Source organism: Watersipora subatra, chromosome 10 (assembly GCF_963576615.1).
Source record: "Watersipora subatra chromosome 10, tzWatSuba1.1, whole genome shotgun sequence".
NCBI classification, from domain to species: domain Eukaryota; kingdom Metazoa; phylum Bryozoa; class Gymnolaemata; order Cheilostomatida; family Watersiporidae; genus Watersipora; species Watersipora subatra.
Window position 1 is genome coordinate 24,019,831 of NC_088717.1, and position 72,089 is coordinate 24,091,919.

The 72,089-nt window shown below is 35.2% G+C and overlaps 2 protein-coding genes across 2 annotated transcripts; both read left to right on the top strand.

Annotated features, from left to right (window-relative positions):
• The first annotated feature begins 14,970 nt into the window (after window positions 1-14,970).
• On the top strand, window positions 14,971-15,417 carry LOC137406899 (uncharacterized). Its single transcript, XM_068093501.1, has one exon. It carries the CDS (start codon window positions 14,971-14,973, stop codon window positions 15,415-15,417), a length of 447 nt encoding a protein of 148 aa, XP_067949602.1.
• A 9,301-nt stretch (window positions 15,418-24,718) lies between these two features.
• Window positions 24,719-52,241, top strand: LOC137406900 (calpain-15-like). The gene is made up of 9 exons (XM_068093502.1): window positions 24,719-24,765; window positions 25,638-25,746; window positions 33,304-33,494; window positions 35,829-36,012; window positions 39,439-39,580; window positions 42,547-42,727; window positions 48,056-48,217; window positions 51,604-51,762; window positions 52,169-52,241. The coding sequence occupies exons 1-9, from the start codon at window positions 24,719-24,721 to the stop codon at window positions 52,239-52,241; spliced, it is 1,248 nt and encodes a 415-aa protein (XP_067949603.1).
• Window positions 52,242-72,089: the final 19,848 nt, after the last annotated feature.

Genomic DNA, 72,089 nt, shown 5'->3' on the forward strand with positions numbered 1-72,089 from the left:
ACCCTACATCCATTGTCCTGGAGTATTGAAGTGTCTTAAATAGGGAAACTAGAGCCTTAGCTCAGAAACCATTGCCTGCCATTCCAGAACCTTTTTGAACCAGTCCATTTTTTGGTTTGCACTCCCAGAGCGTCGACCATCCCTATATTTATTCAGAAAAACTTACTTGGCTCCGAGTGGAACTACTCATGCAGCACAACTTTCCGAGCTTCGGAAAGTTTTCTTCTTAATGGAAAAAGGTCACCAAACTCTGAGATGACTCTGCTCATGCAACACGGTTTACTGAGTTTAAGGAAACTTTTTGCAACAACTAGAAAAGGTTCACCAAACACCAGGGTGTCGTTGCTCATGCAATGCTGCTTAGCGATTTCAGGGAGATTTTTTTCACTACTCACACAAGCAGTGTTCGCCAACTGCCCGGGAAGGCGATGCTGTTTCTAGCACCCAGCCCACCAGGGACCAAAGATGCTCCTGCTTTTTGACTCTGTCTTGTAGAGCAGAGATTCTCAACCCAACTGCTGTCATCAGTGTAAAGGAAACTGTTGGTTCATTGTACCTTCTACAAGACTGTCAAATAACAACACTGTGTGTTAAGTGGCAATGAGATATATATTTTAATTAATATATAAATATAAATGCATGATAAGTAAAGAAATATATGCAGAAAGCGTGTGCGCTACTACTCTGACTTTCAAATGATTTCTTCCCTTTTTATATTTTCAGTCATAAATTACGCTCCACCCCTTTTTATTTGTTCTCTCTCAAGGGCGTTCACCTGGTCCTTAGGTCTCCTCTTGTGGTCCTTCAGTCTTCTCTCTTAGTCCTCTCCGAGCAGGCAGATTGTTCGCTCTACCCGACCTTCAAGCTGCGTTAGTGGAGTGAATATGATATGATCTATACTTATATGATTTATACTCATTTGTTCTATACACATATGATCTATGCCTTTTGTCAGATTGCCAAACGTATGTTTATTTGAAACCTTATCTACTTTCTGGAACCGGACTCTTAAAAAGCATCCGCTGGCTTTGAAACTCAAGAATGCGCACTCACGTGCATTAGGAACAAGTGATAGCATTCAAGCAATGTGTTTGTAAAACAGTGTAGTCATTAGTTTTAAAAATTTTCGCTGGTGCTGCAAGCTATCTGTTTGAAGATGATAAGAAATTTGGCAATGCTGGCCTCAATGCTCACTTTATTTTATAGAGTAAGTTTTAGCAATTGAAAAAGCTTGACCAAAGAAGGTTTTGGTGAATTATAAAAAAAGATGTTCGTTTAATAGTACTTTGAGGTAAAAACTAATTGGCCTTTAGAATAAAAACCAAATGTTAAATCACTGTAATAGCAAGTATATATAAACAGGCTATATAGCATTTTACAGTACTATGCTCTTTGTTGCACATCGATAGCTAAGGATTGCGCAGACTAGAAAGGTATGATCCACTCAGATAAAAAAGGTCTTAGCAATCCTTATTTATTCATTTTTATTGACTATGAAAACAAACTCAAAAAGGTTCATAAGACTCTAACTATGAAGCTGCTGCAGCTACTGCTAACCAGAACAAACTAACCTGCAGTATAAAATTTGAAGCAGTCACAGCCTATGACACAAAATTAATGTGCTCTTGTAGTATCAAAGAACTATGCTAAACACAGCAAAGTCTTAGCAGTTTTAATTGCATCAGAATTACAAAAAAAAAATTTACTTCAAGTACAATGAAACCTCAGTTTTCCAACATAATTCGTTCCAAAAGGCTATTCGAAAACCGAGTTGTTCATGATCTGAAACAATTATTTCAATTAGAATTCATGTATGTAAATTTTAATCCATTCCAAGCTGAGATAACAAACTTCTGTAAAGTATTTTTTTAACATTTAACACCATAAACCGTATTGTATACTACATACTATAAATAACAACGGATAGATATAGATCGCGCTTATTTTTAATAAAAGATTTTCTATCTACAATGAAAACAGAAAACAAAAAATAAACATTTGGTATGTTTTGCTCTCAAAACATTGAAAACATTCTATGTTAAGATGCAATACAAAAAGTTGGAAAAATTGGTAACGAAACTGCGAAAACTTCAACAGATCAGTTACACCAAAAATCGTGTGAAAAAGAAAATATAAACACATGGCATGTTTACTTCACGTCTTTGAGGGAGAATCCTCATCCCAAACATTTTAGGGAAACTCAACTAAAGGAGTTGTTTTTCTAGCAAATCTCTTCGGTAAAGTGACGTCGTCACGGATGGTTCCTTCTTTTTTGTAAAGAATTTATGAAGCGTAACTTGCTACTCCCTTTGTTAACGAATCTTTCCATGCTGTTTCCAAAGCTGTTCTGAATGTTTAATTGTAACGCGCATGCTCTGGTTTGGTCGAGAACCAAAGTTATGTTTGGGATCTGAGACGAACAAGTCTCAATTTTTTGGTCAAAAACCGAATTGGTCGAGAACCGAAGCTCTCGAGAACCAAGGTTCTACTGTCCATGTATTTATAAAAAAATTTTGTTTGCAGATGCTCAAACTAATTTAACGTTTTTTGTTTGAGCTTTTAGCTAATAAATCTGGCAGTGGCAAATGCCAATGCATAATGATGTTTTTCTTAAATCCAAAGTGTATTTGTCACTTTTGACAAAACTTATCATCAGGCTAAAGTTACCTTAAAGATAAAACTACACAAAATTTTAGTAGATTTCACCAAAAACTATCGACATTTTTCATCATTCGCGATTGCTTTTGATGTCTGAGGTGATCCTGCCGTCAGGATATTTCAGGATTAAAATCAAATATACTTGATCATGTTTAAAATGCTCAGAAGAAAAAGTCAGTAGTTTTTATAGTTGCGACAATCAATATTTGCTGTTGTGTTCAATTTGCTGCAATGCGTATTTCTACTCTTATAGTCTTTTGCGGCTATAAACGCCATAATTGCTCTTTACCTTGATCACAGCATTTCAAAAGAGATTAAGGATTTTCAATTTTAATCTTGAAACATCCTGGCAGCAAACAACCTGGCAGCAAAGATGGAAAAATATTGATACTTTCTAATAAAATAAACTAAAGTTTTGTGCAAGTTTATATCAACAGGTAAGTTTGACAGGGCTTAGATTTCGGTAGGTTATACAAAACTTACCAACAATTACCAATGTCTCCTTGCGCGACATCAGAAGGTTGAGGATCATCAAACAATCTCCATTTTGTCCGATCATCGGTAGCTTTTGGGCTCACATCTTTTATTCGTTGCCATCTTCTGATTTTTCTTAATATATGTGGATGTTCATTTGAATGATCAGGAAATTCATCATCTGTGAATTGAGTCTGATTCTGAGCGCATGCAAAATGAATGATAGAATAATAAGAACAGCAACAATAAAATGATTAGTATGAATCACTTTCATGAAAACTTAAACTTATGATGAACAATATTCTGTACTATGATAGTTTTAGCTATAGCACAAATTTTAACCTGTCTGTCAGCTGTTCAAACTAAGTTTATGAATGATATTTGTATGTATTGAGAGGGTTGATGAGTAAAATGAATCAGGCAATTAGACCAAATCTACCAGTCAGGTGTTGAGACCATTTCTAAATTGCGTGTCTATGAGGTGTTGAGACCATATCTACATATATTGCATGTCTGTCAGGTGTTAAGACCATTCCTAGATTACATGTCTGTCAAGTGTTGAGATCATTTCTATATTGCATGTCTGTCAGGTGTTGAGACCATTTCTATATTGCATGTCTGTCAGGTGTTGAGACCATTTCTATATTGCATGTCTGTCAGGTGTTAAGACCATTTCTAGATTACATGTCTGTCAGGGATTGAGACCATTTGTATATTGTATGACAGTCAAGTGTTGAGACCAATTCTATATTGCAGGTCTGACAGGTTTTGACATCATTTTCATATCATGCCTGTCAGGTGTTGAGACCATTTCTGTATTACATGTAGAAACTGTAACTGTAGCATGCAAACTGTACTGGCTCACATAGTGCTTTATAAAATGCTCCTGAGAAGCCCACCAACCAAGGTGCCCTTAGAGACTCATGAGCATCTCAACTGAGTAGAAAGGTTAGAAAAAGTCGAGTTGGTTGAGCTGGCTCAGCTATCGTGTGTAACCAAGACCTAAACTGTTTGGTTGCCGGCACTTATGCAACCATCTCTACAGAGGCTAAGATTAAAGCTTGCCAGGCTACACACAGAACCCAAAAAATATGTCGCTCACATGGAGTGATACATCAGCGGCTGCACTCAGAAGCAAGCGGAAGATGCCCTAAAAAACTTCTTTACACATGGTTTAGGGTAAAAGGAAAATTGAAGGTGCCAGTAGTAGCGAACTTAATGCTATTATATAGCTTTAAGTTAAGCATTATTAGCATTAAGCGCAGTAAAAGATTTTTTTTCCAAATGTTAGTTGTAGGGAACAATCTAATGATAAAGTTTATAAGGACAGCTAGCTAGAGTTTGAAAAAGGGAAGAGGATGTTGGGCTTTGGTATGAAAGAAAGATGCAGGCTATTAATAAGAAAGAACTGTATAATGATCCCGAATTGCAACTGTTGCAACTGTCACAAACTATGCAAAACTCTGGTAATGAGTTGTTTCATGTGGGAGCCCATTTTCAGGAATTCTGTCTGCCTTCAGTCTTGTCTGTGGAAGGTTCCAGCGGTTTCAAATAGGGTGCTCACAGTGTAACACTTTGTACCCTCTAGAACAGTACATTTCCATCTGCTACATTGTCAAATGGTATTGTTGCTGAGGCTCCGACCAACGCCGTTTTTGGTGCTAAGGCTTTGGCCAAGGCAAGTGTGGTGCTGAGTCTTCGGCCAAAGCAAATGATACCAAGGCTTCAACCGACATAGAAAGAGGAAAAGATGAGGTTGAAAGTGAGGCACAAAGGGTTACGGCCTCAAATGCCAATGAAGAATAGCTTGCTCAAGAAACTGGTAAAGTGTTGGACATGAATGTAGGACATGATGATCTCCTTGAAAATGAGACTGATGTTGAAATGAATGATAATGAGAAAGCTAATTCAAGGACTGATTGACTGCAAGATAAAAATGCTAGTTAATGCTATTGATGGACTGGGCTGTAAATTATTTTGCAATGCTCAAACTACTGATATACTGCTTAATGCCAAAACTGCAATTAACAGCTGTGATATTGGAACTTTAAAATCAGCTGCACAAACACATAGACATACAACCTGTCTGTGAAATTTAGCTGGTTAATAGGTACGTATGAAAGCTAATTTTAATATCAATTTTACTTGGTTTTTGATCCACGTTTGGCATAATTTAAAGTAATGCTACCACCACTGATTTCTTTTGAAGCTCTCTCAACTTAGCGACATTATTTTGACTTTTTTCCTTTATGATTGTGATTAATTCAGCTTGTGTGTAAATGCTACAAAATAACTGCTTCTGCAATAATTGCCTGAGCTTAGTTGTTACTTATAAACTTTTTCCTATGTCCTTCAAAGGAGGGGGCATGTTGGATAACTCTATGATTTGGCTTGAAGTCAAAGTTACAGCTTGGGGTTCAGTCAAGGTCAAGACTGTCTCTGTGCCAATTGTAAATGTCTAGGATTTTCTGTAAATACATCAAATGTCGATGAAATTCATGTGACTGGAGCCTGGTCTCAGTCATTTATTATCATAAACCTTGCGCGGTAAGTTTAACCTAACACTAACGTTTGTCTACCACATTTGAATTTGCAACCAAAACATTTGCTAGGCAGTCTGTATAATATTTTTACTATTCCTCTATTAAAGTGCATGTTTCAGTGCTTGTGATTACCTGTAAGTTGAATATGGCTCTATTTTCAACGAGGATCTTGCACTATATACAGCTTTCTTCATTTTCTGTTATACTAATATGTAGGAACATACAGAATTTTGCATCAGAGATAAATCATACCTTTTTACATTCAGAAGTTATGTGCTCTACTGTTTGTTTGAGAGCACGCTGTTCTTCTGAATAATCAGCTGTACCATCAGATGCTCTAAGTACAGTATCTTTTAGTTCTCTTTTAGACAAGCCATATAAAATAACATGATGTTTAGTGAGTTGACAGACAAAGTATCATTAAAGATAAACTTACACAAAACTTTAGTAGATTTTATCAGAAATTGTCAGTATTTTTTTATCAGTTGCAGTTGTTTTTTATGTTTGAGGCGATTTGACCGCCAGGATAATTCAAGATTAAAATTGACAAAATTTTTTTACGATTAAAACGCTCAGAAGAAAAGTACATGCAATATAACACGACTAGTTAATATCTGCGCTATAGTTGACAGTTGCATTCAAGTTACAGCATAACGCGATTCTATTCTGTCGCTCTTGTTGCAACTATAAATGTTATAATCGTTCTTTCACTTGATCTGACAGTTCTAACCACAATCAAGTTTTGTCTATTTTCATATTGAAACATACTGGCAGTAAAATCATCTAAAACATTAAAAACACTCATAAATAGTAAAAAAGTCTGATAATTTTTGATAAAATCTAATAAAACTTTGAGCATGTTCACTCTTAAATAAAAAAAAGTTAAAGGTTTCATTGAAATGAGACTTTTGTACAAAATATACCAAAAAAAAAAGTTTTTTGAAGGAACGAAACTGTAAGAGAAAAAAGAGTGTACTGCAACAATTCACTGAAGGTCTGGGATGCTTTTAAATTATATAATTCTTGAGCCTGGAGTCATCAAGTTTCTTACCTTTTGAAGCGTCGTAGTAAATGGTGGATGTTGCTAGAGTCGACCATTTTCAATAAGAATCCTTAAACCTACAGTGGTGATGATATCAGTTGCAATATTTACTATAATTTATGGTCAGATTTGGAAACTAAGTGCAAATTGCTGATAAACACAATTAGATGAAACTAAAATACACTTAGTTTACTATTCTATATAGGAAACAATTTTTAGATGGCTTATTATATATTACTTTATTGCAATTACTTTCGTTTCAAACAACAATGTTTTCCAAATTGTGCTATGCAAAATACCAAAACAGATGCCCTTCATGCTGAAAAGCTAAATGCGTCTTAGATATTTGCTGTTTCAAATACTCTAACCATATCTCTAATCTGAGGGACCATTATTACATTTCTACTCCCCCAAAAATCACTACACCTTATACCAGACACCAACAGCTTGCCTATCCACGTTATAGAACAATGTTACGCAAAAAAAGCTTTTTTATTCAATACGTATAATTTCGCTTACTATTCTTTGTTTTGATCTCATAATCTAACTCGATATAAACAACATTGACCGGTGTAAATAAAGTTAAAGTCTATTTATTTATAACAGATAAATCTTTCCATGAATTTATAGATTTTTATAATTAGCTGTAACATTTGTAGAACTATTGTACCAGAGTATTGTAAAAGAATCTGATGACCTTTACTTGGCACGATCTAGACTATTACATGAAGACAAGAGAATGCGTGAAGTTTCATTCGGTTTTTATTACAGAAGATAATTCTACTAGCCGAGAAGCGTAAGGCTATCTGCTCTGCCCAACTGAATGAGCGCGCTCTTTTATATTTAATAAACTCACCCGTTCCGGCTAACGGAAGCAAATAAAAACCGTATAACATTAGTAATAAACAGAATTGCTAATTTGTTGGCATGGTTATAATACAGCGATAAACGAAGACATAATAGCAATATAATATATGAACAAATTAATGACAATATAATAGAAAGAACAGCACAGCATATAAAATATTTACACAAATTAGGGAGTCATGACTCGGCGTCCACCACAGTATCACATCTAAGTCACCAACCAGTTAGAGCTCACCAACTCTACATCAATTACCTGGCTAGTAAATTAGTAAGTAACTTCATATAACTTGTGTTATGCTTTAAACTGCTGCGTACTCTACCTTTTTGTTTTGCAGCAGTTTAACTGTACTTGCCTTAATTTGATTTCAGTTTCTTTATCACTAGGATATAAAATAAGGTGGGCTGGCACAGATTAATTTGTATTAATTGATTATACGCTTGATTTCAATTCATTACTATTCAGTTACTTGTAAATGGAATTCTTCAAACATTTCTTAGACATTCTTTTATAAATTTTAACAGTTGCTTCAAATCTATGAAAATTAACTGAAACTGATTATAGTTGTTATTGCAACCAGAGTGGTGTAGCTCACAGAGTCCCGCGACCATTGGAAGCATTTATGGCAGTTTCCAAACAAACAGGCCTCGCTCACTGTTTTTATGCTAGCTACATTGTATAATGGAAAGTCCAAAACAGTAACCAACAAAAGTACTCCCATTTGTAGCTGCTTTAAAATTCATTATTGCATTAAATATCATTTGAATTGTCATGTAAACTATTTACAAGATAATGACAATTATTTTATAAATTTAAAATAAGATAACCCTCTTTAAATTTAAGTCAAAGCGCAAGTCTTACTTAAATTGGCATACAACTCAAGTTATGATACGTTTTGCATCTGACACCAGTTGGTTTGGGGTTTTAAAAAAATTATATGTATATGTTTGTGTAAAAGCCTTAGGTGCTGCTGCTAAACAGATATAACAACGTAGTGGCTAGTGGCAATATTCATTTGAATACGATATGTGGACGCATTTCCTTCTACTGTCCGTCACACAAGTGCACAAGGTGTGCTTATTAGCTCAAGCAAGAAAACAGCAGCAGTTGCAATTAAAGCAGTATCTCAAAAGGTTTTGCGTATATATTGCAATACATTTTCATTACAAAGAACACAAAGAATAGAAATGTAACGTTGAGAGGTGGAATTGTATATACATTGTACATTGCTTAGTTTTTCAACTGTCCACTTATTGAATTAATTAGTAAAACCTGTCAAAACTAAATTATGCACTGAATTTTATATATAATTATATACCAGTTTATATAAAATAAATTTATATACATAGACAAAATGTGAAACTATTTTATAAATAGTTTATATTGTACATATAATATAATAATTAACATGTAATACAGAATGTATAAAATATACAAAACATATATATTATTCAATATGTATATATGGAATCTATAAAAAATTAAACATTATATATTATTCGCAAATATAAATAGTGTATAGTTGTAGTACATATTACTATGTATAATATAATTCCATTCAGCGAATTCATATATACATGATATATGCTATAAATATTATACATATAATATACTATATACTCAATATAAATTAGATATATAAATATACATCTTTACACATAATGAATATAAATATTACATATATAAATCAGAAAATTAGTTTTTCATTGAAATAGATGATGCATTAAATTACCGAATAAGCTCACATGATCAATCCCACTAGTGAATATATGTACTAGGTACATATATTCACTAGTGGGATTGATCATGTGAGCTTATTCGGTACTAGGTACATATATCCGGCATTGCTTGGGTAATAAAAAAGTCTGCACAGAATATTCAAATATTATTTTACATATAATCACAGTTACCATTCTAATTTTCAAACTTCATATCATGAGAAAAGTGTTTTGTGCAGTTCAAATAAATTAAGATATAAAATAAAACAAGCCGTTAAGGTTTTTAAACCGTTTAAACATAAAGAGTTCAAAAACATACTATACTGGATGAAAATATTCGATGGATTTAATAATTCACAATTTCGCGAACGGACGACTTCGCGAATTATTAAATTTCGCATACAGTTAGTTCTATTGTTAAACACAAGAAAGAATAACTACTGCCTCAGATTAAAAACTAGTCACTAGGCAGAAGTAGCAAACATAGCCGAGTTCCAATTTAAAAAAAAATCATTGCCGGTGCTTTGAGTTAACACCATAGATATAGTAAACCCTAGATTGGCAAACAGCTATCATTACAATGGAGCAAAAGTGAGGCCTATAATTGGCTGTTGTTCTCACAATGTTACGTTGCAGTGATGTGCATCTCAGCCACAGAGCCTTTAGCTGAGCAATGAATTCAGTAGTGAAAGCATTCTTGTCCTACTAGTTTGTAAGTCATAAACGTTACAATAAGACCAAATTCTTGGTGAAATGTCATCAGATGAGACTACAACACCTCAGGTATGTGAACCCACAATAAAAATGTTAAACACTTGCTAAACTTAACCTTTGCACATGTACTATATCATTGGTTCACGTTGTAAGTTGCTACTGGAAACAAACTAACTATCAACTGAACTGAACTGAACTTACTTGTCTTATCATGGTCTCATAACAACGAACATACCTTTCTATGATTACTCTGAATTGAAAGTGAAGTGAATGAATGCTTGGGACTATCAAAAGAAAGAGTGTCTAGACTGATTACAACAATATATATTGCATACTTGTTTCTCAGCTGATAGGGTTGTAATCTAGCTTGGCATAATTGATCAAATGTCTTTTTTGTCTCATTCCATGTAATGTAATATTCATTCTACTACATGTGTGTATTGTTAATGTTTAGGCTGAGAAAAAGTCAAGCCGCTGCTGGTGCTGTGCCTCTGTGAATGTTCAAGCAATCCTGAAAAATGCCCAGATCTGGTGTTTCACCGCTTTCCAAACAAAAAAACGAGCTGAAACCCGCAACGCTTGGCTAAAGCAGTGCGAAGACAGGATTGGACTCCAACATCAAGCTCTGTATTATGCAGTGAATATTTTCAGAAAGACTGCTACAAGGTTTCACCAGGTATTGTAAGAAAACCAATGCTAAAGTCTGATGCAATACCTACAATATTTACAGCTTATTCAACCTACCTTCAGCCAAAAGCTGTGAAAAGACGGACACTAACCATAAGAACAGAAAGCCTGCCGAAACATGGAAGAACATCTCAGACAGCAGCCAGCACCAAAATACCTGACTCTGAAAATACTACACCTGGTGATACTACTATCCATGTTGATAGCAACCTGCAGCTGCTGACAATCAGGACACACCTACAGCCTCGATAATGAGCTGCCGACGTGGTGTTAGACCTAAACAGCCTGCTGTCACACATATCTCAATATTAAAAAGAAGAATTGATTAGAGCGGAAGAATAGGATTCAAAATAATTTGATCACAATACTGAAAAAGGACAATAAACTTAACAATATAGAGGTTACACTAATGGATGGATGTCTAAAAGAATTATTGTCAAATGAAATCATAAACAAAGCTAGAAAGACTTACAGCAAAAAGGTAAAAGAGTTTGCCATAACATTGTTCTATTATTCGCCCAAGACTTATGAATACCTGCGGACACAACTTACATTGCCAAATTCACGCACTATCCGATCATGGTTTTGGTCATGACAGATGTCATCAAGAATTTGAAGAATGCCATCCACAAATAAATGCTTCTAAATCTCATTTGATTGATTAGTTTGTTATTAGTATAATTTCTATTTGGTCACTCTTTGTATTATCAATGATATAGAAGCTTCTAAATCATTGGTATTATCCATTACCATGTGTCTAAGATTCTTGACCTTCTCATCCAGAGTCAGGTTTATATATGATCAATAAAATATGCTGTCTCACATGCACAAACTATGGAATAATTTAGTGTTAAGTCAATAGGAGTTAATAGATCAGCTGATTCACTTTACACATCACCATGACGTTGCGTCATGCTAATTATGGGCCTCACTTGTTTTGATTATTCCTATATCTAGAGTTTACTATATCTATGGTTAACACCATTGCCAATGCATCACACTTCTTTACAAAATTATTCAAGGTTGTCACAAGTTATTCGGCATGGCATCATTATCGCAAAAATTTCCTGCAGTTCTGTAAATTGAAAAAACTCATAACTTACCACAAGTTGTTGGTTCACCAAAGGCCTCCAAATCCATGAAAACTCATGAAAACCTCTGAATGAAGCCAAAAATTGATAGCTCAGCATGAATTCTGCTTAGCTTATGAATTAGCTTATGTATAAATGTATTATAATTAATTACAAACTTGAGTGTTCAAATAGGATATTTCAAAACAAATAAAATTTTGCAAACAATAAATGGAGTTAATAAAAACAGTTTGGCCCATATGTCAGTTGTCTGACAATAAACTTAAACTGATACTCTTGATAAGTAATTACTAGCCTGTAATGGTGCTCTCTGACTAGTTGTTTTGGTAATAGCAGCGCTATATCGCTGTCACTGCCTTGGGTAGATGTTAAAAGCAATTCTCTCGGTACTACATGGCTGGTAAGGAAGTTATCATCAGAACTTTCCTTGTGGCTTACTATTGCAACGTTCGGCCAGTTGGGCAAATATTTGTGATTGTAAAGGCGTTCTTGCTCTTTTTTTTAACCAGATATATTCTCCTCGTTAGCAGCTGCGGTCACTTCTACCTCAATTTCAAGACCTCCTTGAATGATTGGTGATATTCTAGGAATGACATCCACTACCCTTGCAGTCATTGTGCCTTTTTGTATGATGAAAATGCTGCTTACTCTACTTGTTTCACAGAACAGATGACCAACCGTTGCACAGTCTGCGTTTATTAGCTTTACTGAAAATGAGTCACGCAGATTATTGGGCTCCTCTCTCACACCAAAAGGAATACTGACGCGGTAAGGATGGAAAAAGTAAATATTACGTTTTACTGAAGGGCTAAAATAAAATTTAATTATTAGTTTAGTAAATGGTTTTCAAAAAAATCATTACTTACCACAATGTGTTGGTTCATCAAAGGCCTCCAAAGTGATGAATATTCATGAAAACCTCCGGACGCAGCAACAAATTAAAAATTAATTGAAATAAATTATGATCATAAATTAAGCAAAGGTAAGTGTTTACGTAAATGTAAATGTGAAATATTTAACAAGTAATAGCTAAATGATTCGGTGTACAAATTATATGATCTTAAATTGTTTCAGTGCTGTAGTTAGTGGTACAGAAACCCATTGCAATTAACTAATGCAAACGCCCCTTGGTAAAAATCATCCAAGTTTTAATTTTAAAACTTTGTTGCGTTTATTGGTTATGATCTGCAATAAAACGTAGTGCATACCAAAAGGCGCTCTTACCTTTGAGACAGACGTATAACATAAACCTTGAATTTAATTTAAATGATTTTTGCTTAATAAACACATATTTCAAGCTAAGTTTTAATATGTATTTTACTAAACTAAATTTCAACTTTGTCTTCAGCTAAACTTTTGTCACCTGTTTTTGTTTTTTTGTTCACAATAGCTAATAACATCATAGCTCTTTAGGCGTTGTGGAAGGATTTCAGGGAATATCGTCGTAACCTAAGGGCACACTGTATTAATTAGAAATAAAAGCACAAATTTAGCGTGGCCAATCATAAAAAGGATATACAGTGGATGGTAAAAGCAATGAGCGTAATAAAAAAGACTTAGCCTTGTGAGTATGTGTGCTAGTTAGCAGCTTGCAATTTAAATGTTGTAGGTTCAAATCTAACAAGAAGGGGATTTTCCATTGCTCAAACTTTGTTGCTGTATCTGAACAGACGAACAACAGATGACAGGCAGACAACAGACAAACACAGAGGTATATATATACATATACATATATATATACATATACATATACATATACATATATATATATATATATTTATATATATATATATGTATATATATATATTATATATATATATATAAAATCAATAAAACAGACTATAACTTTAGATAAAACACTTTATTACTATTAGTTTCATACTTGGTAAAAGCAATCTTCAGAGTAAATGTTAGCACCAGTTTTGGTTACTTATATACAGCTAGAACTATTAAAATTACTAAAACTTCATAGCTGGAAGATTATGGATTCATAGAAGCATTAGGTTTTAAAACTGGTCAGTAGAAACTTGCTAGCATGTCTGCAGGCGCTGACGAGTTCAGTACGTTTGTTCAATTAACCACTTATTAAGACACTGTCAACAAGGCTTCAAGCCATTCCATCTTGGTAGTTGAGGCTACAAAATAAGATCAAAGACTTGTGCAAGAAAGTAAGTAGGCTCAGTGAGAGATCTAACCACAGTTTGAAGCGTCCAAAAAGGGAAGCCACAATAGAAGCTCTAGAATCTGCCAAACAGCAGCTAGTAGCACTCTCGGCACGACTGAAGCAGTACACCAAAGAGCAGGATAACAAGAGAATGAACAAACTGCTCATCAATAATCCATCTAAAGTGTATTCCCAGTTCAAACGTGAACTGCAGAGGCCAATGTCAGATCCTTCCCGATCGAGCACCTCAAAGTTCTGGAAGGACGTCTGGGAGAAAGGGACTACTCATAACACCACTGCAAATAAGCTGAAGAGGCTTAAAGAGAGCCACCAACACACTGTGGCTCAGAAAAGACTCACCATCAGCGAAGTGGACATCAAGTGCAGAGTGCAGCGTATGAGGAAATGGGCAGCACCAGGCCATGACATGATTCAAGTCTTCTGGTTGAAGAAATTGACATCACTTCACACTAGAATGGCTAAGCAGATGGAATGCCTAATAGAAAAAGGCACCATTCGGAATGGCCGACCAAAGGACAAGCTGTACTTCTGATACCGGTAAATGATCTAAAGCAGGGGCCGATTCCCAAGAACTATCGACTAATAACGTGCTTGCCCACTACCTGGAAACTGTTCTCAGGAATAGTTGCAGACAAACTGGAAGAGCACATGAGTCATTATATGACCAGTGCTCAGAAAGGAATTAGACGCAACACCTCAAGAGCCAAACGTCAGTTATTGGTGAATCGGACGATCTGTCAGCAGCAGGAGAAGACATACCAATCTTGCCATGGCTTGGATTGACTACAAGGAGGCTTATGACTCAATTTTCCATAGATGGATACTTGAGTGCCTCAGTATGTACAATGTTCACCCTGCTCTTGCAGCATTCATCAAGATGTCAATGACCAAATGGAAGACGCAACTGGAGGCTAATGGCAAAAAGCTGGCGAGTGAAAAAATTAAGTGAGGCATCTATCAAGGTGACTCCTTATCACTGCTGCTCTTCTGCATATGCCTAAACCCTCTAAGCAATATGCTGGGAAGTCTCAATACGGATACCAGTTTAAAAGTGACACCAAGGTAAACCACCTCTTCTACATGGATGACATCAAGCTGTATGCTAACAAAGATAGGGACATTTATTCGCTAATACACCTCACTCAGGTATACAGCAAGGACATTGGAATGACCTTCGGTATTGAGAAATGTGGAAGGCTAATTCTTAAAAAAGACTATTCTATGCTCACAAATGACCTAAGAATGCCACATAGTACCATCAAAGATATAAAAGAAGGGTACAAGTACTTGGGGATCATGCAAAGCAACATCAACGAAGTCGAAGTACGTCACAAAGCCATTACCGAATACAAGAAATGCCTTCGGCAGGTCCTACGGAGCCAGCTCAATGCTAGGAATCAAGTCATGGTAATAAATACCTACGCACTGCCAGTAATATGATATTCAGCAAGCATAATAAAGTGGACTGAGGAAGCCATCAAGGAAACAAATATAGCAACTCGTAATCTGCTGACCATGTATGGAGCACTCCACCAAAAATCTGATACCACTAAATTGTATCTCAATAGGAAAGATGGCGGTAGGGGACTCAAAAGTGTACAGCAGACAGTGTAAGACAAAGAACAAAGCATCAAAGCCTATGCAGCCTCCATGACCACTTCAGATAAGTTGCTAGCTGAATTTCAATCGGCTGCTCTGACAATAGAGCTTTGCCCTGGTTATGAGGAAAGTGGCTGGCATATGAAACCTTTTCATGGTGCTTACCACCGACAAATATCTGAGGTTGGCGATCTTCACCAGACATATATGTGGCTGAACAAAAGAAACCTAACAGCCAGTACAGAGTCGCTACTCATGGCAGCCCAGGAGCAAGTGCTCCCAACAAGGCAACCCCAAACAAAAGTCTATCACACTAGAGACGATCTTAGATGCAGACTGGGCAAAGATGCACCTGAGACCATCCAACACATCATCAGTGGATGCAAGCAGCTAGCAGGAAACATATACACTGAGCGGCATAATCATGTCGCAGGTGTTGTGTATAGAAGTCTATGTGATGAGTATGGCCTTAATAAACCACAACACTGGTGGGAAGCTCCTGGTAAGGTCAATGAAAATGACTACCCTAAGATCCTCTATGACTTCTACATCTGGACTGACAAGCATGTCCTAGCAAACCAACAAGGACAAGGAGAACAGGAGGGCTACTATAATAGATATAGCAGTACCCAATGACTACAATATAGCCAGCAAAGAAAAAGAAAAGGTAGAAAAATATCTCTCTCTAGGAGAAAAGATTGAAAAATTATGGGATGTAAGAACAACTGTAATTCCAGTAGTTATTGGGGCACTGGGCGCAATAACACTGGCGCATAAAATGTGGCTTGCCCGGATACCGACAGCAATCAACTCAGGTGAGTTGCATAAAAGTGCGCTATTGGGAACAGCTAAAATTTTGAGGCTAGTGCTCAAACTTCCAGGTCTTTGGTAGGAGACCCGAGTTAGAGCAGAAATTACCACCCATATAGGTTACCCGAGGTGTGAAAACCATTTTTTTATATATACATATATTATATAATGTACATATATTATAGATAACGCATATTATATATACATACTACATGTAAATATGATATATATTGCAAATAATGTTTATATTTATATATGTATAATTTATATCAATATTATATATCATATATATAATAATATTATTAAATATTATATTTATAATATTTAATAATATTATTATATATATGATATGTGTGTAATATTAATAATATTGTATATATATTATATATGTAATAGAAATAATATTTATATATTATATATTATTTATATTAAATATATAATATGAATATATTAATAATATCGTATATATATTATATATGTAATAGAAATAATATTTATATATTATATATTATTTATATTAAATATATAATATAAATATTATATATATAGATATATACATGTATATATAGAAAGAAAATTGTTTCCTCACCCCGGTTAACCCGTATGGGTGGTAGTTTTTGCTCTAACTCGGGTCTCCTACCAGAGACCTGGGAGTTTGAGCACTCGCCTCAAGATCTTAGCTGTTCCTAATAGCGCACTTTTCTGCAACTCACCCGAGTTGATTGCTGTTGGTATCTGGGCACAACTAGCTCTCTGAAAAAACTTACACAAAGTTTTAGTAGATTTTATCAAAGAGTATTTATATTTGCAATTGTTATATTATATTATATTTGCAATTGTTTTAATGTTTGATCTCATCTGACTGCCAGGATGTTTGAAGATTAAGATTGACAAAACTTTGTTGCAATCAAAACACTCAGAAAAAAACATACGTGCAAAATGACATCACTAGTTGTTATCGTTGCAATAGTTGATATCGGCTATTGCTTTGTTGCACCGTTGTGCGTTTCTATTCTGTTGGTCTCTTTGCAACTATAGATGTCATAATCACACTTTTACTTGATCTTGAAGTGATACTTAACAATTACTCTAGTTCCTTGATGGCTGATTCTCTACTATGCCCTCATTTCTGAAATAAACAAACAACATTTATTATCAGGAATATATACTATCATCAATCTACCAATATGCATTCAATTAGGTTTTGTGTTAACCTGTTGTAATTTTCATTTGTTTATTAGTACTGTTAATTAAATCGTACCCTATAGCAGGTATAACTATATTTTACTATCTCATGCATACTGTATATGCACATTGTGTTGTATTGTAGTTGTTGTATTGTATTATCACGATAAGTCTTGTATCACAGAAAACACAGCTAACAGGTAAGAAGCACATAAAGGAACTGACTTAGTTAGCAAGCCCATAGCTATGGGTTATTAGACAATTATGCGATTATAGCACAGCTAAAAGAAAGCTGACTGCACAGCTAATATGTAACACATCTCCCTCACTATTCTGAGTTTATGGTTAGTCATGACCTTGTTAGAGCTTACAATAGAACTGTCATAGTAATCAGGTCGTCTTCTATTACGAGTAGGATATCTGGGACTTTGTACTGGCCTCTCATCAGGTACAGATTGGGCAGGGTAGATGTTAAGATCATTTGAAGCTGTGATGATATTGTCATTGGTCGATGTATCATTAACTTGAAGTCTAGCTTGTAGCTGATTGGCATGTCGTCTCCATACACCACTGTCTGTTCGCACAGCATACAGTATGTTACCCAGCTTGTTAATTATCGTTCCAGGTATCCACTTAGGTCCAGAGCTATAGTTCCTTGCATAAACCAAAAAGTCTACTTCATACAGTGATGATGTAGAAGATGCTTGACCTGGTGAAAGAGTTTTCTTGTTCTGAATTGGTTTCAGCAAGGTCAGAGTATTTCTCGGCTGTCGTCCATGTGAATTTCAGCAGGTGATTTCCAGTTCAAAGAGGGATGAGGCAAACATCTGTAAGTGGTTAAAAACAGTTGTAGGGCAGTCTTGATTTTCTCCCCGCCTGCACAATTCTTCTCTACAGATTGCTTAAGAGTCTGGACAAATCTCTCCGCCTCTCCATTCGATGCAGGATGGAATGCGGGAGATGTTATATGTTTAATGCCATGCATGGTGCAGAACTGGTCAAATTCATTTGACACGATTTGTGGGCCATTATCCGTAACAATAGTTCAAGGAAGACCTTCATGTACAAAGATCTGTCGTAGCACACCAATTGTGTCCTTAAAAGTAGTTTTTCCTACATCTAGCATAGCAACGTACGGATATCGGGAATGTGCATCTACACAAACCAACCACATCTGACCTTTAAAAGGTCTTGCATAATCCAAATGAATCCGTTCTCATGGTAGTTGGGTGGATGGCCAACTTTGGTAAGTCTTGGCTGGGTCATTAGCACAGATTCGGCAAGGTTCACAAGCTTTGATTAGCTGTTCTATGTCTGCATTGATGCTAGGCCACCATGCGTATCGACGAGCAAGCTGTTTTACTCTTTCTACACCCCAGTGTGATGTATGCAGCAAGTCTAACACTTTACTCTTCAGAGCCTGTGGAATGACAACTCTAGTAGTGTCATCACTTTGCAAAAGCACAGCCTCCCCATGAACAAAAAGAGACTCCCTCATATTCCAATATGGCCGCAAATGTTCATAGCTAGCTGTAAGCTTATTGGGCCAAAGGGCATTCAGTATCCACTCTTTCACTATCTGTAGTGATGTGTCTTTCATGGTTTCTTGTTTAACAGCCTCATCGTCAAGGGGACCATGATCGAGCTCCTCTTGTATAGTGTGTGAGACCTCAATGCTCTCCTTCTCTTCATCATGGTCAAACTTCGGGTCTGCCCCTATAGGTAACCTGGACAAGCCATCTGCATTGCCATGCTGTGCTGTAGGTTTGTACCTGATGTCATACTGATAAGCCATCAGTGTGAGGGCCCATCTCTGCAGTCTCTGAGCGGTTAAAACGGGGATATTCTTTTCTGGTGAAAACATGGCAACCAGGGGTTTATGATCAGTATTGAGCATAAAACCTCTCCCATATAGATACTGTCTAAACTTAGTCACTCCATATATGATAGAAAGCGCTTCTTTTGCTATCTGTGAGTAATTCTTTTGGTGCACGCTCAATGTCTTTGATGCATGTGATAGTGGTCTTTCAGCTCCATTTTCCTCTTGTAGGAGTACTGCCCCAATTCCATAGTTAGATGCGTCTGTTGCTAGAACCAGCGGTTTACTCTGGTCAAAATGGGTAAGTTTGGTAGCCTTGATGACACTTTCTTTAAGAACATGGAAGGCCTTGTCACACTCGTCGGTCCAGTCAAACTCGGCATTTTCACGCAGAAACTTGTCGAGGGGGGCTGCTTTGCTAGACAGGTCAGCAATGTATGAGCCATAATAGTTGATCTTGCCCAAAAATGCCTGTAGCTGTTGTAAGTTCTGTGGTCGTGGAAGCTGTTCAATAGCCTCTATTGCAGAATTTGAGGGAGTCTTGCCGTTCTTGTCTATTATGTGGCCTAGGTATTCAACAGCATTCTTAAAGAACTCGCATTTCTCTCTCTGTATGCGGAGCCCGTACTCCTGTAGTCTAGCTAAGAGCTTGTTGAGATTAGACCAGTGCTCACTCTCACTGCTACCAGTAACAATCAGATCATCCAAGTATGCTGCAACTCCAGGTAAGTCAGCAATCATTGAGTCCATGCATCGCTGAAACTGTGCAGGGCTTGATGCCAATCCAAAACACATCCTGTTTTAGCGAAACAAACCACATTGAGTGTTGATGACACACAACTTCTTTGCATTATCATCTAACTCTAGTTGCAAGTAGGCATCTGCCAGGTCTATCTTGGAAAAGTGTACCCCGCCTCTCAACTTCTCTAGCAACTCATCAAGGCTTGGTAATGGGTGTTGATCAATTGATATTTGTTGGTTCAACATCTTAAAATCACCACATATACGCACTCTTCCATTTGGTTTGGAAACTGCTACTATTGGAGCAGCATAATCACTAAAGTCCACATGTTCCAAAACACCAGCTTTAACTAATCGATCTAGCTCTTCTTTTACAGCTTGGCGTCTAGAGAATGGCACTACACGAGGTTTAGAAAAGCTTGGTGTGCTTCCTGGTTTCAAGCGTACTGGTACTTTTACCTTTTTACATCGGCCAAGACCTGTCTTAAAAACATCAGAGTACTTAGATGAGAGTGCAGCAATTTTGTCCTTAAATCCAATAGGGTTACTTCCTGTGACAGTACAGGTAACATCACAACTACCCTGTGTCAATATAGCTAGCCCTTGCTGCGAGAGACCGAATTTGTCACTCCAATCTAGACCAAAAAGGTTTGAGCCTTGTGTTATGTTTACAACAAGAAGTTTGAGATTTTGTTTTTCCACATCTCCTACCTTCACACTAACTGAACATTGTCCTTTAATCTGTAACTCCCTCTGCCCATACGCTTTAAGATGGGTACTGACAGGTAAGAAGGGGGGTGATCCAAGACTTTGGTAGCCTTGCAAATCAACTATAGAGCAAGTAGCCCCTGTGTCCCATTGAAACATTGCATCATGACCATTGACAACAGTTTTGATCCAAACCTTTCTATTGACTCATTGGAAAATATTATCTGAAACTGCATGTACTGAATGATAAAGTTCACTTGCATCAGTGAGCACACTTAACACAGAGTTTTCAACTGTCCTAGCAGTTTGTTCTGTCTGACTTTGTGCTGCTGTCTTAGCCATACAGACAGCCTCAATGTGACCTTTGACTTCACATTTCCTGCAGACAAATGCTCTGCAGGGACCATTTTTTCTGTCATGTTTTATGTAACAGCTAGGGCAAGACTTCAACATACCTGTGTTCTGTGCATTAGCTTGTTGCTTTCCAATGGTTTGTTGACCTCGGCGTGATCTTTGCTTGTACTGACCTGACATTTTGTTTACTGGGCCCTCAATAGCTGGAGAAGTTGTCTTCCCCTTGAGAATTTTATCGGTCTCCGTTGTCTCGATGAATGCTGCAGCCTTCTTAAGAACATCATTAAGAGAGGGATCAGCATCAAGTAGACACTGGCGACGTACATCAGCATGTGGCGTCTCTTTAATGATTATGTCACGAATTTGTTCATCAACATAACTAGTGCCACAGCCTGTGCTTTTGCACGTGAAAGCACAGTGCCGTGCGAGTCCACGAAGTTCTGCAGCCCAATCAACATAGGACTGACCAGTCTTCATCTTACATTGAGAAAATTCAAATCTTGCTGCCTGAACATGTATGGCAAATGCAAAGTGTTCATTAAGTTTCTCCGACAACTCAGTAAATGACTTGCTTGTAATATCCTCTGTGCCAAATAAGTTTGACAACAAATCGTATGTCTCAGCTTCTACCCAAGATAGTAAGCATGCTCGTTTCTGACTGTTATCTACCACCCGATACACATTAAAGTGCTGATTGAAACGTTGAAGGTACTGGTTCCATTTTTCTTTACCCCTGTCACATGCTTCAAACTTGGGTATGGCGACAGCTACTGGTATTGATGCAGCACTATCACTTTTGGTAGCTTCAAACAAGGAGATAAACTGCTTCTGTAGATCAGCGTTTTGCTGCTGGAACTGTTGTTGCTGTTTCTGCATAGCATCGATCAAAGCTTTTATGTTAGGATCCATAGCAAGACAATAAAAAAATGCTGGCTGTGAGTCCACAATGTTTGTTCCTGACACCAGTTGTTGTATTGTAGTTGTTGTATTGTATTATCACGATAAGTCTTGTATCACAGAAAACACAGCTAACAGGTAAGAAGCACATAAAGGAACTGACTTAGTTAGCAAGCCCATAGCTATGGGTTATTAGACAATTATGCGATTATAGCACAGCTAAAAGAAAGCTGACTGCACAGCTAATATGTAACACATTGTATCATATTGTAGAATAGACGGATGGGTTCGAGACAGTATATGCTAAGGTTATGTAGACACGTTCCTTTGGAAGCTTTTAAACCTTCTTCTGCAAGTTTAAGAATTGATAGTCGATGTGATATAAGGAACAACTATTGTGTATTTCTTCTTTGTCTATATTTCTTTTTTCAAATACATGCAAAACCAAGCTTCTTCCCTCTTTTTCTTGTTTAGCATATTTCAATTTACTTCAAAGAAAAGACAACTCTTAAAACAGCCAGTTGTCATCAAGTTTAAAATGCTGTGACTAATGATTTTTCAGGTAAAAAACTAGTTTTTATGAACTCAAAAATTATATTGAAATAAAATTTGTGCATTTTAGTACAGTTATGACAAGCAACAATCATTATAAATAAATTACAAATATGTTGTAAAAATGGTTAAAGTATTAGTTTTTTTAAAAGCAGCAAAAATTTTTTTGTGGAGCTACTAGTTTTAGTAATGATTGTTTTTCTTATGTAAAATACATTTTATGGTCTAGAATGAGCAGTTGTACAATATCAATTTCTTAAACATGAACCCCTTTAAATGGTTTTGAAAGACACATTTCAGAGTCAGCTAATCACTCTCTATCTCACCATCTATTAATTTACTATTAGGTCTGTAAGGGCATCATAAAACTAGCCATTGTTTTATTATTTATTTAGTTTAGACAGGAAACAAGGCTACTGTTTTATCAACTCATTGCAGTCAAAACTCTAACTACATTCAATAAATTTTTACAGATTTAAAAAACTACTAGAATTTATAAAAGAATTTAAAAGATATTTCTGAAAAATTCCATTTGCAAGCAACTAAATAGTAATGAAATGAAACCAAGCGTATAACCAATCAATACAAATTAATCTGTGCCAGTGCACAGCCTTTTTATATCCTAGTGATAAAGAAGCTGAAATCAAGCTAAGGCAAGTACAGCTAGACTGCTGCAAAACCAAAAGTTAGACTACACAATAATTTAAAGCTTAACACAAGTTATATGAAGAAGTGTACTTTCTAACTTACTAGCCAGGTAATTGATGTAGAGTTAGTGAGCTGTAACTGGTTTGCTACTTGAATGTGATACTCTAGTACAATTATAGTTCTATAAATATTCCAGCTAGTCATAAAACTCTATAAATACATGGAAAGATTTATGGTCAATGTGATTTAAATCAATTTAGATTATGAAACAAAAAATCAAAAAATTGCAAAATAAAACTATGTTTATTGAATAAATAGCTCTTTTTTGCTTAACTCTGTTCTTTAATGTGAATTGACAAAGTGTCAGTGTCTGGTATAGTGTGTAGTTTTTTGTTTGGAGATTTCGAAATGTAATGAATAGTCAGGCAAGTTGGAGATATGATCTGGGTATTTTAAAAAGCAAATACCTAAAATAAATTTAGCCCCTCAACTTTAAGGGCTTTTAGAGTCTGGTTGTAACAGTCTATTTTAGGTAGCATAACCCTGAAGACCAATCTTTAAAAGAATTCTAAATTTTTTATAAATTTCTGATACAAAAGATACCATTTCAGAGCAGTGTAAGACAAAATCGTCGATACGACTCGAAAGCATAAATGTTTATTTATCGATATGGCCAACAGCTTACAATAACTGTACAAAAATTTATAAAACAACAATACTGTTTGAGTGTTGCATATAAATTTTGTAGTTTTACCTGTAATATTATTTTTTATTACACTTGAGAAGAAACATTTTACACAGAGCAAAAAATCTTCAAAATTTCATTAATATTCAACCATTATCTTTGTATAAATAATTTTTGAAACAGTAGTTTCATTTTTGTCAGAGGTCTTTACAAATCTATCATTAGCTGTTTTAAGCTGTTTGTTGGCTGATTAAATTTAATTATTGGCGCAATTGACTAGTCTCAACATGATTGGTGCCTGTTGCACTGAGGTAGAACTTTAGTTGAATACTTCAAAGTCAAGCATGCCACTTCAGAGAATAATTCTGAAAACATAATTGCTAGATCATTTAACAATGTTCAACATAATATTTATTCTCTACACAAAAAGGGGTATCTTAAATACTAAATATCAAACTATTTATTTGATTTTATTGGCTAACGGCTGCCTTTTTTGTTTTGTGGTTCTTATGCGGCACAATCTGAAAACATTTTGGTTTAAACTAAAATGGTTGCCAATAAAGTAATACATAATAAGCTTTATAAAAGTAGCTTTTCTCAAGAATAGTAAATTAAGTGTATTTTAGTTTTATCTAATTGCATTTATCACCAACTAGCACTTAGTTTCCAAACTTGACCATAAATTATAGTAAATATTGCAACTGATATCATCACCATTGTAGGTTTAAGGATTCTTATTGAAAATGGTCGACTGTGCCAACATCCAGCGTTTACTACGACGCTTCAGAAGGTAAGAAAATTGACTCTGAGCTCCAAGTATTATATAATTTGAAAACATCTCAGAGCTTCAGTGGATGCCCCTGCTTTGGTTTTAGCACACTATTTTTTCTCTTACAGATTGATTGTTTTAAATGAATCATTATTTTCTTTTAGGTACATTTAGTACAAAAGTCATTTGTTTTTTTTTATTTTTATGAAATTTTTGTTTTATTATCTATTTAAAGGGAACCTGCTCAAAGTTTTAGTAGAATTTGTTCAAAATATTCAGTATTTTTTATTTGCAATTGTTTTTACTGTTTGAGGTGATTTTATTGCCAGAATGTTTTAAGATTCAACTCAACAAAAAGTTAATCGTGGCTAAAACAAACAGATCAAGTAAAAGTTGGCTTATCACGTCTACAACTACATGTATAGCAATGATATCAACTACATGTATAGTAATGATATCAACTACATGTATAGCGATGATATCAACTACATGTATAGCAATGATATCAACTACATGTATAGCAATGATATCAATTACATGTATAGCAATGATATCAACTACATGTATAGCAATGATATCAACTACATGTATAGCAATAATATCAACTACATGTATAGCAATCATATCAACTACATGTATAGCAATGATATCAACTAGTGCCATCGTTTCGCACATATTTTTATTCTGAGTGTTTAGTTGCGATTAAGTTTTGTTGATTTTTTACTTTGAAACATTTTGGCAATCAGAACGCTCAAAACATAAAAATTAACTGTAACTGATATAAAAATACCTTCTGATAAAATCTTATAAGAGTTTGGCCAAGTTCATTTCTAATGATTCTTAATCTGTCAACTCACTAAACATCACGTTGTATTACATGACTTACCCTTTAGGGCACAAGAAGATACTGTACTTAGAGCATCTGATGGTACAGCTGATTATTCAGAAGAACAGCGTGCTCTCAAACAGACAGTAGAGCACATAACAGCTGAATGTAAAAAGGTATGATTTATCCCTGATGCAACATTCTGTTTGTTCCTACATATTAGTATAACAGAAAATGTCCATATTCAAGAGATTTTATAGCAGATATTATGAGATTTTATTTTTCGGACTAAAATTGTGCTAAAACCTGTACTTTGATAGAAAGATAGTAAAGATGTTATACTCACTGTCTAGTGATTGTTGTGATAGCAAATTCAAATAAAGTAATCCAATTTAGCTTGCATGGTTGTATTAGAAAATTTTCCAAAAGTTAAATTAATTGCTTTTTGATTGATTTAAATTTTGAAAACCAACATTTTAATTGGATTATATGGTTATCCTTAATTCTTACTTGTCAAGTAGCTTTAGCAACATTTCTAACTTCCTTGCGCTAACTTTGCACATTATTTAAGCATAATTACGTTTCACCACTCCATAGTATGTATGTTTCACCACTCTATAGTATGTATGTTTCACCACTCCATAGTATGTATGTTTCACCAATCTATAGTATGTATGTTTCACCACTCCATAGTATGTATGTTTCACCACTCCATAGTATGTATGTTTCACCACTCCATAGTATGTATGTGTCACCACTCCATAGTATGTACACTATGTTTCATCACTCTAAAGTATGTATGTTTCACCACTCCATAGTATGTATGTTTCACCACTCCATAGTATGTACGTTTCCCCACTCCATAGTATGTATGTTTTACCACTCCATAGTATATATGTTTCACCACTCCATAGTATGTACGTTTCACCACTCTATAGTATGTATGTTTCACCACTCCATAGTATGTACGTTTCACAACTCTATAGTATGTATGTTTTACCACTCCATAGTATATATGTTTCACCACTCCATAGTATGTACATTTCACCACTCTATAGTATGTATGTTTCACCACTCCATAGTATGTATGTGTCACCACTCCATAGTATGTACACTATGTTTCATCACTCTAAAGTATGTATACTATGTTTCATCACTCTAAAGTATGTATGTTTCACCACTCCATAGTATGTATGTTTCACCACTCCATAGTATGTACGTTTCACCACTCCATAGTATGTATGTTTTACCACTCCATAGTATATATGTTTCACCACTCCATAGTATGTACGTTTCACCACTCTATAGTATGTATGTTTCACCACTCCATAATATGTATGTTTCACCACTCCATAGTATGTACGTTTCACTACTCTATAGTATGTATGTTTCACCACTCCATAGTATGTACGTTTCACTACTCTATAGTATGTATGTTTTACCACTCCATAGTATGTATGTTTCACCACTCCATAGTATGTATGTTTCACCACTCTATAGTATGTATGTTTCACCACTCCATAGTATGTACGTTTCACCACTCCATAGTATGTATGTTTCACCACTCCATAGTATGTATGTTTCACCACTCCATAGTATGTATGTTGCACCACTCCATAGTATGAATGTTTCACCATTCCATAATATGTACGTTTCCCCACTCCATAGTATGTATGTTTTACCACTCCATAGTATGTATGTTTCACTACTCCATAGTATGTACGTTTCACCACTCCATACTGTGTATGTTTCACCACTCCATAGTATGTACGTTTCACCACTCCATAGTATGTACGTTTCACCACTCCATAGTATGTACGTTTCACCACTCCTTAGTATGTACGTTTCACCACTCCATAGTATGTACGTTTCACTACTCTATAGTATGTATGTTTTACCACTCCATAGTATGTATGTTTCACCACTCCATAGTATGTATGTTTCACCACTCTATAGTATGTATGTTTCACCACTCCATAGTATGTACGTTTCACCACTCCATAGTATGTATGTTTCACCACTCCATAGTATGTATGTTTCACCACTCCATAGTATGTATGTTGCACCACTCCATAGTATGAATGTTTCACTATTCCATAATATGTACGTTTCCCCACTCCATAGTATGTATGTTTTACCACTCCATAGTATGTATGTTTCACTACTCCATAGTATGTACGTTTCACCACTCTATAGTATGTACGTTTCACCACTCCATACTGTGTATGTTTCACCACTCCATAGTATGTACGTTTCACCACTCCATAGTATGTACGTTTCACCACTCCATAGTATGTACGTTTCACCACTCCATAGTATGTACGTTTCACCACTCCATAGTATGTACGTCTCACCACTCCATAGTATGTACGTCTCACCACTCCATAGTATGTAGGTTTCACCACTCCATAGTATGTACGTTTTACCACTCCATAGTATGTATGTTTTTAGCTTATATGTGGCAGATAAATAAAACAATTGTATTACTCTTCAATACAAAATTTTTGGCATCAAGCTTTAGTTTTCTGAAAGCTCTCACTTCTGGAAGTCTTTCAAAAATTAAATTATAAAACGTTTAAATTTTTATAAAAAAATATAATAGGCCTATGTTCATGTTCTTTTGAGATATTACCTCAAATTATCTTATAATATGCTGACATAATTTCACAATTAAGTTATATAATTATAATATCTTATTGTATTATACATACTATACTTGAGAAAATACTATTGGTTACTAATAGCACACTTGAGCATCAGGATTGAAGTAGAGATCATGCGTCATGTATTGGTTGGTAAACTGACTTCAGACACTCCTGGTAATATATTTAAAATTTAGACTAGCTTAAGTTACTAGCGAAATTTACTCGCTTTCATTGGGTAATTATTTAATTACTAATTAGTTTACTTAATAATTAATTTAACTAATTTAATTACCAGTGCAATGCAGGACACTTAGCTAATAGAATCGTTAAAATCCTCTGCTGCAATAACTGCATGAAATATGCAAATAAAGCTTTTCATATGTGATCTTGTGGTCAGTTGTTTGTTTTGAGAGAGCGACAAGAATAGTTATGCGGGTTGTTAGTAATAAAAAAGAAACAGTTTAAAAAGGCCTTCACCATTTTTGTTTTTTCATTTTCTAAAGAACAAATATAGAAAGCTACAAAAATGAGCTATCAAGATTGAGAAGGAAACACCTTTAAAACTTTTTATCAAGATCAATTTCAAATTAAAATATATATTTCACATGTATTGTCAATTAGGTTACTGCAAAATCTTTATACAAATTGCTTGTGAACAGTATATAATTGATTACAAGTATCACCGACTTTGACTTTCTGCAAGAACGCGTACTTGTATGTGTATTTATAGTACATCACTGACCTTGACTCTCGACAAGTATGTGTATTTGTAGAACATCACTGAATTTGTCTCTCCACAAGTATTTATATTTGTAGAACATCACTGACCATGACTCTCCACAAGTATATGTATTTGTAGAACATCACTGACCATGACTCTCCACAAGTATATGTATTTATAGAACATCACTGACTTTGACTTTCCACAATTATGTGTATTTTTAGTACATCACTGACTTTGACTCTCTACATGTATGAGTATTTATAATACATCACTGACTCTGACTCTCCACATGTATGTGTATTTATAGTACATCACTGACTTTGACTCTCTACATGTATGTGTATTTATAATACATCACTGACTCTGACTCCCCATATTTATGTGTATTTATAGAACATAACTGACCTTGTCTCTCCACAAGTATGTGTATTTATAATAGAAAATCACTGAATTTGTCTCTCCACAAGTGTGTATTTATAGTAGAACATCACTGACTTTGACTCTCCACAGGTACATGTATGTGTATCTATAGAACACCGCCAACTTTTTCTCTCCACAAGTAAGTGTATTTGTAATATATTACTCAACTTGAACTTTTGCCAGTTTGTGTATTTATAGAACATCCCTGAGTTTCCTTCAGTTGGTGTATTTATACAACATTACTGGCTTTGACTTTTGGCGGTCTAAAAATGGTCTCAACACCTGCCAGACATGTTATAGAGAAATGGTCTCAACACCTGACAGACATGTAATACAGAAATGGTTTCAACACCTGCCAGATATGTTATATAGAAATGGTCTCGACACCTGACAGACATGTAATATAGAAATGGTCTCAACACCTGACAGACATGTAATACAGAAATGGTTTCAACACCTGAAAGACATGTTATATAGAAATGGTTTCAACACCTGACAGACATGTAATATAGAAATGGTTTCAACACCTGACAGACATGTAATATAGAAATGGTCTCAACACCTGACAGACATGTAATACAGAAATGGTTTCAACACCTGACAGACATGTAATATAGAAATTGGTCTCAACACCTGCCAGACATGTTATATAGAAATGGTTTCAACACCTGCCAGACATGTAATATAGAAATGGTTTCAACACCTGACAGACATGCAATAGAGAAATGGTTTCAACACCTGACAGACATGTAATATAGAAATTGGTCTCAACACCTGCCATACATGTTATATAGAAATGGTTTCAACACCTGCCAGACATGTAATATAGAAATGGTCTCAACACCTGACAGACATGTAATATAGAAATGGTCTCAACACCTGACAGACATGTAATACAGAAATGGTTTCAACACCTGACAGACATGTAATATAGTAATGGTCTCAACACCTGACAGACATGTAATACAGAAATGGTTTCAACACCTGACAGACATGTAATATAGAAATTGGTCTCAACACCTGCCAGACATGTTATATAGAAATGGTTTCAACACCTGCCAGACATGTAATATAGAAATGGTCTCAACACCTGACAGACATGTAATGTAGAAATGATGTCAACACCTGACAGACATGTAATATAGAAATGGTTTCAACACCTGACAGATATGTTATATAGAATGGTCTCAACACCTGCCAGACATGTTATATAGAAATGGTCTCGACACCTGACAGACATGTAATATAGAAATGGTTTCAACACCTGACAGACATGTAATATAGAAATGGTTTCAACACCTAACAGACATGTTATATAGAAATGGTCTCAACACCTGACAGACATGCAATATAGAAATGATCTCAACACCTGCCAGACATGTAATATAGAAATGGTCTCAACACCTGACAGACATGTAATATAGAAATGGTTTCAACACCTGACAGACATGTAATATAGAAATTGGTCTCAACACCTGACAGACATGTTATATAGAAATGGTTTCAACATTTGACAGACATGTAATATAGAAATGGTCTCAACACCTGACAGACATGTAATACAGAAATGGTTTCAACACCTGACAGACATGTAATATAGTAATGGTCTCAACACCTGACAGACATGTAATACAGAAATGGTTTCAACACCTGAAAGACATGTTATATAGAAATGGTTTCAACACCTGACAGACATGTAATATAGAAATGGTTTCAACACCTGACAGACATGTAATATAGAAATGGTCTCAACACCTGACAGACATGTAATACAGAAATGGTTTCAACACCTGACAGACATGTAATATAGAAATTGGTCTCAACACCTGCCAGACATGTTATATAGAAATGGTTTCAACACCTGCCAGACATGTAATATAGAAATGGTTTCAACACCTGACAGACATGCAATAGAGAAATGGTTTCAACACCTGACAGACATGTAATATAGAAATTGGTCTCAACACCTGCCATACATGTTATATAGAAATGGTTTCAACACCTGCCAGACATGTAATATAGAAATGGTCTCAACACCTGACAGACATGTAATATAGAAATGGTCTCAACACCTGACAGACATGTAATACAGAAATGGTTTCAACACCTGACAGACATGTAATATAGTAATGGTCTCAACACCTGACAGACATGTAATACAGAAATGGTTTCAACACCTGACAGACATGTAATATAGAAATTGGTCTCAACACCTGCCAGACATGTTATATAGAAATGGTTTCAACACCTGCCAGACATGTAATATAGAAATGGTCTCAACACCTGACAGACATGTAATGTAGAAATGATGTCAACACCTGACAGACATGTAATATAGAAATGGTTTCAACACCTGACAGATATGTTATATAGAATGGTCTCAACACCTGCCAGACATGTTATATAGAAATGGTCTCGACACCTGACAGACATGTAATATAGAAATGGTTTCAACACCTGACAGACATGTAATATAGAAATGGTTTCAACACCTAACAGACATGTTATATAGAAATGGTCTCAACACCTGACAGACATGCAATATAGAAATGATCTCAACACCTGCCAGACATGTAATATAGAAATGGTCTCAACACCTGACAGACATGTAATATAGAAATGGTTTCAACACCTGACAGACATGTAATATAGAAATTGGTCTCAACACCTGACAGACATGTTATATAGAAATGGTTTCAACATTTGACAGACATGTAATATAGAAATGGTCTCAACACCTGACAGACATGTAATGTAGAAATGATGTCAACACCTGAAAGACATGTAATATAGAAATGGTTTCAACACCTGACAGACATGTAATATAGAAATGGTTTCAACACCTGACAGACATGTAATATAGAAATTGGTCTCAACACCTGCCAGACATGTTATATAGAAATTGTTTCAACACCTGACAGACATGTAATACAGAAATGGTTTCAACACCTGACAGACATGTAATATAGAAATGGTCTCAACACCTGACAGACATGTAATACAGAAATGGTTTCAACACCTGACAGACATGTAATATAGAAATTGGTCTCAACACCTGCCAGACATGTTATATAGAAATGGTTTCAACACCTGCCAGACATGTAATATAGAAATGGTCTCAACACCTGACAGACATGTAATGTAGAAATGATGTCAACACCTGACAGACATGTAATATAGAAATGGTTTCAACACCTGCCAGATATGTTATATAGAATGGTCTCAACACCTGCCAGACATGTTATATAGAAATGGTCTCGACACCTGACAGACATGTAATATAGAAATTGGTCTCAACACCTGACAGACATGTAATATAGAAATTGGTCTCAACACCTGACAGACATGTTATATAGAAATGGTTTCAACATTTGACAGACATGTAATATAGAAATGGTCTCAACACCTGACAGACATGTAATGTAGAAATGATGTCAACACCTGAAAGACATGTAATATAGAAATGGTTTCAACACCTGACAGACATGTAATATAGAAATGGTTTCAACACCTGACAGACATGTAATATAGAAATTGGTCTCAACACCTGCCAGACATGTTATATAGAAATGGTCTCAACACCTGACAGATATGTTATATAGAAATGGTCTCAACACCTGACAGATATGTAATATAAAAATGGTCTCAACACCTGACCAACATGTTATATAGAAATGGTCTCAACACCTGACAGACATGCAATATAGAATTGGTCTCATTGCCTGATCTGTTTTAGTCATCAACCTTCTCTCAATACATACAAATAATATTAATAAACTTAGTTTGAACAGCTGACAGACAAGAACAAAGTTGTACTGTAGCTAAAACTACTATAGTATAGGATGTTGTTCATCATAAGGTTAAGTTTTCATGAAAGTGATTTATACCAATCATTTTATTATAGCTGTTCTTATTATTCTATCATTTATTTTGCATGCATACAGAATCAGACTAGATACACAGATGATGAATTTCCTGATCATTCAAATGAACATCCGAATATATTAAGAAAAGTCTCGCGATGGCTGCGAATAGAAGATGTGAGCCCAAGAGCTTCCGATGGTCGGACAAAATGGAAAATGTTTGATGACCCTAAACCTTCTGATGTCGCGCAAGGAGGAATTGGCAATTGTTGGTAAGTTTTCTCAAACCTACCTGTTGGTAGGGTAAAAATAAACTTGCACCAAATTTTAGTCAATTTTATCAGAAAGTATCAATATTTTGATGCTTTAAGTGATCTGACTGCCAGAACGTTTAAAGATAAAATGTACATCACTTGATTACAGTTAAAATGCTCAGATCAAGCGTAAGCACGAGTACGACCTTTATAGTTGCAAAGAGACTGACAGAATAGAGACGCTAACTGCTACAACTTGAACGAAGTGAACAATATCAACTATCACAATGATAATAACTTGTGAAGCCATTTTGCACTTTTTCCTTTTCAGGGTTTTAACCCCAACCAAGTTTTTCCAGTTTTAATTTTAAAACATCCTTTTGGTCAGATCACCTTAAATATCACAAACAATTGCAAATGATAAAAAATGCTGATACTTTCTGATAAAATCTACTATAACTTTGTATAAGATCATCTTTCAAATAACTAACCTATTGGTAAGTTCAGTCAAGTATAGTTTGGACTTTCAAAAACTTACCAAACAAAAATGTTTGCTATTGTTGGATTTATTAGCTAAAAGGCCATAGTATTGAACAATAAACTTCACCGGTAAAAAACTGGTAGATGCTTGAAGTAAATTAATATACTCCGCCGTAATTCTGCCAGAATTAAAACAGCAAAGAGTTTGCTGGTTGAGCATAGTTCTTAAGTAATACAAGAAGATGGTTTATCTTTTGTCTGTGACTGTAGGTGTTTTAAGTTATATACTGCAGAGTTGTTCATTCTGGTTAGCAGTAACTGCAACCATTTTATAGTCTAAAGTCTTATAGCACTCTCTGTGTTTGTTTTCATAGTTGATAATAATGACTAAAGAAGGAACGCTAAGATCTGCTCTTTTATTTGGGTCTACCCTACCTGGTTAGTCTGTACTATCCTATGCGGCTGATGCTGACAAAGGGCATGCTGCTGTAAAATGCTATAAAGCCCGTCTACATATACATATACTTGCTATTACAATGATTAAACACTGCTTTTTGACTTTCCAAGGCCAATTACTGTTTACCTCAAACTAGCACTGAAGGTACATCTCATCTTATGAGCAGTTACAACCTTCTTTGGTCAAGTTTTGTAGTCTACAATAAAGCTTTACCATACAGCTAGCAGTAGGCCAACAATTGCCTTGAATTCTTTAAACTTTTAATCAGATAGCTCAAAGCAGGTGTGTAGGTTTTCAATACAATTTGCTACACTGCTTTTATAAACTATCTATAAATGCTAGTTACGGCAGAAGCTAGTTACTTTAGTGGCAAGTTATGTTAGGGCTAGTTGCTTTGGTGGTGAGTTACGTGAGGGCTAGTTGCTTTGGTGGGGAGTTACGTGAGGGCTAGTTGCTTTGGTGGCGAGTTACTTTGAGGGCTAGTTGCTTTGGTGGGGATTTACGTTACAGCTACATGTAGTTGCTTTGGTGGCGAGTTACGTGAGGGCTAGTTGCTTTGGTGGCGAGTTACGTGAGGGCTAGTTGCTTTGGTGGCGAGTTACGTGAGGGCTAGTTGATCATGTGGCTAGCTACTATGATGACTAGTTGCTTTGGAAGCTAGTTACTTTGATGGCTGATTGTTGTGAGTTATTCTGTTAACTATTTGTTTTGGGACTAGCATTTTCAGAAATTATTTTATCTGAAGGTATTTCCAAGACAAACTGTTTTTTAACTAATTGTTTTATCGATTGTCCAAATTGTTATTTTTTGGCTTATTATATATGCACTTGTAAAAAAGATCAAACCGCTAAACAAGGCACCATTGGCTAAACTCATACAAGCAACCATGGGTTGGCAAAACTATGGGTAGCCAAAATATGGGTTGGCAAACCCTGTTACAATATTAGAAAGACCTTTGATAACAACTATTGAAAACAACTATTAATAACAACAACTGTACATGCTATCACCATATCTTTATGCATCAAATACGTTTGTTTACAAAATTTGAACACTTTTTTGGTATATGCAATGATAAATTGTAGAATTTAGTTTTTATTCTTTGAAGACAAAACATCATAAAAGTATGTAAAAGAGTCATACATTGGAAACCTTCAAACTGGAATTGTCACAAGTAGACAACTCCTTGTTTCTTTCTCATGCCTTGACTAGTGTTTGATAAAAACAAATGATGAGCTCAAACCAGTAAAAATGTTTTATAATGTTAAACAATTATCCTTAGCTAAACAATAATAATTAAAATATAAAATCCATATGTAATTAAAAAAGAAATGATAATAAATATGAACTAACAATCATTACTTGCTAGATGATGTAACTAACAGGCAGATAACCTTTACTTGTATGTTTGACAGGCTTGTGGGTGCAATATCAATTATAGCTGACAAACCGCACCTTCTACGTAGAATCTTTGTTACTCAGAAATATAATAAATATGGAGTTTATGGAGTGCAGCTGTATATAGATGGAGTATGGAGATATGTCATTGTTGATGACAGATTCCCGTGTAATGACTATGGGGAGCTGGTATTTGCTTGGGTAAAATCTCTTTAGCTTCTTTAACAGTCACACAGACTTCTAACTAATGAATTGAAATCACAATGTTTATTAATTTGCTGTGGCCTATAATTCATAACTCATCCACCTCTATGTGTGTTTCGTACTCTATGTACTATCATAAGGGAGCCATAGAAAGCGCTTATAACTTTTGCCTAATCTTAAACTTCTGATGCAAAGAGTATCTCAAATGCATATAAAGACAAAGTGTTTACACGTTTATTTTTAGTTTTTTTTAGTCAGGAAATCTGTGCAGATGTCTCTGCAGTAAGATCATAATGTAGATGCCTATTTAATATCTTGGTTAAACTAGCAAGTAGTGGAACTTTGACAGCTATGTTAAAACTGTTGACCATGGTAAACTTTGCCACTGTCACATGTGAATATCTTTTTTATTAGCATTTCTAGCATCAAAATAAGAACTCCTAAACTTTGTTTCAATATAAACACTCGAAATGCCCAATAAAATATGCAATACAGTCTGTGGTCCTAAGAATATTAAACCAGTTGCTAAGCCCTTCTAGAAATTTATGTTTACTAAAATGATAACAATAGACCAGCATTTCACATACTGATTATAATAGAAATTTTGAGGTCTATGATACTAATTTATTATCAGATGTTCAAATAACATATAGTTTATTTTATAATAGTCAAACTCTGAGCACCTAGCGTATTTACCAACACAGTTCTAGGTGGTGTTGTACACAAGTTGAGATTACTGTAGCAAATTAACATGTGATGGTTATATAATCGTGTGTAACTCCACAGTGTTCAGGCTATGAATTTTCTGAGAAGTGTGCTCTACTGTCTAGTAATTTAAATATCAATTATAGGGAATAATCAACACTTAGACTGCTTGTTTTATGATTATATACATGTAGGTTGTTGAGGACAAATCTATTGTTTCTGTATTATTACAATGATTTCTGACAGCATGTTTTGAAGAATCTTCTGCACAATGGCACAGTCACTTGAGAGTAGACAAAACAAGACCAGCAGGATGCATTTCCTAATTTACAATACATTCACTAGAATGCAAGGAATGACTATTTAGGTTGCATCACCAACATAATGAGATTGTTATCTTCTCATGTATTTCTGATTAAACACGAGCAGACGATTACTATAGCTAAGAGTAGTTTGAAGTAGGTAGCTGCAAGTTAAGATTACTATAGGTAGAAAAGTACTCGTGATCATATTGTAAAGGTCTGGCCCCGGTAGCTGAGCCAGCTTTGCTTTTCCTAGCAAGGCAGTGCAGTCTGAACACTGGACCTTCCCCTCGTCGGCCTGCCTGACACACCTAGTGGTCGGGTCAGGCCGCGGCTGGGTATCCGCAGTTCAGGCTCACTTAGAAGGCTAGCACGGCCTGCTCTCTGAGACCCTATCTTGGCTAGTTTAGGTCCCGACTACTTACTGGAGGGCCTGATCTCCAATGCTATCGCATTCTTGATCAGGTCCGATCGTAACGTAGCCCACCCCTAGCCTTCCTTAGGTGTCTACCCCAAGCAGTTCGTGTTTCGAAGCCAGAGCAGTTCTGGCGGAAGGATCCTCCTTATGCCAACCAGGCAGGCATCAAACGTAGGCAGTTTATAAGAATAAGTATAGTGTATTTAGCGTATATCAGTACATGTATAACTTTGTCTTGACAGTATAAAATCTGTTAGCAGAATCCCAAAGAGTTGGCTTATGCCTTCTCCTTTTATACTATTTGCTCCGCCCACAATTATATAACATTCATTGTTTCACATCAGGCCTGTGAGGCAGGCCCAGACAATAGGCATAATGGTGTGCTAGCAGGCCTGTGAAGCAGGCCCAAAAATGTAGTATTATATAACAGTTTTACCAGGGTATTATATAACCGGTTAAGAAATATACATAAGTGACTAGGCATAATGTGGTCTCAAGCACAACATATGGTTTAGTATAGTCCCGTCCTCCACAATATCATGGTGCGCAACTCGACAGTGTTGTGGCAATAAACTTTCTGAAAAACCCTGTTTTCTCTATCATATTATAAGATAAATTCCAAGTAAACTTGTTCAAATAATTTATCTATACTGTCAGGAGAAAACAATATCATGATATTGCGGCCGCCTGTCTTAAAAATCTGTTTACTAGAGTTTACTCATATACACTAATCTGCTTCTCTAATGTAGGTAATATAAATGATACATGGTTGGCTTTGGGAAATCTTCGGCAAATTACAAAATTTAATCCGACCATGTTCAGAATGTAATGAAACATTTCTCCTATTAAGTATTTGGGAGTCGGAAATATTTAGACCATTCATACAACTTGGAGTAACTCCACTTACCACATAATTAGTGGCAAGATTGGGGCATATTAAAAGCATTTCAAAATGCTTATACTAGGTTATAAAATAACTTGAATTTATTCAATCACTTCTATCTTAAAAACATTACAAAATACCATACAGGACATGCTGCTGGTAGAGCAGAGCAAGACACACGTATAAAGCTGAGATAAGGCAAGTTTTTGTTATCTTTATATTATCACTCTATTTGTGAGTTGGCCGTAATATTTCAAAGACGTACTATATATAAAGCGACTAGGATCAGAAGTTAGGCCTCTTTCTTATAATCAACATGGCTGTGATTCAAATTACATAATGTCTCTTGGTAATGCTAGGAAGGGCTTCCAACCACAATTGCTTCTTTGTCAAATCCTGTCTGGTCACCAGTGACTAAACCGGCTGTCCATCTGCACTCCAGCGCAGATGAGGAGAGCGGCTGGCAACTCTGCAAGACTAAAAAGAAAATTTGACAAAGATGGAAGAGCTCCCTTGCAAACCAACAACCAGCTAGAGAGATGGTGCTAGCTAGAGATGGTGTCTCAATAAAAACATCTAACAGAAGGCAGTGGCAGATTAGTGTTGGAACCTGCTGAGATAAATCATGGTTACAGGAAGTGTTGAAGAACCATGATCACTTATGTCCTCACAGTACATGGTACTGAGAGAAAGAGATGATACAAAACTGGTCATCGTAATTGAGAGACATACAGTTTAAAACAGATCTCAATACTTGACAGACTTGCAGTATAAAACTGGTTTCAACGCTTGACAGACTTGCACCATAAAACTGTTTTCAACACTTGACAGACTTGCAGTATTACACTGGTTTCAAGCCTAAAAGACAAGCATCCAATTTTTCAAGCACAAATTTATTTTGCATAATCAATGTGAGGTATATTTTTCAACATATACAACAGTCTTTCAACCAGATGAATGTTTCATTAGTGAGCTTCAAGTAGCTAAATTGGAAACGAGGAGAAAAATCAGCAAACTCTTCAATTAACTTTTTAAATAATGCTGCCGGCATCTGTACTAGTATTTAAATAATTCATGCTTGAAATCTCTGTTGAGCATCTTGCTTCTGGTTTTAGGGTCGCAAAATGCAACTCTGGGTTCCACTGTTAGAGAAGGCAATAGCAAAGTTGTTTGGTAGCTACGGAGCTCTTGACGGTGGTCTTATTACTGTGGGTACAAAGTTTCTTACTGGAGCGCCGGTTACATTTTTTTCTTGTGGTATGTAATACAGATTAATCTCACAATAGAGCTATCACTGCAATCAGATGAAATACTAAGTGGTGCGCCAAATTAAATTGCATTTCTGGGTGCACTAATGTTGGTCTAACGATGATTAGTCTAATGGCGATTGCTTCAATACCAATTAGCCCAAAGTCAATTGGTATAAACACAACTCATCTAATGGTAGAATTGGTCCAACGACACTATTGGTCTAGTGCTGACCGGTTGAAATACACCGGTTTGTCTAATTACTGTGCCAAATATTTTTTTCCTAGCCACTGCCATTTTTCTTGTTATTGCCCAAACCTGAAAAAAACTTTGAGGCATGGCATAAACAGATAAAGTTGCTAATAGGCTCTGCAGGTGTTAGAATTTTCAAGCTTGTTTCATATTTGCCAAAGAACAACAAAGGTGAATTTTAATTTTGAAGTTTTAAATTCTTTCTCTGTACACAAGAATAACATGAATTTACATTAAAAATTTCCACTCTTTGATTTTATGTATACTAAATAATAGTCTCTGGTTTAAGTTCTTGTTTTTAACTTTGTCTTTGCATCAATTTTAAATTAACTGTTGATAACTCAAATGGTGTGTTGTACGAACCAGTTTTAAACTAAAAGTATTTGAACGGATTGGTCTATTAGACTAGCTGGCTTTAAATCAATCGATATCAGATCAATCGTCATTGGACTAATTGTACCAAACCTCCTTTGTGTCGTGTTTATGACACACATCAAAAAGTTCAACAAGTGGCTCACTAAATGTTAGACATTAGTCATACCTCTCTTTGTGCTGTAAGTTACATGACAATTTTATTGATTTCCACTTGACTCTATATCATGACACCAGTATACTATTTTCACTATTGTATCTTTCAGTTTATGAACTCTCTGTTAGTAAAACTTTCAATCAACTATCTTGAATCTTTTGTAATACTATTTGATTACCAACTTTTAAAACAATTTATTAAACTCATTCAATATTTCTTGATTTCTGTCTGCTCTTTTTTGTTTTTTTTTCCTTTTTGTTTTTTTTTTCTTTTTTGTTTTTTTTTCTTTTGGCATGTAATAAGAAATCACTTTGCTGATAACTACCAATACCTGTAAAACTTATAAATATTTATATGAAATATTTTATAGTTATTCACAACTAGTATGGCCAACTTCTGGTTGTTGGAATAAATAAACAATAGCAACAGTAAAGTTACTTTATCAGGCAAGAAAACAAACGCAGTCGCAATCGTTAACCTTAACCGTAAAGGCCACCATTAGGCTTGAGTAGAACTAACTTTGTCATTTGCAAGGCTGTGTTCATAATTAAACATAGTTCTACATTGCTACTAAAAAATTGTGTAAGTAGGCTACATGTTAGTAGCCATAAAAGTCAACCACTAAAACTAATACCAAATGTGGAGCCGCAAACTCGAGCCCGATAGAGAGCTAAAGGTTTTATTTTTTTGTAGAGCAACGTACGGTTTAGTCCTAATATTAAAAGCGTTTTAAACATTCGTGATGCTATAGTGGCAATCTTGCTGATAATAAACGTTTTAAAGATTAACTAGAATGCAAAATTTTGGTAGATTCTGTCAGAAAGTAGATATTTTCTGATCATTTGCGATTTTTTTTGTTGTTTGAGGTGATCTAATTGCTAAGATGTTTCAAAATTAAAATCCACCAGACTTGATTGCTGTTAAAACGCCTTGATAAAACGAAAAGGGGATTATGGCATCTTTAGTTGCAACGAAATGGACAGAACGGAGGCGTGTAACTCTCAAACTAGAATGTAGTATCAACTATCTCAACGATAACAACTAATGATGTCATTTCACAAGAATCTCTCTTTTAGGCGTTTTACCCATAATCAAGTTTTGTCAATTTTAATTTTGAAACACCGGGGCGGTCGATCACCTCAAGCATAAAAAAACTGCAAATGATAGAAAAACATTAATATTTTCCAATAACATCTACTAAGGTTTTGTGTAAATTTATCGTTAATGACCAGTCATAATTCTTAAAAGAGCTAGAATTGCAAGGCCTGTTTTCTGGTTGGCTTGTTTTTGACCAGAAGACAAGCCGTCTCAACCAGAGGCGACTTGTAGTACTAACGGATTACCACAAGTTAATCTTGTGTTAATCTGTTGGTATGGATTAGCACAAGATCAACTTGGCATCTGGCTGAGGGGCAAAGCGTAATCTGCTAGAAGTGTACAAATAAATTGAAAGATATATCACGAAGAAGAGAGATGCACCTTGCACCTTTTATGTTTATACGTATTTCATTGTGAAAATGATATCTGCAAATATATATACTCATTTACTTCAGCTATTATTGGTTGTTCTGAGATTGCCGAGCACAGTAAAAAAATCGGTCGACTTCATGACAATAGTTTAAATAAACTAAACTATGTACTTATCTTTATATATCTCTCAAAGTTTGTTTGTATATGTGTGCATGCATGTGTGTGTGTACATGTGTGTGCGTACATGTGTGTGTGTGTGTGCATGCGTGCGTGTTTGTTTCGGTTTGTCCAACTACAGCTATTAAAAGAATTAAGAATGAAACATCAGTTTCAAACTGGATTTGATGTTGAAACCTACTTTTCACTAGGGATGTATCGTACCAATTAAGCTACAAAATATTGATGGATTCATTGGGCAAAATAGGTTGCTATGTTAGGAAAAAGACGCATACCGCATGCTTTCACGACTCATATTATTAAGTTAACTAATAAGTTTACTAGCTAGCTTACTCCAATTAGCCATTGGCAATGTGCCAGGCTAATGGCAAGTGGCGGGCAACTACATTACCTGTCACTGTTTATAAGCTGATTTTTAATATCCGTGCAACACAGGGCATTCCGCTAATTATTTACAACTTTTAGAGTAATCTAATGTCATCACTTTTAACAACTGTTAACTGTAGATTATTTTATTTGAAGTTATTCAATGCACTTGTGGTTTCAGAATCATATTTCTCATCAGAAGAAAATCGAAAAGCAGCTTTCGACGCCATTCGATATGCTCTTCGAGACCAATGTCTTGTTTGCACAAATTCTGGCAAGGCAACTGATGAGTTAGCTAGTGTTGGCATTGAACATGAGCATGTATACACCATACTCGATACTAAAGTGGTTGCCGACCAGCGGTAAGCTGTACAACATCACGTATTATTTCTCTGGGAAAATAAGAATGAATGAAAAGTATGTAAGTGAACCAGAGAGTGGCTTATGAGTAACTCGAGAGATTTTCTAATCAAAGAAAGATAATATTGCAATTGCCTAACAGTAAAGTAGGACTGTGACATTTTATAGCAGGTACTCTCTAAAGAGACGCTGATCTAAACATTAGCCTTTATTACACACTTTCTATTGGGTGTTATGATAATTTTTACACATTCTACAAAATAATCTTTTCTTAGTAATTCTCCTTACAAAACTAGGAGATGCTACCATGCGCTTGCTGTATTAGTTATGTTTATGTCTGATATTGTTCATTATCTTTCTGTGCTCAAATATTGGTTGTTGTCTTTTCACGCTATCAACTGAAAATTTTCACCAGAATGATATCTCAGATTAGTATTTAGTAAGTACAGTATCCTGTGTAGTAAAGCGCTTATTACATGTACTTGCGAGATGATCTGATTGTGTAATAAAATATCCCTGAACCTCACCAGCTTTAATTGGTATTTTGAACATGGTGACAACAATATATTGAACCCACTAAAAAGGATGTAGATAAAAGGAATACCACCCTTGGGCAGCTCAAACTGATCACAGGAAATTTAGAGAGAGTTTGGAGAAGATGGGTGAATCTTTCAATGGCTCTTTTGCGGCAACAGGTTTAATCGCAACAAATAAGATCGCTAAAATGAAGAAGCTGGCCTCATTCAACTGCTTCAGCGGTGAAGATGTACATGAATAATACTCCCAGAAGTTTGACTCAATAACAGATTCTAGTACAGGTGCAATTAGTGAGCTTGAACAGAGGGTCCAGGTACAAGAACTTGATGATGAAATCAAAAGCTTTCGTGGATAGTACAATTCTCACTCATAAATGGAAGTGAGTCGATTCAACTTTCACAGCTACAAGCAGAATGGACACACAGTGAATATTTACCTAATGAAGCTGAAGTGGTTGGTTGAGAGATGCCAATTTAAAAGTCAATGAAATTCTTGAATTAGAGATAAGCTGTTGTTTGGCCTTGAATATAAAAAGGAAGGGGGTGAATTAATGAGAGAGGTTGATGACAAACTTTCATAGAACTATGTGGTAAGGTGAGTGAGGGTTGCTGAACAGTCAGGCTAGCTGAAAGTCGAGATAAGATGCTGAAACTAAATAGCAAAAAGTCGATGCTTTGAGAAGTGAATCGAATGATAAAAAAAACAGATAGTAAGACACTACATTACACAACATTGCGACAAAAATCATTAGAAATCACAGAATGTGTGATGTGTGAAGATGAAGATGTGTCCAAGGCAAGGCACAAAATATGCAATTTGGAGAGAAATGAATGACTTAGTAAGTGTACAAAAGTAGCAGGCAAGTTAATCAAGTAGAATCGACAGAGCTGTAGATGATGAAGAGGTGTTTCTGTAAGAGAATATTCAGCCTATTCAGTAGAACTTGTTGAGTCAAGCACATGTATACAATATTGACAGTGAGTACAAGTGAAGGAAAAGTTCAGAATATCAAGTTTAAGTTGGACACAGAAATTACCCTAAGTACATACAGCCCACATCATTGCTAAAGAAAACTTGGACCAACAGAAAAAAAGCTTTATGGACCTGGTAACAAACTTTTAATATGCCATGGAGAGATCATGTTCACAATAAAAGCTGGAAATGGAACAACTAAGCTGCAGATATTTGTTGTTGAAAGACAGAAACCCCAATGCTCAAAAAAAGATCGTGTAAAAAGCTGAGGTTGTTTGCAATTTATGACACATAGTGTTATGTCAGCAGTGTTAATGTGCGTGATTAGCTATTCATGAGGCTGAGAAAACTGAGCGACCCTCACTTTATAATTCTAAAGTTGGATCCCAGGCCATTTGCAATCGCTGCTTCATGGCTGATACTATTTTAAAGTACAACTTGATGATAAGGCCATATGGGTTATGATTGGTGACGGAGTCATAGCTAAAGTTGTAGAACCTACACTACATGTACATGTAGCTGCCCTCATCGTAATTCCCAAACTTAATCTGAAAAAAGTATGTGTTAGCACTGATCACACGAAACTGCTTACTAAAACAGAAGAGCGGTATGCTGCTATAGAGAAAGAAAATGTGGTTGTTTGCTGGGCTATTGGGAAATTTTTCCAGCACATTTCTGATATGTCACAGTTGAGACAGACCATAACCATTGGTGTCATTGTTTGGCAACAAGCTCCTGGACCGGCTACTATCAAGGACTTGAGGCTTCAAGCCCAATTTATAAAGGTTTCAGTTTGAGATGAAACATATTAGGGGGGTCTAAGAATTGGATTGCAGATGCTCTATCAAGAAATAACAGAGCCATCAAAATGGTTCTAGTCAAGTGAAAGTATGTTACATTGAGAGCTATTTTGATGTTTGTTTTGTTGAGTCATGTTTGAGTCTTGTTGCATGGTTCAGATTCAAAACTGCAGCTACTAAGAGTCTATCAACAAACAGATGGCATACTTTCTGAAATTATCAACCTTGTAAAAGTTGGCGCAGCTACTTGAATTCAGAGGACTCCATGCTTAAACCATATTTTGACAGACCTGAGCTTATCAGGAATTTCCCATGCTTGAAAATTGCCTTGCGATGGCATCATGCCAGTGAGAAATACGATCCTACAGGAAGCACATAAGTATCACCAAATGCTAGGCCAAGGCAAAATGCAGTTTATTCTGATCACAGATGTCAAAGGATGTTGAGAAGGCGGTTAGTCAAATTGAGGAATGTCCTGCCCATGAAAATAGAATGACAGCCTTTGAGACCCAATGCATTTTTTGACCGGCCATGGCAGGTGATAAGCATTGACCTGCTTCAAGTAAAAGGTGAAATAATTGTTATTAATTGACTACTACTCAAGATATCTTAAACTTGCTCTACTAGGGAGGACAGATGCTTTTTTTAGTAAAGTTATCACACACGTGAAGTCCATGTTTTCCATCATGAAATTTCAGAGCTGCCAGTCCCAGATACTGGAAAACGACGTCAGTGTCAGTTGTAAACTGTTCGGCCAAAAACATTTCTGGCCAAAATGAACCATTTCGGTCCTGTCCATAATTTTGTGGCCGAATTCCTGCTTTTACTGGCTGATTAAGATTCTAGCGAGCAAGCGTCGCATTTTTCTTTACATGTGTGAGCAAAGTTAAAAAAGAAATGGCACGATCTTTTTATTTTGTTAATTAAACAACATGAAGCAATTTACGACAAGGATCACATAGACTACACCAAAAATATGGCGTCATTTACAAAATTTGGTCCTTTCAAATGAAATGAGAGCACAAAACCATATGGAACTCATTAGTAAATAAGTAAAATAATTAAAAGAAGCCATCCATTGCCGTATGATGATATATTGTAAAAGGATTTTGTCAGGCTTTGCTCAGGCACAATGTAGCTTGTGATGGTGTTGCATAAATGTAAGAGAATGGGTGGGGTTTTCTTTCGTGTAGAATAGAAGTAGATATGTAGAAGTAATGTGTCATACTCATCCTCATGAAGAATCTTTGACTGATTCATTTATGTAAAACCACAGTGCTATGATAAAGACTGTTTTTGTTTGTTATGTACTGAGCACAAAAAAACGCTCATATGTTAACAAAAAATATAATTTTGTTGATGGGAAGGGCTGGCAAAATCTTTGTATCGAGGGATTTGTTTTGAGCAGATGAACGATCTTCTGAGAAATCTGCTGTGTAATCATAATTAATAATTTTTTCTCAAGGTTTTTTGTTACAATAGAAATATTTAGCTCAAATACATAAAAACTACCAATAAAACAGTGTTCTGTCTCCATGCGTATGGTATCTAGGAGGTGAAGTGACTTCAGATGCCGTGTGACATATGGCTTAGCTGAACCGAACCGAAACAACTTTCGAACCGAACCAAACCTAGGTCGGTTTGGTCATCGTGTGACCACGGCTTACCTCAACACAGTTTGAATTATTCTCACTCAGAGATCTAATGATGGGTAGAAAACTGAGAACTACTGTGGTAACCCACCCGACTGACTGACTTAAAGCCTAGACAGCCAGAACACAATTCATTCAGTGATTTATTGCTCAATACACACAGAAGTTGAAGGAAAATCATGATACGAGTGCTGCCGCTATTAGTCTTCTGAGAGACAAAGAAGTGATGGACAGGGTGACCAAGCGAAAGGGTAAAGTATTGGTTAAATCTTGTGAGATGGCGCGTCAGATGGTAGTGTAGACAGACAAAGGTTGAAAAATGGTGAGCAACAGAGCAGATTTTAAAGTGATGCCAGTGATAGATAGCAGCAAGATGACAGATGATCAAGGCATAAGTGAGGAAGAAAAGAAGCCAACCAGAGGGCCTAGCTAACCAGCGCTGACAACCGCAACCGACTGTCTAATTGCAGGCAATCTGTTGACATACCCTTGTTTTATACTGTACATAATATATAAAGTTGAATCTGTATTATTTCACAACGTAGAAACTAGAGTGAGCATGTTGTGGCAGTTATGTTTATGTCTGATACTGTTCATTATTTTCCCGTCCCTAAATATTGGTTATTGCCTTCTCTTGCTATTGATCATAATTTTTTATCCATGTTAAAGATCTAGACTAGTTTTTAGTGAGTATATTCCGGATTAGCAAAATTCTTATTAAATGTACTTGTGAGATAATCTGGTCACATAATAAAGTATTTCCAACCTCACACACCTTAATTGATATCTTAAACTGTGAATGCTTGTTATCCTATAACTATTGATCACAGAACTGTTTTACCCCGATTCTTATCAAGTAAATAAAATTGCGATGCTTCACATACTTTATATGAATATCTTGCAATAAATTTGTCAAACAATTTTAACAAATAAATTTTGTTTTCAGCTGCTAGAAAGACGATAGTATTACATCAGGGAAACGATAACTAATCACAGTTGTAACCATCTCCTTTTGCTGCCAATCCTAGTGCTAGCTAATCATGAAGGGGCTGAAGCTTTCTGTCCCTTTATGACTCTTGTCAACTAAGACCATGTTTTGATTGTTGCCAAAAGCTGAAAGTAAACTTATGGCTTTGCAAACTTTACAAATATCATTTTCTTTGCATCAAAAAATGTGTTCAAAATATATTGTCCTTGACCTTTATACACTGATTAAATGTACTCTCATAAGTGGGGCTGGTACCAACATATGATATGCAAAAGAGTCCTTCTATGCTGTAGCCTGTAGACAATTATAGTAGGCTGCAACTTAAGAAAATTTTTCATTTTTCATTATATTCTATTTGAACCTTCATGAAAAATTTTGCAGGTTACTGTTTTTGAGAAATATCTGGGGAACCAAGGCTTTTACGGGACGCTGGGGTCCAGATTCTGATTATTGGCAAGCAGTTATTGATAGAGATAGCCTTCCTGAAAACTTAGGAAGTGCAAGCAAAGGAATGTTCTGGATTTCCTTGGAAGACGTTGCTCAGTAAGTAGTTATAATCTAATAACAAAAGCTGACTGACAGAAGCCACATTAAGAGCATCAGGAAAAAAAGATTCCATCCCACTAAAATTGAACCAGACATTCATATTTGAAACCAAGCATGCCATTCAACAACTTTTTCACATCTAAGAATAACTATGCACATAGTTATTCCACATGTCAATCTCTTACAACACACTAGTAATCAATAATTTAACCAATAAGTTAATTCAAGGTTTGATCAGAATTTAAATTTTAGCTTTTAACTTTCTGTTTATCTGTTAATCTTGGAACTGTAACTTATGTTTCCTGCTTCTCTATATGTCCTCATCTGTAATCTCATCTAAATAAGATTAGTTAGCCAATCAGGTGACGGCTTAACATATGTACAACAGTTATACATACGTGTGAAGAACAATAACAGAATACCCAGCCAGACGATGAAACAGCCAGCCGGCCGGCCACAGCTCCGGCCCCTTGGCAAGAGGATATCTTTGCCTAGTCGAGCTGAGAGGGAACTGGCTCAACCTTAGCAGACTCAATAATAAAAGGGTTCTGGTATAATTTACTTTATAGGTACTTTCATTTTATTTAGTATCTCAAATGGCATGAGAGATGGTCAAGTCTTCCAATAAATCACAGAAAATAACCATATATGTACATATATAATAAATCTCACTTGGTTGTAGGTGAATGATTGATGCTAGTATGTGTGTATTGGGTGGTAAATCACAATGCTGTGAGTTCAAACCTTGTTTGTCGCAAACTTTTTTCACAAACAATTCCCAACTGTTGCTTTGGACAAATGAATATGGCTCATAAAAGTAAACATTTAAAAAAATTGAATGTTTTTTCTAAACTTCTATTTGCTGATGACTAGTGTTAAAATAGAATTTTACTTTAGTAGTATAGTTTTAAGAATTACCTGGTATGGTTTGAGATAACATATAAATTTTGTTGACTGAATCAGCCACAAAATGTGAACACCATTTAACGAAATGATTGGAAATAGATGACTCTCCCTTAGTGAATAGTTTATATAATTAAATAATATTTTAAGGGAGTTTTTTTATTTTTAATCTTTCAACTATGGGTATCCGCTAAACATGGCTGATAGAATTTCAATTTTAATGAAGGTTTGCTTATCTTGAGATAGGCTCGCGTTAAAAATTAAATCGCAGTCGTACAATATTGGAGCATTCTCCAGAAAAAGCCAGCAGCTTCAAAAATGAATATATTGTAAAGTAACCTAGCTAGCCTTTGGTTCTATGACTAGCTTATGGCTGTATGGTAGCCTAGGACCCAGCCCGGTTGCAACTAGGCGCTTTGTTGGTATTGCCACCAACTTTCTAAAAGACATGCAATAGTAAGTGGTCATAGTGAGCATAGAATATATATTTGAGAATAAGTATATAAGTGAGCAACAAGTTCAAACACAAGTACAGTGGACCCCCAGTCAAGTACAGTGGACCCCCGGTTACCACGTCACTGAACACAAGTACAGTGGACCCCCAGTTACCATGTCATTGCCTTACATTTTTTTACCATACTAAGTGAAATATAAAGTTTTTGCGGTCGTGTTGTCATTTTTTTTGCTACACGGCATATTACTTTATTGGCAATTACTCCATTTCGAATAGCAATTTTTTTTTCAAATTAGGCCATGCAACAATAGTAAAACAAAAAAGGACAAAAGGGCAACAGTTAGTCATTAAAATCGAATGAATAATTTGACAGATAGTGTTTAAAATGTCCTACTCTGCTAAGAGAATGGATATTAGGTGGAAGATTGTTAAAACAGCTGGCAGCGGCATCAAAAACAACAACGTTTCTTCAAAATTCAAATTGGAACAGCATCTCTTCATCTTTTTGTCAAATTAGTATGACAAAGGTTTAATAGGTTAAACATTATAGTGAAAACAAAGCAAAAGGCACCAAGCCAGAAACAGATTGATAATAAAATGTTTCGACAATTAGTTAATTGAAGTTACATGTACATGTAAGTAAAATATTAAAACTTAGCTTCAGGTGTGCGTGTGTTTAGCTAACTTCATTTATGTTAAATTCTCAGTTTATGTAACACAAAATAAAGGTCTAGCGTACCAAAAGTATTGCTGTCAAATCTCTCTCTCTCACTGCCTTTAGCCACTATGTATGTCTTGAAGGTGCAAACTCCATACCGAACCTTACATAGTAATGTTACATTTTATTGCAGACCATAACCACAATATTATAGGTTAACTATAGTTACTAAAATTACTATACAATTTTGTTACTAATTTTTAATATGTTCATTATGTGTATGAAATTTTCATGTTTTCTACAAATGGGTGCATTAAATATTTACTATCAATATGTTCCTATGCCCCTCCATACAACATCTTTGCCTTATGATCCGAACACCATAACAAATTAATGCCGTATGGCAAGGGGTCTTCAAATCCTTACTCCAAAATGTCCAGCAGGCAAGCGCTTTTTATTAACCATTCATTATATATTATTATATTATTACATATTATACTATTCATTATTTATTTAGTGCTTTAATTCACTGCTCAACTTAACTTTTTCGGCCGACAAACATGGCAGAGTAATATATTTAGTGATAATTAGTGGCACTGGTACTTTCCACCACCACAGTTAAAAAAAGTAACAATACGCTATAAGAGTTCATACTGACTTTTATAGACCTACATGTATTATTTATTGCTGCTAGAAACAATCTAAGTTTTGCAATAACAACATATTCAAGAAGTCTATCTAAATTTGTAAAATAAGGAATAGATATTATTTTTGAACTGAACTTCTGTTCTAAAAGGGTTTAGCACAACTAGTAGTAATCAATGGCTAACAACAAAGGTAGTGACAGAGATCTAGCTTATGGTACTCTCTAATGCTTGATTATTCTTGATGTTTCAATGCTAAAGTTCAAGCTTTCAATAGCCTGATTATATGATAATGCCCACGATTCGTCTTTCAGCATCCAGTATGTGTAACCTACATGTATATTGGCTGGTATCTTTCCCAATACTTAGAGCTTGTATGTAAAGTGAGATGTTACCCGTTGAAATACCAGTGATTATCTGTTTTATTATTGCCAAGTTTTTCCTTTTATTTAACTTTGCAACAGGGATATAATGGTTATTTGTATTAAGTTTAATATACAATAGTTGAATATAAGTTATATTGTCTTTCACACGAAGAGAATAGAAAAGAGCGGGAAAATATAATTGCTAGTGGTATATAAAAGTAAGAGCATAGCTAAACATATACATTACATTGGATTTGTACAAATATGAAATTATAAGTGGGAGTAACCCATCACGCTTCATTTAAATTTTATAGGTGTAAATATATTCTGTGTTTACTTTCTTTGCATTTCTTTTACAGGTATTTTTCCACGCTTGTAATTTGCTACGCTCGAGAGAATTACCATCAGTACCATATTAAAGCAAAGATACAACAATCTGGAGACGCTGTATGGGAGACATTTGAGGTAGAAGTTTTAGAAGAAACCTGCTTAGATATCAACTTTGGAAAATTTGACGGGTGAGAAACATATTTTCATTTAGTGCATTGTAATTAAACTGCTAAAATATAAAACCTGTATCAAATGGTATCCATGGTTATCATTTGATACATTACCAGATACAAGTCAAAGTGTAATAATAACCACATTGACAATTATGTTCTTTTGGTGTATAAGCTACAGCATTGAATGTAGTGAATGTGAGGCCAAGAAAACAGCAAACCAATCAAACTACGCTAACCAGACATTGTAATGCAAGGTTGTAAAAACAATATCATGGTTAACATTCAGCATAATCAGACATTGTAATGCAAGGTTGTAAAACGATACCATGGTTAACATTAACATTAACGGTTAACATTCAACACGAACAACTTTTGCATCTAACTTGCGCATAGCACCAAATTTGTGGTGGCTGATCGCCAGGGCCAGGGCTGAGCTAAAGAAGGCAGCACAAGCCGAGGCGCCGATGCTAGGACCAGGTCTAGTCCTGACTTAGTAGAAAACACGACCTTCAGTAGCACTTCCAGTTGGCCGAGGGTCAGCTACTGAGTTGCTCCAACCAGCAAAGAGAGGGGATCCAAGCTCAAGCCAAGAGCTATAAAGATGGAGCAGAAGTGACTCGGATCAGAGCATCTGAAAGTCTTAAACACTGCAGTTAATTATATGTTCATTGCATATATGACTGTACTCCTATACAACTGCTACAAAATATATACTCATTTTCTTTGTACTCGAGTGGTTCAACTCTTGAGGAGTACGTAGAGGAACTCGATTGACCTATTCACGCAAATGGCAGCAGTTGAATCGCAAATCTTAACTCAACAAAAATCATTAAACCTCTGAATGCTCTAATCAAAGCTATTCTAGTGATAGTAAGGGCAGAACTTTAAAGAAAATGAGTGCCCTGAACCGAAACCATCTCTTGATCTTAGATAGCTTTAACAGTTCTAACAGCAGCCCACCTTCGAGGGTCTGAGAGTTATTTTCGTAAGGATTGGCACCAAGATGGCCACTGAGCATTCGAAACGCAGACAGAAGTGCAGACCATCTGGCCGAATTGCTATAAAAAAATACAATGGCACCCCAGGGCTTGGCCTCGGCCCACAAGTTCAAATCGCCTCAGTACTTTGGCTGAAGAGACATGAATTACCTCATCAGTCATTTCCAAAAAGTGACTAAGGTCAATGGATGAACTGAAGCGGCAACCCAACTAACAATTTTACGTTCCCAGAACGTTCCAGGGATGTTCCAAAAAGTCCCAGAAACGTTTCATCGTAACGTTGTCACAAGATTATTTGTAGACACATTTTCAACGTTCCAGAAACGTTGTGGGAAATACATTGCTGAAACGTAACTCTCACAACGTTCCAGCAATGTTGTGGGAAATACATTGCTGGAACGTATTTCCCACACCATCCCAGCAACGTTGCGGGAAATACATTGCTGGAATGTTAGCAAATGATCTCGCATAACATTCCCACAATATTGGGAGAACATTGCGTAATATTCCACGAACATTTTTTCCATAATAATGGCTCAAAGCTATTAGCTAACATCCCAGGAAGGTTACGCCTAGAACATTGATGGGACATTAATGCGTAGGGATTTTCCAACTTAGTAGTATATAGTAGTATTCTTAGCTATTACGCATCGCTTTCCTTTCCGCATTGGTTCTTTGAGCTGTAACAAAATTTAAAGGCAGAAAAGTTGTTGACACATGGTTGAGCATTGGGTTCGCTCAACGAAAGTAATGATTTTATACTCATTATCTAGTCAGACATAGCTTTAATCTACTGTAAAATAGACTAGCACATAACACTTGAAACCAACCCAAAAAGTCCCAGAATGTGTTCAGTTGCGATGCACTCACACTGTCGCGTCATGGTATGACACGTTATTGCACCCAGACAGCTTAATGGACCCTAGTCATTTTCGCGATACGCCTAATGAAGTGCGAAAATTGAAATTTGTAGTGACTTTTCAATTCATTTACATAAATCATTCAAAATTATCATTATTGTTTTTCATTATTTTGTTTGTTTCTATATCTGTGATAAAAAATCTATAAAATCTTTAAATTGCATCATTTTAAATAATTTTTTGTTATGAAAGGGTGACAACTTCCAAAAATTAAATGATGCGTTTTTGTACCATTTTAGCTAGAAAGTTAGTGGAAAAGGTTTGCTAACGTTATTATAACGTTGTTACAAAACATTGTTATTGAATGTACAAGCAATGTTACAGGATTGCTACTTTGAAATTTTTGAGTGTAAACATTCACATAATATTGTTTTCTAATATATTCGGAATAGTATGGAGTTTAACCATTATGCAACATTGAGCAGATGATCTGGTGCAAAATTCCTACGACATGGGGAGAATATGTTACAGAATATTCCACAAGCATGCCTTCCATTATGTTGCCTCAAAGATATTAGCTAACATCCCAGGAACGTTTTCGTCCAGAACATTAGATGGGTGTAACTGTGTAGACAATTTCTAACATTTTGGTGTTTCACAGAATGATCCTCTAATGGATTGCGTACAACGTTACTATAATGTACCGAGCATAACCGTCGACAATATTTTTTCCTTAAGCTATACAACATTCCACCAACATTACATCTCCAAAGCAACCTAAATATATGAATGTTAACACTCAAACATTCAAAAGTAACATTCCTGAAACATTGCTGAGACAATTATTTGAATGTAAATATGATGTCACCCCATAATATTCCAGTTACATTTCAAGCCAATGTTGCATGAATGTTTGCACTCGAACATTCCAGAGTAACATTTCTGGGACATTCCTGGAACATTCATTTGAAGTTAAATATGAGGTCACACCATAATATTCCAACTACATTGCAAGCCAATGTTATATGAACGTTAACACTCGAACATTCCAGAGTAACGTTCCTGGGACATTTCTGGAACATTCATTTGAAGTTAAATATGATGTCACACCATAATATTCCAACTACATTGCAAGCCAATGTTATATGAATGTTAACGCTCGAACATTCCAGAGTAACGTTCTTGGGACATTCCTGGAACATTCATTTGAAGTTAAATATGATGTCACACCACAATATTCTAGTTACATTGCAAGCCAATGTTATATGAATGTTAACACTCAAACATTAAAAAGCAACATTCCTGAAACATTGCTAACAAATTCATTTGAAGTTAAATATAGTGTCACGCCATAATATTCTAGTTACATTGCAAACCAATATTATATGATTGTTAACCCTTGAACATTCAAAAGTAACATTTCTGTAACATTGCTAGGACATTCATTTGAAAGTACAATTGATGTAACACCATAATGTTCTAACTACATTGCAAGCCAATGTAATATGAACATTAACCCTCGAACATTCAAAAGTAACATTCCTGAAACATTGCTGGGACAATTATTTGAATGTAAATATGATGTCACCCCATAATATTCTAGTTACATTGCAAGCCAATGTTACATGAATGTTTGCACTCGAACATTCCAGAGTAACGTTCCTGGGACATTCATTAATAATGTTCTCTAACGACGTTATGATAACGTTAGCAAAGTATATTCCTGTAACATTCTGCTGAACGTTATGGTAATATTTTTGCACAACATTCTATGCAACGTTCCTGCGACATTGTTGGAACATAATTCTACAATGATCATCAAATAACGTTTGTAGAACGTTATGACAATGTTTGTTTGGAACGTTATTTCTGCGTAACGTTACGGAACATCCCAGGAATGTCGTTGTTAGTTGGGAAGCTTACTCCATATTCAAAAGGCTCTGTGGAAGGAGGCAAAAAACTTTCGATAGGCCAACCGAGTAAAGGGCATTTTTGATGCACGGAAAGCCCGGTTCAGCTTCTCCTTGGGTAGGCTTGGTCTGGACTGAGTACCCGGAGATGAGTAACAGTGGCTGCGCTTCAGGAGCGTGAGTGCCAAGTAGAACAGCTAGTTTGAGTGACGCATGGAAACGCTCCAGCGCCCTACCGAGTGGATTTGGCCAAGTAGCTGTTCTGCAGCATTCATCCGGCGCAACAGCACCGGCTTTGGTGCCAGATGATCTCTCTTTCCTACGCTGACTGAGTGACCCTCCGTGCCTCCACTAGGGAAGGGAAAGGTGTGAAACCAATCGCCAAGGCAAGGATCGAGCTAAAGAGGACAGCAAACGCCAAGGCAATTAATGCCAGATTCAGGCCGAGCCTTGACTTGGCAGAAAACACGACCTTTGATAAGACTTCTGCTCGGACAAAGGTTGGCTATCAAGTCGGCTCACTACAAAGGAACAGAGACAATCCAAAGCCAGAAGCTATAAAAGACACCACAAAAGCAACCAAGGTGGTCAGACCACTTAGAAGTCTCACAGTGTGCAGTTAATTATGTTTTTTGCATATTTGACTGAATCATTATATTTATTTGCTGGGAAAGTATATACTCTCATTTTTTTTGTACTCGTGTGGTCTCATTCTTGGGGAGCAAGAAGAGGAGCTCAGTCATTTTCTGTACAAATTGTCGATTGCTTTTTCAACATGACTTACCTTTTAGATTTCATATTAGATTTCATGTAAGGATTTACTTTTTTCTCGAAGCTGAAAAAGTTTCAGTTTAAATCTCAAACTGAGAAATTAAACACATTGTTAAAATACCAGTTAGTAACAGCTGCAACTGTATATAATTACATAAAAGGTTTTATATTGGAGGGCTCTTAAAACTTCATTATTTATAACATTTTTGCATGCAAAGTTTCAAAGCATTTAGGCTACTTATTACAAATTAAATTATTTCAAAACTTGTGAGTTTGTATAATGAAACAGTGAGATGGTTTGTTTAATGAAACAGTGAGATGGTTTGTTTAATGAAACAGTGAGATGGTTTGTTTAATGAAACAGTGAGATGGTTTGTATAATGAAACAGTGAGATGGTTTGTATAATGAAACAGTGAGATGGTTTGTATAATGAAACAGTGAGATGGTTTGTATAATGAAACAGTGAGATGGTTTGTATAATGAAACAGTGAGATGGTTTGTATAATGAAACAGTGAGATGGTTTGTATAATGAAACAGTGAGATGGTTTGTATAATGAAACAGTGAGATGGTTTGTATAATGAAACAGTGAGATGGTTTGTATAATGAAACAGTGAGATGGTTTGTATAATGAAACAGTGAGATGGTTTGTATAATGAAACAGTGAGATGGTTTGTATAATGAAACAGTGAGATGGTTTGTATAATGAAACAGTGAGATGGTTTGTATAATGAAACAGTGAGATGGTTTGTATAATGAAACAGTGAGATGGTTTGTATAATGAAACAGTGAGATGGTTTGTATAATGAAACAGTGAGATGGTTTGTATAATGAAACAGTGAGATGGTTTGTATAATGAAACAGTGAGATGGTTTGTTTAATAGAGAACTTTATTTATTCTCTCAATTGAAACCTGGAATCTATGGTTCCTAGTTATTTTTAGCTTTTAATTAAACTCAGTACAATTTTTGCTCAGACCTGCGTTCTATTTATATTTTATCCATATATATAAATATTAGTGTCTGTCACTTGTCTGTTCATTGTTTCTCATTTGTGTGTTTAGATATAGTGATAAAGTTTCACAAATGAAAAATCCGGTAAGCACTAAATTTGAACTCTAAACATCCAAGTTTGCAAATCTTCTACCCCACTAGATCAAGCAGCTACACCGTGATACAATAGAATAGTTATGGTTATACTCATGACATCGATTAAAATACTCTCTCTCTCAAAGCTTTTGGGCAAATACTATTGCTTATCACTAACATGACTGTGTGAGAGATCAATACACATAAGGGTTATCATGCTGGCTTCAGACACGGCTTTTATAATATTAAAGATTTCAACTAGCTTAATTTACTAGCTTAAGTTACTCTAATTTATTAGATGATGATTTTATTACTTAAGCAACGCTGGGCATCCACCAAGAAATGTTATATTCAGTGATCTGCTTTGGCTGCCAGGGAGAGATGTACAGGTGTGCTATGTTAAAGGATAAAAACTGGCTGATTCAAAATATGATACCAAAATGCTTTAGAATTAGCACATCTGTGGGATTTTTTTCGAGTGCTCTTAATGTGGCTTTGAAGAAACGATAAGACATTGCCCTTATTACAGCAAAGACTACTGGATGTTTGACGTTCCACATGTAATAAAAATATATTATAAGCAGTGGCAAGTAATTTAGTGACCATTGGCCAAATTTCTTTACCGAATGATTTTAAGTAACTTAGGCTAGTCTAAAGCTTTACTATAATAAGAGTCATGAAGTCAGCTTGAAATCGGGATCATGATCTTTCATGCAATGCAAATAGGATTACATCACTTCTCATGCAATGCAATACAAATACATCATCTCTCATGCTATGCAATACAAACACATCATCTCTCATGCAGTGCAATACAAATACATCATCTCCCATGCAGTGCAATACAAATACATCATCTCTCATGCTATGCAATACAAACACATCATCTCTCATGCAATGCAATACAAACACATCATCTCACATGCAATACAATACAAATACACTATCTCTCATGCAATGCAATACAAACACATCTCCTCTCACGCAATACAATACAAATACATCATCTCTTATGCGCTGCAATACAAACGCATCACCCCTCATGCAATACATAACAAATACATCATCTCTCATGCAATACAAATACATAACCTATCACACAATGCAATACAAATACATTACCTCTAACACAATACAATACAAATACATCATCTATCATACAATACAATACAAATACATCATCTCTCATGGAATGCAATACAAACACATCCTCTCTCATGCAAACAATCATGATCTCTAAGCGTGCTAGTTGTAACCAACCATATTTTGCAAGCACTTCAAGCATGAGTATTTTAACCAGTGTAATGAGTATGACCTAAACTATTCCATTGTATAGCAATGTAGCGGCTTAAGGAGTAGCATGACTGGCTGCAGATCTGGAGGTTCCAAGCTCAAGTCTGGTGAGACACAGTTTTGTTGCTTCTAAAACTTCATCACCTAGCTGGATATACGAATGACAGACAGCAACCACTGAGATATATATATATAGACTACTATTATCGTAATCTATTCATTATTCTATATGAATTCTATTTATATTTTAGAGTAGTTTCAGAAACTGAGGCAATGTTGATGATAGCCTTTATCTTTGATGATAATGACAATGTGATTGGAACTACTAAGTGTGACCACATGCAGTCAGCTGTATGGAAAGCAAAGCTACTGGCTCCTGGAATCTACAAAGTCAGAATGATAGCATTTTCAGAATGGAGGAAACGACGTAAGACTTACCTTCCCTTGTCTTCACAATAACAACTCTGAAGGATTAATCTATTAAACACTAAAAAGTCATTATATTAAATGTACTGAAAACTTTATTGCAAGCTAGAAGCATTTATTTTTCTATTATAGTTAATTTGCGCAATATTTTAGTAAGTTTTATCAGAAATTATCAGCATTTGTCTATTATTTTCAACTGTTGTTGATGTGTGAGTTAATGTGCCAGGATGTTTCAAGATTAAAATTGATAAAGCTTGATCACAGTTAAAATGCTCAGATCAAGTGGAAGCGCAGCTATGATGTCTATAAATGCAATGTGACTGACAGAAGAAAGACTAGTAACGCTATAACAACTAGTGACGTCATTTTGCATGTTTTTTCTGATTGCTTAAATTTTAATGAAATCTTGTAGATTTTATTTTTGAAACATTCTGGCAGTTAGATCAGCTCAAGCATCAAAAACAATCTGGAATGTTAAAAAACTATCAATACTTTGCAAAAAAAAGTCTACTGCGTGTAACGTTTTATATAACCTCATTTTAAAATAATAAAACCTCCACCCCAAAAGCTCAGTGAAACCTACAGGTATGTTACTTTGTCTGCTGTTTTCTTAAAAACTCTTATCTCCAAGTAAACTTCTTTGTAACTGTTGCGCTGAAATAAAGTGCAACAGTTGCAAGCAAAGTTTCAATCAGTGCTTTGTAAAATATTTCTTTGAGCTGTTCTTCCACCTGTGCCCTTCAGTATGTGAGATCAGCAGTATCCCTTGCACCACTTCTCGCATTCCAAAGTCAAGAAATAATATTGTGTATGACAAGAGTGCTGTTCTGTTATGTTCCGCTGTGTTATGAAACCGATATTTCGCGGTTTCGCAATGCTCCGTGGTTCCGTGATGTTCCATAAGGTTCTGCGATGTTCCGCGGTTTCATGATGTTCTGCAGTTCCATGATGTTCCACAATATTCCGCGACGTTCTGCAGATATTATAAGAGCAAAGTCATCACAGCTTATTTAAAGTGCAAAAGTATGTCATGTCCACTTAAAGCAATGCCAAATTCAATTTGGCAATTTTAAAACTATAATTTTTCATAAAAGTTCTCAATTAAATAAAAAATTTTACATAAAAAAACTCAAAAGTTCATTTTTGCATGTGCCAAGGACAATGGCCTCCAATGAACGCAATCACAGATTTTGCTCATGAAATAATTTGCTGTGAAAATGAAAGCGATTATGAGCTTTACCAGGTTTAGTGTTAGAATTTTATAAAGCAAACATGTCTATGTTTCTGCAATATCTTTATCTTTACAACTTGAATTTTAGCTCATCTAGACATCTATCACAAGCTCTTCAAGCCGTATTAGCTATTTTTCTAAATTAATATTTACAGTACTTGTTAAGTTACAAATTATTTTAAACTTTCTTAAATATTGTGGCGCGACAAACCTTCTAGATTATGTAAAAAAAAGTCTGATATAGATTTTTAGCGAAGCTTACAGCTGATGGATAGGTGTGCTGTTTTATTATTAACAGAATATTTTGTTCTTTGTAAAAGATTTATAATCATGTTGTGTATTAGGTGCCCTATTTAATAAATTTGTGTCAGCTTTTGTGTGTGAAATAAATGAGAAAGGTAAAATCACAATAATTATTTACTTTTGATTTTAGGGTCTACAGACTATAACTTCATAGTCCACTCGAGTCGAGAGGTTGTTTGTCGAAAAGTAGCGGAACCAGCTTCAGAACTACCTCGTTATGTGATGAAGTTGTTAGTTAATGTGGGACAGCAATATCATGTAAGATAATCTAGGGCTCTAAGATATAACTTCACTAGTAGGTATGATAGAAAGGTATATCGATGATATGTTGAAAACAAGTATTATAGAAATGGAGGAATAATTGCAGCTCTAGATGTGTGTTATTAGACCATAATGAGACTAACAGCTCATTTCCGAATAAGGTACTGACAGACCATATTTCAGAATAAGGTACTAACACAGCAGATTTCAGAATAAGGTACTAACAAACCAATTTGAAGTAAATGAACATCGTATAAGGACGAAAAATAGGTGGCAAATTAAATGGCTCCAAAACACCCAGCTTTTTGCTATCACGGTATCATGCCGGTTTTCACACCTATAATTGAAATTATCCCCCTGGGATAAACTAATTTTCATAATGGTGATATTTCAGTTGTTGGATTATATATGTTTGAGTGAATAATATTTTACTTGTACATATATATATATATATATATATATATATATATATATATATATATATATATATATATATATATATATATATATATATATATATATATATACTATTCCTTACATTGCTCATTTGACAGTTAAGTGAATTTTATTCAATTCTACTATCATACATGTATAGATAGATTTTAAAATGCTGTATATGCTTGCTTTTGAATGTAACCATATTGGAAACTCTCTCTATGACGGAATTACAATTAGGAGTGTTTTTGTGACCAGTGAAGCCCATTGCTAGCACGGCTGGTGGGTACACTGACCATAGTGTCTGGAAATGTTTGGCACTCTCAAGAAGGTGATTAGGCCAGGATGGTCTGTCTCAGAGGATACTTAATAAGTATGCTTTAGTATCTGGTGATGACTCGAAAATCATGGTGAGCCTAGTTCAGTTATGTAGCAGCAGGTGTCTATCTGTGTCAGAGGTTGGTTGCTGGCAAGTCTAGCCATAACATCTGGTAGCAATTCTGCAATTACGGAGTAGGTAGTGCAGCTATAGCATTTGGTGGTTATCGGCTGCAGAGAACCTCGAAAGCATTGTTAGGGCAGAAGATCACAGCCCATTGAACATTGGTGCAACTCAGGTGGACGAGACTAACTTTTGGAAGCGAATACTATTCTATCATGAATAACTTGAGCATATCTTGTTAAAAGCCATAATATCATCAAGTAATTTAAAATAAGTACACAATACTTTATGTTCTGTGTCTCTGTTGTTTCCAAAGCTTTGAGCTTTTTGAATCCCAAAAACATCTTGGGTACGCACTAAACACATGCTATCCACCACATCTTTAAGTATTTTCATAGAATCCAGTTAAGAGGCTTTTGGTGTATAGTCCTTGACCTTTATAAAGAACATGTTAAGCAAAACTAGTAATAACCATCCACTACAATGAAACAATGGTAAAAAAGTTTATTTTTTTGTACAACTTTTCTATACAAATCTCAGTGTTTGGATTTTTGTGTTTTTGTTAAATCTGTGTTTTTGAAATCGAGCAATGAAAAATTTGCTCAGCTCCATGTCTAATCTTGGTATTTCCAAATCTAGAGGCGGGAAGTTATCCATTAAGCTACACAGAATACGATGGACTCAATGGGCAAATAGTCATTACATTGGTTAAGATACATTTAAAGCGCGTGTGGGGTTAATAACTAGCCTGGTTGATCATTACGTGTAAGGATTATTAAGCTGGTCCGAAATGCGAGAATTTTTTAGTAAAGATTTTAGTAAAGGTCTAGCTTTCCAGTTAAATTACTCAAATTCATTCGACAGTTATTTAATTACTCATGCAATGCCGGGCATTGAACAAGTCTATATGTGAAATAGAGTGTTTTGTATTTTGTCATATGTATGTCCAGTAAATAGCAATTTGTTAAAACACATTACCTGCGAACAACTATTAGTTACTAGCACACTTGCAGTTCAGTGTGTCATGAGAGATCATGATGTGTAGAGTTGATACTTAAAACTACTCTAAACTATAGCTCTCTAAACTACAGCTCTCTAAACTATAGCTTTTTAAACTATAGCTCTCTAAACTATAGCTCTCTAAACTATGGCTCTCTAAACTATAGCTCTCTAAACTATAGCTCTCTAAACTATAGCTCTCTAAACTATAGCTCTCTAAACTATAGCTCTCTAAACTATAGCTCTCTAAACTATAGCTCTCTAAACTATAGCTCTCTAAACTATAGCTCTCTAAACTATAGTTCTCTAAACTAAAGCTCTCTAAACTATAGCTCTCTAAACTATGGCTCTCTAAACTATGGCTCTCTAAACCATGGCTCTCTAAACTATGGCCCTCTAAACTATAGCTCTCTAAACTATAGCTTTTTAAACTATAGCTCTCTAAACTATAGCTCTCTAAACTATGGCTCTCTAAACTATGGCTCTCTAAACTATGGCTCTCTAAACTATAGCTCTCTAAACTATGGCTCTCTAAGCTATGGCTCTCTAAACTATGGCTCTCTAAACTATAGCTCTCTAAACTATAGCTCTCTAAACTATAGCTCTCTAAACTACAGCTCTCTAAACTATGGCTCTCTAAACTATGGCTCTCTAAACTATAGCTCTCTAAACTATAACTCTCTAAACTATGGCTCTCTAAACTATAGCTCTCTAAACTATGGCTCTCTAAGCTATGGCTCTCTAAACTATGGCTCTCTAAACTATAGCTCTCTAAACTATAGCTTTCTAAACTATAGCTCTCTAAACTACAGCTCTCTAAACTATGGCTCTCTAAACTATGGCTCTCTAAACTATGGCTCTCTAAACTATAGCTCTCTAAACTATAGTTCTCTAAACTATAGCTCTCTAAACTACAGCTCTCTAAACTACAGCTCTTTAAACTATAGCTCTCTAAACTATGGCTCTCTAAACTATAGCTCTCTAAACTATAGCTCTCTAAACTATTATAGCTCTAAACTATAGCTCTCTAAACTATAGCTCTCTAAAAAAACTCTTAGGTAGCTGCTTAGTTTAGTGGTAGTGAGCTTGGCTTTGAATCTGTCTAACTGAATATCTGTGATCATTTTCCACGCTGTGCAACCTTTTGTCTAGTGAAGGGGATTAAAAGCTAGTGGTGAAAAATTTGCATTGCATAGACTTTGATCCCAGAACCTTTAGGCCTGAAGACCATCAATCCAAACCACTCTAATACGACCACCAATATAATCCAAACTACGCCAGTCTTTGTGGCTGCGATTAACTGTTTGTTTTTGAGCTTTTAAGAGCTTGTAATCACATTTCCACATATTTGGCACCTACAACACAACAGAGTAAGACATGGTGAATCTTTTGATACCAAATAACTGTAATGTGAATTTTGTTGCAAGTCAACCTTTAAGCGCATCAACTCACTAGCACAGTTGATCATAACGTAAGGTTTTCTTTTGTTTATAAAGTTTGAATATTTAGTTTAATGACAGAAACTTTATTAGCTGCGTTCATCTTGACAGTTGAGAACAAAGAGAAAGCTTTATATGAAAAAGCTATGATTACCAATATGCAACAAGCTTTCAGAAAGCACAATGAGAGAGCACTATTAAAACCATGAAACTGTTATTATTGCAATAGTTTCAAACATGGCTATTGTTTTAGTAAATATTTAGACTGCTAGCCTACAAAGTAAGTTACTCAAATTTATTGGGTAATTACTGAAAGTGTTGCACAGGTAATTATTTTATTACCCACACAACACTGACAGTTTTGCTAGTCTATAAATATAAATCACCCTTTAGTTGCACGCTTTAATTATTGCAAAGCTTAGCAAAGTGGCTGCATGGTTTAGTAGTAGTGGGCTTAACTTTGCATCCGTGCACGCGAATGAACAGGTTCAATTCCTGTGAGTCGTAACCTTTTTTCCAACTGGCTTTGGACAGACAGACCTGGCTTTTATTACAGTAAAGATTACAATATTAGTTTAAGTTTTGCTAAAAATAAATTTTTTATGCAAAAACTTTTTTATTATTTAGCCAACCCTGGAGATTTAGCTAGTAACCAATAAAAAGAGGTTTTGTATTGTTGCTTGAGAGAAACACTAATGGCACGGAGGGCTTAGTGATATTTTAGTTTAGATATACAAATTATTATAAAAATTGCTATTAAGTCCCCTTTCGTTCGGTCTTGCGCTCATCAGCTTTGGTTTTTTGTTACAAAACTGAAACATTGCAAAAAGTTAAATGTTTTATTTTAAAAATAATATAATAATAAAAATAAGATTTTTAGCAGTTTCTCAAAGGCTAACAGCTTGTGCTCCTGTGACTGATATTTTCGCCAAATTTTTATTTGTTGTTGAACAAAGCCCGGGTTCAACAATAAAGAAAAAAGTTATGTTGTAACTAAACCAATCAATGGTTTTGTTGCAGTTCTTCAAAAATGGGAAACCACAACTAAATTGTAGATTTCTTATTTAGCCTTTCCCCTTCATTTATATCATAGAGCCGTATGCAAATGTTTAAGTGATTTTTGGCTTTCGACCAACTGGAGTCATTCTCTCGACATGTAGGAAATAGTATCCAGCAGGCAAGAAAAGGTTGAGACCTGTTAGCATTTTTATTCCGCTGTAGTGGCTGACCGGTAGATGGGTTTGTTCGTCATCACTTTCTAGATGCTGCCACTGTGCATCTTTGGTATAGCACAGTGCTTTTACATATGTTGTTTTTGGTTCTGTAAGGGTGTCCAGTCCACCCTCCCCAACTGTATGAAGGTTGACGGTTGAGTCACTGGTGGCTCGAACCATGTACAGGTGGTACCGGATTACATGTATTAGGGGTAGCAGGTTCACACAGCCTGACCTGAATACGTCTAGTTCTATCTAGATTCTAGACAGTCACTTGTAAACATGATAGCAACAATTTGTGATTCACACATGAGATAGAATTTACTTATGTGGCACAATTACATCACATCCTGTTAGTGAAGACACTAGACCTTTAACAAGTACAACATTTCATCACCCAATAGCTATCTGATAGTGAAACAAACCCTTTTGGCCAAGCAAAATTGATTGTATATTTGCTGATCATTTATTGCTCCACAGACAGATGATTAAAAGAATTAATTAGGTTTACAAATGATATTCTGAAACGCATATGCACCAAACATTACCAGAATCATTTTATCATCAGAATTGAACTTTTAAACAAAAGGTTTTATTTTTATATCATTGATTCCACTAATAGTTGATTTTTTTGCTGTGATTTTCCAGCTTGACATTTCGACAATAACTTATTAAAAGAACTGAAACGTGGGTTTCAATCTGAAGCTGTGCAAAAGTCCTGTTTGTTTTGTACAGCTTAGTTTGTGTACTCACTCCTTCTGGCTATAGCAATTGTATTGAAATGACAACTCTTGGTGTTGTAGTTTAATCATTAAGCTAAATTCTAGATTCCTCGATGAAATTAACATATTTATCAAAAAGCATTATTTCATTATTCATAAAACATTGAAATCAAACAACAATTCAAACAAAGGTTTAGGCAGGCTTTCACATATGTGTAACAGAAAACAGTAAATCAATAATAAAAAGAGTTTTCTGCTCATTTTCTAATATAAACTAAAAGGAAAGTAAATGTAAAAGAACCCAAGTAGCCTCTTCAGTCTATCACTCACTCACCAATTTTATTGTCCTTGGTTAATCAAAACATCCGTTGTATTTGGGTCTGAGGCGCAGCAAGAGTTGTTTCGGCATGTGGTGTGTTCGGTCAACTGTGGTGGTGGTTTAGTCATGAAACTGGACTGTCTTCGATGGCCAGTCCTGTGTCTCAGCCCATTTTTACTTTCGGTATTTTCTCTCCACCCAAGTTGGCATTATGTTTTTTAAATTCCAATAAGCAACACACAATTGAATACTAATAGACAATTTTTTTGATCATAGCATTTGGATATTTATTCTGTTAATTGGTTTTGGTGTTGATTCAATACAACATCAATGAGTCATCTCCAAATCAAAGTTTTAATTCCACCTCTAAAATTCGCAAGCTTTGAACCTAGCGTAAATCGCTATAGCGAGGACGTCTTTAATTTTGTATCTGGCACCTCCAAAATAAAAAATGTGTAGTTTACTGGAGGGGTTCTGAACCTTCTCAGCCATACTGAACCCCACCAAGTTTATATGACCTTCCAGCAAACCCTTCATTTACAAATCAAATTTAATGCTTTCCACATTCAAGGCAGGTTTATGTTTTACTGATACACGCAATTAACTGTGCATTAACATCCCTGTGTTCAATGAACAAAACCATTGAAATGCATGAACTCACAATAAATTACTTATTTTTGCTGCTTTGCATAAAATGTGACCTTGACCCTTGCCAATCAGTGTGACTTCTGCTGTTGCTTCTGCATACTTATGTGTCTCGATCTCTTCCAAACACCAGAAGAAAACTTGCCAAATCCCTAAAGTTTGATAGAGTCCAGGTCAAGAACCATTGTTCTAATTGATTTCAATAGCAATGAGAGAGAATTATCTTTCCTTATAATGTTCATGAGCAGACCATAGTTCTTGGATTTGTTTTACTCAAGAATTCCTTATTCAACTTTTACAGCAAAAAATACATGTTTTTTGTTACACCACAAAAAATTGTATATGTATCTGGTTATTTTCAGATTAAAGATGCAACATTTTTCGTTTCGGATGATGAATTTTGGATGGGATTAGTTATTGTAGCATCGAACAACAACGTCAGAGATGATACTCGCTGCTCCATAATACGGTCCAATTTTGGAAATGTTATTTCAACAAGAACGCTGGGTAACACACATGATATCCTTCCTCCAGGTCACAGGTAAGTTTTAGAATTGACGCATGATGAGTAATCATTTTTCCTATTATTAGAGGCATCGAGAAACTCAAGTTGGCCAGACGGTACTGTGCTTGGCTAGGAAACAAAATACTTGAATTTGAATCTGGTCTGACATAATATTTTAATTTATTTAGACAAGCCTGCCCCATAGTGCTCCTCACTGATGTTTTGATTCGGTTATGTTATAATAAGAAAAATGCAAGTTTGGGGGTCTTCTTTCTACCCCCACTATAAGTTTGGGGGGTCTTCTTCCCACCCCCACTATAAGCAATAAAGTTTAATGCTCATAGCATGGCTTCAGCTAAATGAACAAACATATATATTAATCTAAGTGACTGCGTAAATTATACTTGCATAGGACATCATGATGCGTGACAGATATAAACACAATTGATCCAAAGGCTTAGTAGTAGTGCACTTGGCTTCCCGTTTATGCATCCAAAAAAGAGGGTGTGATTTCAGTGAGCTGTAATCTGTTTTTCAATGCCCAGACAGGAGGATGGACATAGGCCTTGTTATAGTGAAGATTCTAATATTAGCTTAAGTTACTAGCTTAGCTTACTCAAACTCATTGGGAAAGAAACTTAGCCAATAGCAACTCCATTACCTGCCACTGTTTATAAGCTATTTTAACTTTTGAACGATTATGTAGCATAAGAACTACATAATGTTTTTCAACAATCTGATTTAGCTATGCTTCGAGCTTTTAAATATTTTAATTAGGCAATTGGATTTAATCGGACACACACCAAAACAAACAAACACCTTCATTTAAGAGTTAAAATGGTAACTGTTTTATACACTGACTAAAAATGAATTTCTATGCAAAAACATATTTATTAACCGTGCAACGACGGGAATTCACCTAGTTAATTCAATTTATATTTTAACTAAAATATTTAAACTTACAATGCAAAGTAAAAGAAATTCGAAAACAATGTGAAAGTGTCGAATTCTATACTGTTCACTAAAATTAATATTTTTGTCAATACAAAGAGATGTAGCCTAAGTCATACTAGTAATGTAAGTCATATTATTAATATAAGTCATATTGTTAATATAAGTCATATTATTAATATAAGTCATATTATTAATATAAGTCATATTATTAATATAAGTCATATTATTAATGTAAGTCATTATTAATATAAGTCATATTATTAATATAAGTCATATTATTAATATAAGTCATATTATTAATTTAAGTCATATTATTAATATAAGTCATATTATTAATATAAGTCATATTATTAATATGAGTCATATTATTAATATAAGTCATATTATTAATGTAAGTCATTATTAATATAAGTCATATTATTAATATAAGTCATATCATTAATATAAGTCATATTATTAATATAAGTCATATTATTAATATAAGTCATATTATTAATATAAGTCATATTATTAATATAAGTCATGTTATCAATGTAAGTCATATTTTGCCTTGGATTTGTGAAGAGTATACTTTCCACTCAAATCATTGCATGTTACATACAATATAAACTCATACATACTCAAACTTGTAAGTGATCCAATGTGAAGGTAACATGACCTTAGAATCAGGTCAGTTGTTTTAGCATATAGAGTCCCTGACCTACGAATGATTAATTTTTAATTTACGAAATGCTGTAAAGTTTTTGTAAGTTCATAGCGTTACTACTGAAGTACGCTATCAATCAACATAGCCTTGTACACTCAAAATAAGAACTGCCCACAGCTTGCTATATAATGTCTTTTTATGCATCTGTGTTGTCTATGCATAAATCTATAGATGTACACATGTTTATTAAACAATTTCGATCTGATAAAAACTCTCAACAAAAAATAAAACAATACTATTGCTGGAAAACATACAACCTCCTATAACTCAAATTCCAGATAACCTAAAAATTTATGCAAAGTTTTTGCTTCGTACTGCCTAAAAAAGTTCTACATAGCGTAAAGTGTCAAACAGGGGCAAGTTCTTAAATTCGATTTGAACAGTAAAATATCTTGTCGCATTTGTGGGAGAAAAATGACGTACGTATACCGCTATATGTATTGTATATAAAACATCAATGACGTACATATACCGCTATATGTATTGTATATAAAACATCAAGGACGTACGTATACCGCTATATGTATTGTATATAAAACATCAATGACGTACGTATACCGCTATATGTATTGTATATAAAACATCAAGGACGTACGTATACCGCTATATGTATTGTATATAAAACATCAATGACGTACGTATACCGCTATATGTATTGTATATAAAACATCAATGACGTACATATACCGCTATATGTATTGTATATAAAACATCAAGGACGTACGTATACCGCTATATGTATTGTATATAAAACATCAATGACGTACGTATACCGCTATATGTATTGTATATAAAACATCAATGACGTACGTATACCGCTATATGTATTGTATATAAAACATCAAGGACGTACGTATACCGCTATATGTATTGTATATAAAACATCAATGACGTACGTATACCGCTATATGTATTGTATATAAAACATCAAGGACGTACGTATACCGCTATATGTATTGTATATAAAACATCAATGACGTACGTATACCGCTATATGTATTATATATAAAACATCAATGACGTTTTAGTTTGTTGCGACAGATCGTCAGATGCAACAACAAAATAGAAAATAGGTAGCTGCGCATGTGCTAATAAATACTCAAAGGCAATCGATTGGCGTAGGTTTTGCAGCATCGGCTTATCAATCTGAATGTCACGAGTTGTAGCATTGTCAAAAGTTATCTTGTATTGTAACCTTGACCCTTGGATACTGATAGACTACGAACTGGTAGTACCACTTTTTATAGTAAAAATTTTTTTTTGTTGTTTTGCTTTAGTAAAAATATAAAATATATTTGTTATTAGTTTTATTTAGGAGAACAAATTATCTTGTTTAGATAAAAAATAAGCGTATCGTTGTGAATGAATGTCAAAAATGCTCCCCATCAACTTTTTGTAAAATTACTGTAATCATTGTCTATAAAACCAGTGATCAGAAAAAGGAGAAAAGTCATCGATGCAAACCAATAATTCTGCAGTTACTGTACATCCCACAAATTAGAAGAGTTAGGTCAAGTTTTTCTTTTTTGTATGGCCAAAGGAGTGAGCTTGGAAAGGTCATGGAATAAATTAAGCAATTTGCATGTATTTTACTGCTCTTATAACGTAAAATACCGTAAACATTCCTGGAACAAATTATTCATGCTGTACGAGTATCTACTGTATTAGATTTTAAGCTAGGCCTTGATACATTTTTTTGCTACTTTAACCAAATCGTAAAAATCTTTAGTTTTTAGTTATTAAGATAGGTATAAAAGTATAGGTATAGGTTTATACTATATATATAGGTATGTAGGTATGTAGGTATATAGTTATATAGGTTGGAAAAGTTTTTAGTTGAAAATATAATAAATAAAAGTATAGGATTTTAAGTCTGATAATTGTTTTCTGTCACTTTAGCCAGATCGTACAAATCTTGACGAAAGCGGACCTTACGGTTGTTGAGTTATTTACCAGTTTTCGAGCACAAGTGAAATCTGGAAATGATCTGCAAGGCCCGATGCCCTGGCACTTTCCTGCACTAGTAGTCGAACCTGCTTCATTACACAGTAGCTTGCCAACTTGTCACATTCGTCAGCTACCATGATTTTCTTCTAAATATTTAGATCAAACTTATTTTCACCAATACAGAACTTTGATCAACATGTCTTTTTGAAAAGATAATATATTTGCATTTCATTAAGTTTGTAATAAAATTACAACCTTCCTAGTAAGATCTGTTATGAACTTCTTTCATAAATTTCGTCTCTCGGCGTAATTTGAAAAAATTTTGTTCAAACGTGAAGAGCTTTTATACATGATAAAATAAATAACAAGTTATGGATCACCACATTTCGTTATTATATTACCATCCCTTACTCATAGACATAGGAATGGTTAATATATTACCATCCCTTACTCATAGACATAGGAATTTACGTATTACACGATAAATTTTATCAATTATGATATATCAACAGCTTTTCTATCGGCTTATATTTTAGCTAACATTACTGTATTTTTCTGTTAAAAGTTAATTGATATTTGCTCACAATAGCATTCAGTACCACTAACAGGATTCACTTCTTATCTATACCTCAGCTACAGTAAAAAATGACAACTGTTCATGACAATTTGTTGTAAATTTGTATAAAAAGGACAATTTGTTGTAAACTCATATAAAAAGGACAAGTCGGTAATAATAAAGCAGATAATCATTGGTATGTCAACTGGTAAGATCTCACTTTACACTCGATTTGTATGTTCAGTGAGATAGTGTAATTATTCAGTATGTAATAACGCATAATAGATGCTAGCGTAGACATCCTGGGCATCATCATAA

Coding starts and splice junctions, on each gene's coding strand:
- LOC137406900 (XM_068093502.1), top strand. CDS start 24,719: ATGGTCGACTGTGCCAACATCCAGCGTTTACTACGACGCTTCAGAAG. Junction 25,747..33,303: donor TAACAGCTGAATGTAAAAAG/GTATGATTTATC, acceptor GCATGCATACAG/AATCAGACTAGATACACAGA. Junction 48,218..51,603: donor TCCTTGGAAGACGTTGCTCA/GTAAGTAGTTAT, acceptor TTTCTTTTACAG/GTATTTTTCCACGCTTGTAA.
- LOC137406899 (XM_068093501.1), top strand. CDS start 14,971: ATGCCTAAACCCTCTAAGCAATATGCTGGGAAGTCTCAATACGGATAC.